This window comes from Haemorhous mexicanus, chromosome Z (genome assembly GCF_027477595.1).
Source record: "Haemorhous mexicanus isolate bHaeMex1 chromosome Z, bHaeMex1.pri, whole genome shotgun sequence".
In the NCBI taxonomy this organism is placed as follows: domain Eukaryota; kingdom Metazoa; phylum Chordata; class Aves; order Passeriformes; family Fringillidae; genus Haemorhous; species Haemorhous mexicanus.
In genome coordinates this window covers 33,025,923-33,083,749 of record NC_082381.1, presented here as the reverse complement: position 1 = coordinate 33,083,749, position 57,827 = coordinate 33,025,923, and the positions used below count along the sequence as shown (strand labels likewise).

Sequence of the window (57,827 nt, the reverse complement as noted above, 5' to 3'; positions counted from 1 at the left end):
GTTTTTCTAGTATGTCTCTGCAGGATCATTTAGTGGCTTGTTGAACCTCGGTATTCCTACGTGGTGAAGCCAAGGCCAGTATTTATGTCAACTGCAGAGCATGGCTGGATGCACATGAGAACTGACTAATCTGTGGCCCACATCAAGGGCCCGTGGCAGTCAGCAGCAATCACAGCTTCCATCAGTGGTCACATACATTGACTTTAATGAACACAGGACGAAACCCTCCATTACTTTTGAAATTCTTCTAATAGATGAGCTTGAGACAGATTTAAAAGTGTGGTGCTTAGTGACACTGCTCATGAAGACATGACCACATTTTACTTAAGGCACAAAGCCCACGGAAACATTTCCTGCAGGAGATTTTTCTATTCCTATGCAGGACCAATGGTAGTATCTCTATATTTGTTCCTGGGTATGTGCAGCAGTCTTGTGAAGGCAGGATCAGAAAGGAGGCAGCAGAAGCCTGGAAGAGAGGAGCCATAAAGTACGTTGCAATTTTTTCCAGAGCATTAGGGCTGAGAATCAGTGTTGGACAGGTAACTCTAACAGTTGGTAAGCTTAGAGACTTTGTGTAATTAACATATACAGGCAGCCTGTCAACTTCCACATGGTGACCTAGGACTGCTGATGTGTGATATCTCCACCAAGGAACATCACCTAGAGTATCGTATTAGCAAAATCCAGCAATTACAGTGTAAGAGTATCTCCTGAAATAACAAAGAACAAGCTTTAGTTCAGTCAAATGACGAACCATTTCATTCAAGGCAGTCATTGGGGCACTTAGATGTTTTCTTAAAAAAAAATTAAAATTATCAAAAACATATTTAGCTTTGAGAATCAGTAAGAGCAAATACCATTCTTGGAACATGACAGAATTTATCTGCTGATTTCAAAGGTGTGAGTCCAAACCGGGTGAATTGTTCCTGGCTCCACCTTTCAGATTCTGAGTGGATGTAAACAGGACACAGATCAAGTCAACCTTGCATCTAACTCTCGAAAAGCATCATTCCTAATTTTTCTCACCTTCAGTCAACCCTGGCAAAATATATAAAAGATTTTGCTCAATTTGGAAAAAAAAAATTCTTAGAAGCACATAAGAATATAGCAAATAATGGTATAGGCACAATTCTCTTAGGCTGAGAAAATTATGACAATATTTCATAGACTGCTAGAAGTAATGACTTAGCTTTTCACCCTGATTATGACAAACACATGCACACATATGCTGATGAGTAAGCTGACCATCTGAGATTCATGGAACTGCTATATCTGAAGGAAAATTGAGGCTACATAGCTAGGACTGCAATAAAACAATTGTTTTCTGCTGGGTTTTTTGCATTGTTTTCAGTGCTTGTAATGCCTGAACCTGATCTGCTAGCCCACAGTGAGCCAATCTCACATCAGCAGAATTCAGAAAGCAAGAGTTTGCCTTGAAAAGAATGCATATCAGTTCCTCATCCATAAGAAGAGAGAGGCTTACAAAACCAGAAATAATGAGTTCAAAACCATCTTTCAGTGCATATAGCTTTATTTCTGGGATTGGGCAGACAGTAGTTTCTGCAATCTTAAGAGGCCATTTAGTTGGCAGCGTCGTGGGCGGAGGGGAGACTCAAGCCTGGGCTTTATTAAATGCTTATTTATTTGATCTATTCTGCTGGATAAATCACACAGAGAATTTCACAATGTGACATCCAAGGTCCTGCTCACACATTTGGCGCAGCTGTGCAGAAGAACTGAACATAGTTTGTATGGTTGGAAAGCTAGTACATGGCATTACTGCATCAAAAGGTCAGGGACAATTACCATAATCAGCTCCTATGATTTCTGGCATAAAGCCCCACAATTCCTGGTTGAACTGGAGAATGTTTTTCAGAAAGTGATCTAATCTTGATTACTATACTCCTAACAACATTTTGTAATAGATCATTAGCTTCACTGTTAAATTATGTGTGCTTTGTCCATCTTCTCATTCAGCTTGTTTGAGTTTTGATATTCTGACTTTGCCCAATATAAATAGGAAGCTGTCCATTCTCATAGGTTTTCTTACCATCTATATATTTACAGTATGTTTTCAAGCCCCCTTCCAAAAGTTTTTTGGATAGATTATAAAGGATTTCTTAAAACTTCCCTGATATTTTGACAGTAATACAAGCCCACAACTTTGAATTTGTGAATATTTGACATCACAGATTTTCATTCTGAAAATTAATTTTGGCAAACTGGAAAGCGTCTAAGTGTGATCATCACAACAAATTACAGAAAATATTAAATATTTCTCTTTTTCTTTTCTGTCATTATTCCTCTGCTTTATGTACCAAGACCACCTTTGAATATGGCCACATTAGCAAATTGCCACAAGGCAAGACAGAATTTGAACCAAGGGATTACATGTCTGCTCCATAACTGCCCTGGCGCGGCTCCTTCTCCCTCCCGTGCTGAAGCCAGATCACATGCCAGGGGAATGCTCCTGTTTAAGGGGTGGGTGAATTTGCACTCTTCAGAGAATGAGAGCATGCACAGAAGCAGATCCCACAAAGCAGCTGAACCCGACAGGTTTTTGCATTATCTTCCAGCATTAGAGCTTTGTGGGATTGCTTGGCTACTGTTTTATACTGGGAATACGTGGGGTTGGCTGTCCAGAATTACACTCCAGTTTTTTCCCATCCTGCATATATGACACGGATTCTCTGATGTGACCTCATTAGGCAAGAAAAACAAGGAAAAAGAGTTGTTTTTTTAATGTGATTGGAATATAAAGATGTTGTATGGTGCCAATCTAGAGATAAGATAAAAAGTCAAAAGCCTTGGAGTTTAGGTTCAATGTCAATTTACACATATCCTTTTCAATTCATTAGGGGTATGAATGAGTCATTAGAGGAAATCCTGACTGGGGAACACATTAACTTGGACTAAGACCAAATATTATGTTTCACTTGAGCCTCAAGCAAAATCTGTACCGCCATAAACTTATTCAAGAGCCAGAAGTGAATTCCGGTCACAGCAACCCCATGAATTAATAAAAAACTTTATAGCTTTAACCAGTACACCACTACTGATTTGACTGTTTTGAAGATGCCCCAATTAATAACATTATTTTGAGAAAGTTTAAATCTGTGCTGACTGTCAATCCCTTGGCAGAAGACGCTATGTCCTGAATTAGATCAAAGCGAGACATTTCAAACAGTCTTTAAGTAATTGCTAAAATAATGATTTAAAAAACACTCTAGAGAAAACACTCTGTAAACCAGTTGACTGTAATAAAGGCCCAAAAGGAAGGCAAATTCCCATTAAAAAGTTAGGGCAGAAAAGCTTCAACTTTGGGGGTTGACCAGTGTATTGGGGCCTGTTACTTCTCTGCTGAATTGAAGAGTTCTACAATAACCCTCTGTGCAGGGAACTCAGGTACACAGAGGAAAACAAAGTGTTTCTAAGCAGTTAGAGAGGTGGCTGCTTCCTGGTCTCTTGTCTTACTGAATCTCAGGCAACACATGCAGACCTGCAGTTGCACACAGACACACACATCTATCTGCATGTCTACCTATATGAAAAGAACTCGACAAAATGACAGCTAAAACTAGCCCTGAAATTATTCCTTGGAAAGTAAACATCAGTTCTTTATCCTTCTTAGTTCACATAGAAGAGAGGGTTCATTTGCTGGGTTAGCTCAACAAATGAGAATATGTAGTGGTCTGCTTTGGTTCTTATAAAAGTAAAGGTGCAAACAGTGGCCACACTACTCCCATTACAGACGACTCCCATTGTGATGCCTTCTTAACCTCTCAGAAGACTTTTTTCATTATCAAAGGCACTATTTCAGGTAAAAATAGTATGAGAGTTTCAATAAATGTAGAGACATGACAGCAAAAATGTGGCATTTACCCAGAAGGCTGAGTACAGGCATTTTGTGTGTGTGTCAACACAAGGATACAGACACCTTTAGTAAAGGTGCTGCTTGGTCCTGGAAGAAGACCAGTTCACCTGTAGCCTCTGATCATTGCAGTGACCAGATGTTGAGAGTTTCCACCTTCTCAGTTGTTGACAAGATGCTTCAGAACATTAATGTTCACATAAGGAATAAAAATTCCCATTCACATGACTTTTTATTTGGCAAATCTGTGTTTACTAGAGCTTACTAAAACCACCTGTCTGCCTGAGCTTCCATCTGTAAGATTGGAAATAGTTCTGTGAACAAAGAAAAACAAGGGAGAATTCTGCTTTCCTTTACCATAATTAACATTTAGAGTTAAAGATTTTTACATATTAGTATACATTCCTACTGGAAAAGAGGAGATGTCTTGTGAATCTTCAAGCTGACTTAACCTGACTTCTTTAAGGTTAAGGTATCAGGTTTCAGGCTGATTTCTGTACAATCACAGAATCATAGAATGGACTGGGTTTGAAAGGACCTCAAAGATCCTCTAATTTCTTCCATGGGCAGGGACACCTCCCACTAGACCACGTTGCTCAGGGTCATCCAGCCCAGTCTTGAGCATTTCCAGGGACAGGGCACCCACAGCTGCTTTGTGCAGCCTGTTCCAGTGCCTCGCCATCCTCACAGCAAAGAGTTTCTTTCTAATACCTAAATCAAACCTGCTCTCTTTCAATCTGAAACCATTATCCCTTCTCCTGTCAATACATGTTCTTGGAAAACATTCCCCTCCATCAGGCTCTCTTCAGGTAAGGGAAGGCTGCAGTCAGGTCGCCCTGAAGCCTTCTCTCCTTCAGGCTGAACAAACACAATTCTCTCAGCCTTTCCATGTGGGAGAGGTGCTGCATCCTTCTGATCAGCCTGGTGGCCCTGCACTGGACTCACTCCAACAGGTGGATGTGTAGGGACCCCAGAGCTGGATGCAGCATGCCAGGGAGTCTCACCAGAGCAGAGCAGAGGGCGGAACCACAGGAAAACCTGCGTTTCTTACCTTGTTTAGAGGCAGTTACAAACAAGCTTATTTCAGACAGCATTTTCCTTTGGCTCTTCTGTGTTCTATTCCACTGTTGTTTTCTTCCACTGTTGTTATTACCTATCTCTTTGCCATCTTTGATACCTAACAGATACCTAAAGTGTTGGGAACTAAAGAAGAAACAATTTATGTTCTTTTTTCTCTACTACTCTGCTGTTGCTAGTAAGTAGTATTTGTTTGCCATAAATAATTCATAAAAGAATCACAATTATAAAGGCATATTAGACTGTGGTACTCTTTGTAAATACCCTTGACAAGAAGATAAAGACTATGGATTAAATAGACCAAAACCTAATTAAGAAACAACATATTGTTCTTCATGAGGAAGAGGGCATATTTTCAAAGCACAAGCAGAACTGAAGTCCAAACTGAATCCCTCCAAACTCAGGATACTCTCTAAACCTGGAATACAAGTTCTCCCCTCATGGTCACAGAATCAACTTTTCCCTTTCCCAACACTCACATGTGCCATTATGAACCAGCAACAACACAATTTGGTAATTATCATTTGAAGGCATCATTTAGTTGCTCGATACCAAATAGGGTTTTTGCCAAAGAAAACTTTGTTATTTATTCAAGTAGCATTGTATTAAGCATTCAAAAGACTTTGAAAACTCAAAACAGCAGTCATGTCCCATGGGATTCACAGTTCGTATTGTCAATCCATCCTCTGTCCCATGATCATCGCTGTGATTTACAAAAATAGGACCAGAAAAAAAGTCTAAAAACAATATGGGCCCAACTTAGCTGCTCTAAATTGTCATAACTTTTCTAATCAAAGAAGAATCATGTTGATTTACACCCGTGACGATTCCAACCCTGATCTTTTATTTTCTTCCTTCCAATATGTCATAAGGAGGATAATAGTAGCCAATGATAACACATCTTGCATGGTATTCTCTTTGCATTTGTCCTTCTAGTATTGTGTACTACACTAGTGTTATTTTTCTCTTTTCTCCAGCTGTTTTTGTTTCTCCTCCTCTTTCTTTTGTGTCCTTTCCATTGATATATTATTGTTATTTGAAATGGCAAAAAACAGGTTCCAGTTTTTTTTCTCCAGAAGAAAACAGACTTATTTGAATCTCTCTTGGCAGCATGTTCTCTGTTCAAGGGCCACGACGCAAGTACCAGCCTCTGCACTTTGTGACAACTCCATTGTTCTAGATACTGGTTGTTGCTGTGGTGTGCCTGCATAATGAGAAAAAAATCCAGAATACTTAGCCTCTTGAGAGCTTGGAAAATGAAGATGTGAAATTATATTATCTCCTTCTACACACTTAGCAATATGAGAGGATTACCAAGGGGTTTGGTAATACTAAATAATACTGTTTATAATCTATCAGATTAAAAGTAGTATTATTTAGTCATACTACTTAAAATCTACCAAATACTACGAATCTACCAGTAATACTACTTATAATCTACCAAATAATACTATTTATAATCTACCAGAACAGAATTTCCTGATTTCCAAGGATAACTTGTATTAGTATCCAGGTGGGTCCTTAGAAACAATGTGTCCTCCCAGTCCAAGAACTAGAAGCTGGCATGATTGCACTGGGATATGCCAACCTGGCAAATGTTTATAACCTGGTATAGCTCAGAAATGCCTTTTGGTCACTTAAAATGGTTTGGGAGCTGGCCTTGGGTCAACATGAGGACCCAGCTATTCAGCCTTCCTTCCCCCACACCCCCTTGTGTGATCAACAAGACCAAATTGAACATCTCAGACAATCTGAGCCAAAAATTAGAGTTTAACCCAGAAACCTACTCAGTCGGACGCTTTATCTGTACTATCAGGATTTGTACAGCAACAGGCTATCACATCCCTCCGTCTTTGGGAGATGATCCTGGGCTAGGTATGGTGCATTGCAGTGATGTACCTGCAGCCTGAAGGCTCATCATTCTCCATTAGCCAACACATGCTGTCTCCTGGCCAGCCAAAAATCCCAAGGTGTGGTTTGTTTTGGTTTTTTTTTTTTTTTTTTGCCAGCTACTGCTTTTGGATGTCTGTTTTAAATAGTGAAGCATGAAAAGGCAAAGTTTAGAACAGGAGACCTAAGGGTGTGAAGTTAGTTCTTTCACTTAAGGATGATATCAGCAAAAATAAAATGTAAGTGGAAATTTGATCACTGGAGATCATGGAGGTAACTGTGACTTAGCTAAAAAGGATTTGTGAACTTCAAGGATAAAATAGGCAAAACAAGAACAATTGTGATCTGACACTGATGTGGGCCAAAATCCTGCATCTCCATTTGAAGCCACACAATTTAAGAAAAGGTGTGGAATTTGCACCCTTAGCACCTGTCAAGATTACAGGCTGACTTCACAATTTTTTTCCAAGCACAGGTTAAAACAAGAAAGTGCAAGGATTTCTGAAAGCAGGAAAAGGAAGGCACATTAGAAATATGCAAAACATTTAAGAAAATATTTTACTGGGTCCAGTGTGACTGGGTAAGAATTTGATTACAGTACGTAAGAGGGTTGGGAACACAGTCAGCAGATGCAGAGAAAATAGGTCAGAGCAGTGTTAACTGCAACAGAAATTCCTTTAAGGAATTACAGGCCATATGGAGTAATCATAAATGTATTCACAGAATTATAGAATGTCATGAGTTGAAAGGAATCCATAAGGATAGTCAAGTCCAGCTGCTAGGGCTGCACAGGATAACCCCCAAAATCACACCATGTGAGTATTGTCCAAACCCTCTTAAACTCTGTCGGGTTATTGCTGTGACCACTTGTATGGGGAGCCTGTTCCAGTGCCCAGCCACCCTCTGGGTGAAAAACCTTTTCCTTATACCAAACCTAAACCTCCCCTGGCAGAGCTGTCACTGGTCACCAAACAGAAGAGATCAGTGCCTGCCTCTCTGCTTCCCCTCTCAGGGAAAACTGCAGAACTGGAATGAGATCTTCCCTCAGTCTCCTCTCCTCCAGGCTGAACAGACCAAGTGACCTCAGCCACTTCTCACACAGCTTCACCCCAAGGTCCTTCACCTTCCTTGTGGCCTCCTTTGGACACTCTCTCACAGCTCAGTGCCTTTTTTGTGTTGAGGCACCCAGAGCTGCCCCCAGCACTCGAGGTGAGGCTGCCCCTCACCTCCAGTAGAAGAATTCTTCCACATGCTTCTTCGGTTGTTTCTCAATACAAAAATCCAAAACTGTTGCCAGTGTCAGATTGTTCTCAATTGTCTGCTGTGACATTGCATAGGAACAGCAGATGTTCCTGCGTTGATGGATGATTTTTCAATGCCTTATTGACCTAAAGGAAATGGTGAAATATTTCATGCAGTTGAATATGAAGTAATCCTGACCCAGCAGTGAGATGCCTATCTCTGGCATTGTTCTTCTCCTTGCCAAACATTGTGTCAGCCAGCTGCTATTTTAGATTTGATATCCTTGATTTGACATATCCCTTCTGTTTGCATTATTATTTTCTTCTTTTTTTTTTCTAGTTTATGTCATTTTCTAGTTTATGACATGGAATAAATAATTTAAAAAAGAAAAAAAAAAACAAACCAAACTCAGTAAGACTATTATCAGGAAAAAGATAATGAGCAGAATAACCTCATCTGACCCAACATAACTATGGAGATAGTTGCTGTTGAAATGAAACAAAAATTTATTTGCCCCAACTGATTTTCATGATAATTTCCCTAAAAGACATGATCTATTTATCACTCATCTTGTACCTCCCTCTCCTACTTTAGCTTCTTTCATTTTGATGTATAATTTATGGAATCCTGCCTTTCCATACTTTCCATATTTATCCTGCATTTTCCCTCACGGTCAGAATCACAAACACTCTGGCAAGAAATGGCACCGTAGACAAGCCACTTAGAGCTGAGTTTCTATTTCATTCTGATTGCAGAATGGCTTAGGCTAAATGTGCTAGGGAAGCATAGTGTGTTTGCTGGGCATCCTGCAGAAGAATTAATTTAACTTCTAGCCAACTTAAAGTATTCCATCAACTACTTCATCAACAACAGACAAGACAAATTCATTATATGCTTAGATATTCACATTCATTAGAAATCACTGTATATAAGAGTTAGAGTCAAACTAGATTTCCAACATAAGGAGTCAGAAATACAGAAGGTATTATATATATTGTGAACATCATGATACACTGAAAACCTCTCCCACTAGCTAAGTGGATAAAGGTTTATAATCAAAGTTATGGCTGGCTACAGAGACCTCACTATTTTTAAGGAAAAATGTTATACAGAAATAAGAGATATCCTCTTTGAGTCCTTTTAATCTGTTATCTGCCAGCTGGAGAATTTTACTTTGCCCTTTTGGAATATTTTTGTGCTTTAAGGTAATGGAATAAAGTTTTTTTGTTTTTTTTTTTTTTTGATTGGTGAAACATACAATAACAGCTCTAACTTCTACAATGGGTAGTAGCAATTCAATGTCTCAAGTAATAACCACTAGTAATATTCTGTTTATAATTCTTGTTTTGTTTTGTTGTTTTGCCATTTCCCTTCAGAGTAAACAGCACACTGTCAGTAAATCCACGATTAAGATAAGTGGCTTAACTCAGTTAAAATAATCCTTTTTAGCATACTTCTCTCTCTCTCATATAATATATTTTAAGAAGACGTACAGGATTCAGAGTAATTTGTTGAAGTGTTGAAAGATCCACACAGAATGTAATTCTGGCTCTAGTGAAAAGAAAAAAACCAAAATCTCCACCGGCTTCACTGGGGTCAGGATTTTGAAAGATGTCATGTTTCCATATTGCAAAAGTCAACTCATTTGGCCCTTAATCTGTGCTTGCTTTTTGTATATTCTGTGAAACAGACCCATAAAGTTCTGCTCTTTTTGAGGGATTCAGAGTGTGCAAAACCTGCTTAAATTAAAAAAAAAAGTTTTATTTGATAAAGTTCTATACTTCTGTAATTAAGCTTTTGCCACTGTTTAAAATAAGATACATTTAGGTTTGTGGTAATGGGGTTAGATTTGAGGTTACTCCAGTAGTATCGAGTCTCTCAGTTCTGCTATCCAGATAGTCTTAAAAACAATGCTTTATTTCGGAGTGGAATAAGCTTAGGCTTTTAAAATTTTTTTTAGATTTGTGGAGGAAATTAATTTTTTTTAGGTTTATGTGGAAAGACAAAAAAATGCAGATAGTTGATGGGAATACACACTTATTTATTCCACCAATGTGTCATTATTAAAAACCAAAGAATAAGTTCATCACCACTGTTTTTTTGGTTTTTTGTGGTGGCTTTGTGGTTGGTTTGGTTTTGGTTTTATTTTTTTCATGTTTGTGACATTAGGGCATATTTTCAATCTACATAAAGCAGTGCACAATCCCGCACAACTAGAGGTGTATATAAGTATGGGCCTTGTTTAGTCAAGGCAAATTATTCCAAAAACATATCCTTATGAAATTTAAGAGGGCATAAAGGAATAGGTGGGTACTGCTCAACGAGATAAGTGTTGGAGAAATGCTGACCAATTTTTAGCTACAGAAGTATTAGGGACCCAAGCCATGGTAATAGTATAAGCTATGCAAAGAGAGGATTAAGCAGGATAAACCTTTCTCCTTACACATGAAAGAACCCCTTTATAAGTCAGTGTTTTTCTCAGTTGTTATAATCCTTGAAGTCTAATTCATGAAAAGTTTATCACGTAAGATTTTCAGTCAAGGAGATTAACAGTCTAAAAAGTAGGGCAGGAGTTAGATCTATCAGCTCGTGTTTGAGCATGAAAAAGGAATTTTCGTGGTAAATAAAGGACAATACATCAGGCCAATCTTCTCTTTACTGGAATGATTTTTGCTTTTACATTAGAAGAGCAAATGCAAGCACCTGTACTCTGCAATGAGCTGAAAATCAGAAGACCCTAATGGTTGGGTGCATTGCACATATTGCTACTGGAGGTGACTACAAATGGCAAAAGGAAGACACTTGCTCTCCCAGCTTCCCTCCTGAAATATTGATAAGCTTCAGTGTATTCAGGGATTGCAAGCACAGAATTTTCACGCTTTCTGGTCGGCTGTAACAAGCACAGCAAACTGGTCTACCTCAGGAAAACAAAAACACCATGAAAATACCATGGAAAGTTCACCTGTCCTTTGCATTCACCTTTTCTGAAATTATAAATATCCAGCAACGTTATCCAAAAAGTCACTCATACCTTTCACTATATTCTTGGTGAAATTAGATTCAAAGTGAGAAATCCATGGAGAAAGCAGTTACAAGTAGATTATTTTTGACTTAAGAAGAAGGACTCTGTGCACAGGACGGTAGAGAAGACTGAAGGGGTAACCAGCCAAAGTCAGCCTGCCACAGGAAAATGGACAGCAAAATGAAGGAAAAGATACCAAATTAGAAATGCATTATAGAAGAACTTGAACCAAGGTTGGACAGTATGGAGATAAAAATATCCATACTGCTGTTTCTGTGCTACTTTTTGGCATGGGGAATAAGTCTTAATTGAGGCATAGAGATTTATTCTCTTTTTCTGCTGCCTAGCTTTGCTTGATGCCTGTAACTGGAATGAGTAAAGCTCTTCCATATATCAGAACCAAAATATATTGTCTTCTAGGAGTCTTTGACAACAAATTTTCTTTGTAAGTTAAATCTCTTGTGTTACTTCTCCATTTACAACTGCAAATTTGATGTGATTTTTTTCCTGTAAAATTGTCATGCTACCTCCTTTATATCCATGAAGATAAGATGATGAAGTCTTCTGCTGCTGCCGGATACTCTCCATTATTCATTTATAACAAATGACCATCAAACTGAACTCTTTTTCGTTGCTGTTAATTTCCCATTGAAAATCATGCATGGGAAAAATCTGTGATGGAATGTCTTAAATACATCAAAAGAACTGCAAAATTAGAGCTCAGTTTCTGAGTTTGAGAGCGTGGCTGTGTGAGAGGCTGCTATTGGCTGGCTGAAGCTGCAACGCCTTGACACTGCAGTGGGCCTGATGCAGCACTTTTGCCCTTCAGCAAAACTCTCAGCAGGCCCTCCTGAATTACAGCACTTGACTGTCACTACTGAGGTCGCTTCCAGGTGGGAACAGGCACATCACCATTTGCCTAGTGGGGCTTGCACTGCCTGTGAAGGAAGACACACTTCCAGCAAACTTTAAGGACATCTACCATAAGAAGATTCCTCTTTAGCCTACAGCATCACAACACTTACTTTACAGTGAACAATATTTAAAACCTATCGTGCAGTCTGACTACTGTGTTTCCTGCCATAATATTCATTAAAGATAATTTTTTATGTTAAAAGCAAAATTATTTTGAAGGAGTCAGAGTTTCAGTTAATATAATTTAATGAATTATGAGGACCATGAAGAAGGAAGTGGCAGAAAAAGCATAAGAGCAAGCAACTGATCCAGCTATTACTGACTTTTTCCAAAATGTGGATCCTGAAATAATTTCATTATTTAGGAGTGATGTTAAGAATTCCTATTTAACTCTTAAACCCAAAATTCTCAAATTATTCTTTCTCGACACAGGGCTGCACTGTTAGCTTAGTTTTCTTCTATTGCTGTAATACTTAATTTCAGGTATTCCAGTTCGGAATATGTTGTTGCTAAAGTAGGTCAACACACTAGATTAAAATAACAGTGTATTTCACTTCCTAATGTCCAGTATAGTACCAAAAATCTGATTTCTTTTTAAAAAATTGAAGAGCTGACTTAGAACAAGAGCCACAAAATCATGTTCATCTATGTAAGACAGAATTCACAGTTTCACTCTTTAAGCCATATTTTGAGGGCTAGTCCTCCGGTCATAGGTGATGGGTGCATTTCATTCTTACATGAGTGACACAACAAGTATATAAAGTGAACTGTAAAGACAAAGGCCTCCATTTTCTGCTGACTAGTCTCTGCCAAAGTCTTTTCATTTGGCACGGAGAAAGCAGTGAGTGCCTGGACTTTGATGCTTGCAAAGGCGGCAAAGCTTTCTGCAGTAGGGTTGATACAGGCAGGTGGTGTCTATAAGCTATTCCCAATTGCTGTAAGGTCTCCTTGTTGGCCTCTTGCTTTCTCTGCAGAGACCATCATTTTAAGGTGGACAACCCCTGTCACTAAGAGTATCATATAAGAAACAACTGACCAGCTTCAGCTTGGGTTGCACAAAGCCGTGGATGCTTATTGCCATGGATTCTGAAGGAAAGAAAACATTCAGACCCAGACTACATCCAGAAATAACATGCTTTGTTTGAATTCCTGGAGAAAAGGGACGTGGGGGGAAACCATGACCTCCTGCTTTGCTTGCTTTTGTACAACCTAAATTCAATGTATAAGAAGGAATGAAACAGTCAGCATTTCAGAAGCTTACCAAATAAATTACTAGTGCCATGTCTATTTGTAATTATAGGTCAGTTCTTAATACTGCTGTAAACCACACATTCCAGGGCTTTGCAGGCACTTAAGAGCATATTTTAATCTCTTTGGATAAAAGAAGCAGCCGTTGGCAACAATAAAAGAAATGCAGACTAAGTCCCTTGATTCTTACTACCAAATTATGCCTTTCACTACTTTAAACAACTCCCCCAGCACACAAGCTGCATGCCCTCACATACCACCCATGCTAAGCTATTTCTTGTGACAGCTTCAGCTACATTATGGAAAAACTTTGTGTCATACTGTATCAGAGCACCACACTGACAGCGCTCTCGTGATATAATGTCTGGGGAGTACGATAAAAATATCAGAGGCAATGTCTCATAAAAGGCACTCACTGCTAATGGCTCCACAGATGTGTCAGATCCAAATGTATCAGGTTCTAAGAAATTGCAGGCAAGTGTCAATGGCAGACGCTTTGCTTCCTATGGATATAATTGATCCTTTTGGATTTTGGAAGGTGTACAAGGACAATAAGAGTTGTCGTTTTCAACTGTATGTGCAGTGTTCAAAATTAAGGGAAAACTACATCAATTATCCTTTGTATCAGAAGGTACAGGAAGCATGCAAGAACAGCAACAAATTCCTGCTGGTACACTTAGACATTCCTTTGCCCTGAGACCCCTTACCTCCCCAAACAAGGTACAGGAGGCCACAAGGAAGACTTGTTCTGGCTTCTCTGTCTCTGTCAGATGCAGTTGTTACTGGCAGGGAGGGAAGGGTGGAAGCTGCTCCTTCTGCCACCAGCTCAATGAGGGCTCAGGACCCACAGAGCAGCTCTTTCTGATGCTCTGGCTCCTGCCTTGCCCAGAAGTTCTGTGCTGTGCTCTGCGTCTGTCACCAGGGCTTTCAGCTGTCCCACTAATCATGGTGTGATTCAGCCTCCCAAATGGGCATGGCTGGCAGGCAGGCCTTAATCAAGACCCTAAATATTTTCCTTTGTGTTGAGAGAAAGAAGTGCTAAGCTGATGTTCTGGCTCATATGTCAGACCTACTGAAGCACTGGCCTCAGGAAATAAAAGACAAGTCAGACCTTAATATTTTAAACATCCACTTTATCTGGTCAGTGTATATTTCATAATTAAAATTTAAAAAAGAAAACACACATTTTCAGCTGTGTCTGAGTTAATGCAAAATCAGAAGGAAAAAAAAAGCAAAATATTTTTCTACCCTTTGTTCACTCCCCATTTCCAACGTTTGCTGTCCTCATGATGAACATCCAGCATCCTGCTGATGTTAATGACTAGTAGGCCAAATTTTGAAGATTTCATCAGTGTCACAATCTAAATGGTGTGGCATTAAGTGAGCAGTGCTATCCTTTTCCATCAAATATGATACAGCTCATCCCAAAATGATTGACAAGTTCAGCTTGACACTATTGAGGCTGCAAATAGATTTGAATTTCAGGTCACTTCAGAAAGGATTAGACAAACAAGAAAGTTCCTCTGCTTCTAAGAGAAATTATTCATGTTGCATGAAATGCTTTTTTTTTTTTTTCTGCAAAGGAGGATGCAGATGCTCTTTGCATCGATGAATGCCTTTGACACTCTCTTGGGAGGAAAAACTTGTGTTGTCCAAGAACTATTTTGTTCATTATACAAAGTGGAAGACTTTAAAACATAACAGTTCACAAGCCCGTTTCTAGACTTCCCAGGCATTGGATTGCATGGTGGCTGGAAAACACTAAAGGAACAGTTAACATCCCCAAAGGCAGGCAATGTGACTGAATCTGGAATTGGCAAGTCTTGGTGTATTTTCTCATAACTGAATTGCCATGAAAAAGGGTTGCTGTCAGCCTGCCCAGCCTGTCATATCTTTTCCTGTTTTATTATTTTTTAAAAGTACTCCAAAATGAAAGTACATTGTTTCTGACAAGTGTAAGTTTTGGCACGCCCTGATTTGGTTTTAAGCATGAAACAGGCTCTGAAATATTAAATGCCAAGTATGAAGGTGTTTTTGTTTGTTTGTTTTACTGCAAGAAAACTCAATATATATTTGTCCTCTTTTTAGTTGTATTTATTTTAGGCTCATACAGGCTGTGATGATCAAGTCTTGACTATTATTTTGAACTACTAGCATTTTTTAATAAGCTATATCAGCTTTAGAGGTATTTTGTGTCGGTACTTTGATACACAGAAGCTGCAGGACAGGTGTTACTGTCTTATGCAGTAAGCCAGATTCTGTTTACACAAAATGGCATTGCTTCTCAAGGAGAAGCCAGTAGCTGGGGTAAAGGCAGCTGCCTATGTTTTGTACCTTAATGAGGGTCACAGAAATAATGTAAATTCTCATCTAGCAGTATTGGAACTGCTTTCAAAGTCCAGGTGAAAAAACCCGTAATTTATTTCCGTGAATTATTTTCCATAACATTCTTATTGAAAGTTTTTAACATGCAGACATTAGTCACAATTACAAAACCTTTTATACAGACACTGTAAATTAAGTGTTTAATTTACAGCGATGTAAATGTGACAGTTTAGTGTAGGTGAACAATACCATGTATAGAGAAAAAGGATGTTGTGACTTCTGCTGTGGTGATGTTTGCTGGTGGGTTGGTGTGGGAACACATGCAGAGGACTGCAGAACTGAGGTCTCAGTGGGCACAAATTCAGATCAGAAGGAACATTTAGTCTGGAGGACTCAACAGTGGAATTGAGTACTTTCCACATGATGTTGGTATTTTTATTTTTGTTGATGCTGCTTCCTTGAAAAATGATGTTTGGTTTGCCTCCTTCACTGAGAGAAGGGCCTAGTGCCATTATCCTTTGGAAACAAGTATGCTTTGGAGAAACATTCCAAGACAGTGTAAACACTGTATAAGCATAAAAAGAAAACAAGAAAAAACATCTTTTCTTTTCCAAACCTTTAATGAAAGCAATTCCTATATGCACTGGCAAATTAGGAATATTAAAAAAACCCAATTAAAAAGACAGAATCAGAGCTCCATTTTAAAGGTTGGCATGAGTTATACGGGGTATTGCTGCATTAGGAGAATGATGAGATAATCTTTCACCACCTCTTTTCTTGTTTTGCCTTTGAAGAATGTTCTTTTTGAAGCATCTTAATGTGCCACAAAACAATTTTTCTACAGACCAGTATTTTACATTTATTTCACACATCAGTGACTCTGTTTTTTTGTGTTTTCCTACAAAGCACTTAAGGGATTATAACTGTGCATCATCACCAGTTGTTTTATTCCTCTGCCATGAAGGAGAGAAAACTAATGTACATTAAATACACTAGGCAATAAAGAGAAGAAACAAAGAATGATCAAAGGTACTGAAAAACCTCTTGCATAGAAGGCCAGAGAATAATTAGTGGAACTCATCATTTTCTAATAAAGAAAAAAGTATGAAATTTGATTTGATTTGATTTGATTTGATTTGAAAAGTATAGGTGAATTTATGCTGTTAAAATTTGAAATCATGGCTCAAAGGAATGAATAATTTACTTATTATTATTATCCACTTAGATTAAAAAAAAATTACAGCAAGCCATCCATCAATCTAAATAAATTCTCTTTTAGAGGTCAGATAACTACAGCAATTTTAAAAAAAGCTGAAAAAGTATGGTAAGAAATTTGGATCTACAGGAAAAAGCAGAATTTTCAAAACCAGACAGATTATGGGTATTGTTTTGAAAATCTAGAGTTGCTTCACTTAAGCATTTATTGCTAACACATCATAACTTTTTGTGTGTGTGTAATGAGCCAAGACTGTTTTGCAACTCTGTGCCACAGAAGAAAATAATGGCTACTTCCCTGATATAAAAAGACAGAAAATTCTACCATTCAGAGGATAATCAGTTAATATACTTCAACTCATTTAAAGAACTATGTCAGGTAAATGTCCCAGGATTTTTTGCCTGCACCAAAATCAAGGGCAATTTTTTGGTTTTGTCTTCCAGAGTCAGGATTTTAGCTTTAGGGCCTTCTTGCTACAAAGACTTTACTCAAATTTACACAAAGGCACAGCAGACACAAAGATAAAATCCAAGGCCCTAAAGAAAGGAAAAGGTCATTTCAGTGGCACAAGAAAGCAGTTAATCTTTAGTTTGTTATGCTTTGTGACTAACGACAGCAGCACTGTAAACTGAACTTCTGCAATCCACTCATTGAAGTGCATGCCTGAGACAGAGAAACAACATCCCTGGGAAAGCTAAGTAGCAGTATCCCACTTGGAAACTGAAGTGCTCCATGGCTGTGCATGGCACACTAGTGATAGGGCTGGGATCAGACCCTCTGGAGTGCCCCAGACATCAGCAAATAGTCTTTTGCTGCTTGTCACAAGGTTTTGTCCTCGTTTTTAAAGCAGAGTATCTTCTTCCAGCAACAGCATATAGCTTGTGTTCCAACAGAGCAAAAATAAAATGGAGCTGTAAAAATGAATGGTATTGTAAATGAAAAAAAAAGGTATTGTAAAAATGAAACCACCAGGGAATGATAATCTCTTGGCTACTGATACCTTTCAACTTGCCAGGTTCGCCCAGCCCATTTTTTGATAAAATCCATCCCTGTGGTGTTTCCTGGTACTCTACATCAACTTTTAAACAATGACACATTTGCGTTGCACCCAGAATTGTGAACAAATTTCACACTTTGTGAAAATGCAGTAAATGAACTATACAAGAACAGCCTTGGACATGCTGAAACAAAAAAAGCCTTCCAGAAGTATTTCAGCTCCTTAGATCACTCTGAAGTAGTCTTTAGTTCTTCCTGTACTTTGCCTAATTTTTTTCCACAAACACACAGAGGCACACTACTATTGGCTTGTTTGCTGAGATATAACTATAAAGTCTGGAAGTTGGGTGATTTTCTCTTTAAATACTTAGTAACTAATAAAAATAAATATTTTTTAAAAATTTGTACAACTAAAAATTTTAAATATTTTTCAGGCCTGTGATAGAGAACAGAAAATAATACTTGCATGAATTTCAAATTATTTCATGTTAATTTTTCCAGATACTTGTCAGGCATTAATTACATTAGTGATGCACAGTTCTTGCACTTTTTTATTATTGTTCCTAGAACAATTTATAGATACGGAGATTGGAATTCAGAGCTTGTGATATGAACAAAGATAAAAGACAAGTGTTTGGCAAAAGCTAACCCCTAATTCAGATTCTTAATATCCGGTCTCCCTCTCAGCTGATCCTTTGTAAAATATTTAACTGGTTATCACTTATAAAACCCTGACATTGCCCATTATATTTGTAGCTGTGATTTTCTTCAAGACTTCTTCTGATGAGTTGAGTTAGAAGCATTCCTCTCCGCATTAGATGATAGGTTTTGTTCTCAAATGTATTTTGTACCGATTAAGTCACGTATGGTTAATTCTTCTGGAGGAAAATGATGCATTTTATGAAATCACTTTCAGATTTTATAGCCCTTTCTTTTGTCTCCACCTCTCAGCCTGACCTAGAGGCTCTATTCCCATGCTGGTCCATCACAAGAACACATGGATAGTGACTGTTGGAGATTGTTCCTGACAGAGCCTGGTGAGGAAAGAAACCCAGCTGAAACTGAGGTACTGGTTGATGCAGCAGATCAAGGAGGATGTTAGTTCTTCAGACACCTGGTGAGCGAGGGAAACATCATCCCCCTTGGGGAGACTCTGGCACAGAGACAGAGGCTGGCCATTCTTGCTGTTGAAAACTGGGATGGATCTCAAAAGTGGAGTTGGTTAACACGTCTGCCTCCAAGAGCTGCAGCTGCTCCTCCTGGCATCCTGAGATACTGCAGAGGAAGGGAATACAGAGGGTTTGTTGGGAATCACTGCTAACATATCCTCTAGCAGTTACTTCTTCAATGTAGGTAATCATCCAGGATCTAGCATGTTCTTCTCCACAACCAGCTTCAGGGATTCTCTTTGTAAATGCTTTTAGGAAATCTGAGTCTATATTCAGCATTTTAGGAAATCTGAGTCTATCTTCTTGGAAGCAGCATCTGTGGGGACCTTCACTGGCTCTACCTTGTTCTAATACACCCACAGGAACCTCATCTTCCTCTCCTCTCTTCAGTAAGGAAATGAGGCAGAAATTAGGAAGGCTGTCTTTTAAATGTAGCTTTTCAGCACCCTTTAAAATAATACTCAGCTTGGGCTTTCCTGTAGGTATTTAGATGAATTGTATTACCAGGATAAGAATCTGTACTCTTCTGTAAAAGGAAAGCCTTTTCTCTTTGTCAGTGCTGCAGAAAATGTGCTGTGTTTCTAGTAGCAACTGAGACCTTGTAGAAGCAAATAACTGGTGCATGTAAGAAACAGCTGAAATTGGGTCATCTTTGATTCTACCCAGTTGCTAAAAGAGGAGGTAATTCTTTAAATGCAATTTTGTGCTGGATTGCATCAAGCTGCAGTATGTCACATCAGATATTTACAGTAGTTTATGTACTGAAAAAGGATGAGGTCAATTCAAGGTCAGGAGGATTCTGTAAATGCTATTCCTGCTGTTCTCTGTAATCCTACATGCATGTGTGGGGAATAGTCCAATTTCTTTTTACGCTTGTGTGTACTTGCAATGTGCCCTAACTACGTGGGTGCTGGGCACCTGCAGGCACTGGCAGATGCCTAACACCTTGCCCCAATCCATTACTTCTCCATAGTAAGTAGATGAAACCTTATAACCATGTCTTCCAGCCCAGCCACAGCTCCTACAATGATCCAGTCTGGATTTGACTTCTGTGGCTCATTGCTGATTTTGACCATTAATTTCTTCCTTGTTACAAAACACTTCATAAAGGCTGGGAAGTCTGCAGATCCAGTAAGTTAGATACTCAGGGAGAAAAAACACATGATATAACAAAGCACCACCTGCACCGGAAAGACAGCCTGGTGGTTATAATTAATCAATATCCCAAAGGTGACCGTGGTCTTCTGCCTTTGACAAAATACATGGCTTCAGCCAAAGTCTGATCTCAATTACATGCACAGAAATCAAAAACAATCACTGCATTCTCTGATATAAACAAGACCAAAGTTCAGGCTGCAGGTTTTTTTCCTTTCTTTTTTTTTTTTTTTTCTCTCCAAAATATAACATTCCACCAAGTTTCTGATCCACAGAAATACTGAGTCTGTGGCATATGCAGACATACATAATGACATTCTACCCACCAAGATTTGGCAACATTTAAAGTATATCTGCTGAAACTTAAAGCAGGATAATTTGGACATGGTCAGATATATAGACAATAAATGAAAAATAAAAGGGAGGGGAAAAAAAAGAGATGAAACAGAAGGGCTTGAAGAAAATAAAATGCTAGAATCCAAAAGGCTCACCTTTTCACCTTCATGGCTAGTATGTCTTTTATTTTTTGCCCCCCGGGTTTTTAAACAAATGCTTGGGCAGCAAGAGACTTGAGCCTTCTCGACACTACACTGATGAGCGTGGTGTGAACTTCCCCATCTTAGGAAAAGTAACCTAAGCACCATTATAATCCTTCAATATATTTCAAAAGTTGGGAATCCAAATCTCTTAGAGATGTTCATCCAGTCCTTTGTGACTGGTCACTGTGACTCTCCCTCCTGTGCCAGGTCTGCAGCAGGCTGTGGACCCCCGGCAGGGCTGTCAGGGAGACCTGCACGCAATGGAAATCACTTCTGTCACCATGTGCATTACTCAGTGAGGGGGGCAGCCAAGTGGCGACACAGTGGTGGCAATTCTGGGCATGGGAAGCCGCCACTGAGCCAATGAGCTCCTCTGTGCAGCCCGTGGGTGGTACACAGCAGGGAGGAATGATGTGGGAAAGGGCTGGGAGCTGCTGACAGTTCCCATGCTCCGCCCAGCAGCTCCCAAATGTGCTCCTTCTCCCAGCCACCTCCCACGTCTCTTTCCCCAGGTCGAAGCACGTCAGCCAAGGTGCATCCTCCCAGGCACAGGGCTCCATGTAATGTTGAATAGCTGGGGAGAGGGTGGTGCAAGTGCCCGATGCTTAACAGGTGGCCTTGCCTCTGAGTTGTTTTCATCAAACCCAGATGGTGATGGTGTGCCACGGTCCTGGTGCTTTTTATCTACATGGGTCTGTGTCTGAAGGCTGGGCCCCGAGGCTAGGGAGTCACAGACCACAAGTAGCACTGTGACACAGTGCTGAGACTTGCTTGTCAGACTGTGGTCTCTTCTCATGAGAGTCTGTCAGACAGTCTGACTTAGAAAGGAAATGGTCTTCACCTCTCTCACTGACAGGGCTTCAGCTCCTGTCACAGCCAGCAGAAGAAACCTGCTAAGGTTCCCGGTGTTGCCTCTGGGAACAAATCTTAACTTGAAAATCATGAGTCCTCTCGAGGTACAGCCAGGTCAGAAGGCAGGCAGTGACTTCCTCTGAGCCCCTAGTGTGTGACTAGGACTGTGACTGGGCCTGAGAGAGCACATTTTGTGGGGTTTATGTCCTTCTTTTTTCCTTTTAAAAATTTATTTACATTATTAATTTTTTGAAAACAAAAGAGCAAAATAAGAAACAAAACCAAAAATATAATTAGAGCCAAAAGTGCAAATATAGTATACCAGAAAGCTAAGTTCCTAAATGTTAAGAAAATACTGTGCAGCATGCCAGATGGTGTGTTTATAGCATCCTGTGAATTGTTCTCATACAGCATAAGGATCCTGGCACATGGTGCTTTGAGAAATTACTGGAGGAGTCCCTCTTGAGCAGGGTCCTCTGGGAGCCAGGAGGAATACTGGGAGTGAACTGTCTTCTCCTTCATTGGACATTGCTGGTCTGTGGTGCGTGCATCTTTCACTCCAGACGTGTGACAGAAGTGTGAGTAGCAGGTATTAGATAAATATTATTGAGGAATAAAAGACCTGGGACTGAGCACGTTGCTCAACAGATTTCTCAAGCAACAGTGCTACTATGAGCAGAAGCAACCAGTTCTGTTCTCCACAATCCCTGTTTGGGAATGCATTTGCAAAGACCTGTTTCTCATCAGCATTACAGAAAATGCCAAAGATTTTACATAGCCATATTGGTCTATCTGCATCTGAGTTATTTGAGAACTGGTTTGCAACATTAAATATTAATTTTAGCTTCTACATTGTCTGCTACAGTTCAGAAGATCAGGCTTCCATCAGCAAACCACCAAGTCAGGTTGGAGTGAACCATTTCTTGGAGGTCAGAGTGGGCAGAGGAAAAAGGGCTGAGCTGTAATGTTGCACTCCAGCAACCAGTTTCATCAGAGTGGTGGTAATGAGCCTTGCCTGGCAAAGGCTCTAAGCCTGAGCTAATGGCTGGTTTTAAAGTACCTGGGGAGCCCTGAAGAGAAGGGGGAACTCTCCAGTTACTTCAGTATCCAGAAGCCGGAAGAGAACTCGATGTCCACTAAAACTCACTTTCTCAATAAATTTCTCTATGCATATACAGATGATCAGGACACTTCATGAGAGTAGTTTATGGCTACAAACATCTTCTTTCAATATATCCTTTGTGCCCTTCACATGCCTTTTCACATGAACTCTTTGTTTGAGTCTTTTTTAGAAGTAAAATATTCTAGTCCAATCTCAAGTAATTTTATTCCTCTTTAAACAGTACATTTATGTACAAAAAGAGCTAGAAATCAGTGTTAGCCACCAGGAGACATGATTTTGAAGTCATACTGAAGGAGGTCATAGTTTTGAGGGAAGCTGATTAATTGCAGATAGAGCAAACCTGTTGAAACATTAACCATATGAGAATATTTACTTCATGTTGACTCATATGTAAAACCTGCTTAGAACAGCACTTTAGGAGAAATTTATGGTGAGATCTCATTCTTTCAGCATACAGAAATAAAGAAAATATCTGAGGTGTGTTTGTAGATGTAATCTGGTCGCAGCTCCATGACACTGTTCAATCTGAGATGAATGCAATAGCACTTGGTGAATTCCACAGGCACAAGAAGGATCCAGAGATGGAAAGAATGCCAGACTTTCACACGTGGAATTTGCATTATTTTAGTGAACAGAATCACCTTCAGTGTTAAGGCTTATTTTCCATGCAAGTCAGACCTATGAAAGAATAAATCATAATGTTATTGGATTACAAGAGTTCAACGATTTCAAATTAGGAGAAGTGCTTATATTGCCACCTGCTGGGCTTCGTTGCTTCACAAGCACACAGCAAGCACACTGTTTCTCAAGTGCCTCTTGCAGATATGGGGTTGCCAATAATTTAAAGTTGAGTGAACCAAAGAGTCACAGAAAAAAAAAAATTAAAAAAACCTATCAGTGTTAATGTGCTTGCAGTTCCAACAGACTACTTCTCACTAATCCCCAAACCCCTCTTCAGAAAACTAACTATACAAGCTGTTTTTGTTAAAACACAAGTAAATCCTTTTTTAAGGTCCACGTTTGGTCACTCTTACCACACGTGAAAGCACCTGTTTACAAGACAGGACAAAAATATATTTGACATACTGAATAGGGGGGCTGTTTTGCTACAGTGTGGTATCTACTACAAAGACAGGGTAACAACAAGTATTTGAACCCTTTTAAATAGAACAATTTACATCTCTTCTGTGCTGACTGTTTTAGTCACTTCTGTTGTTGTACAAATACTGTAGAGGGCCGTGTCTGCTACTGGGAGACTGTATCAGTTTCCAGCTGTAGTCAGCTGTGTCAGTGCAGCCATCATTTAATCCTGTTTTATGATGCAGCATTACTGGTGTGGATGTGAGCGATGGACCAAATTAGTGACAAGCTTGCAGCAAGAAAAGTGCTTCCTGAACACCTTTTCTCTCTGCAGATTCAGAAAAGTCATGAGAATGGGAACTAGTAGAAAATTGCTGCATATGAGACTTTGCAATTAAAGTGTCATATTTTAACTGTTTAATTTCACAAGTTCTGTGAAAATCCTATTCTTTCCTCCACAAAAACAGATCTTAGGAAACAAGTGAAGTTGAATCTAAGAACACAAAATATTTGGGGGATTTTTAAATATAAAAATTCTTTGGATGAAATAAAAAATGAGACAGGAAAAATACTTTTAAAAATTCAAAATCAAAGTTAAAGTTGTGGTTTGGCCCTTTACTTTTACTCCTAAACAGATTTTGTTCCCTTGACCACTATGCTATTGAACAGGGACAAAACAACTTCCTGAAACTAGCAAAAGACCCAACCCTAAAAATGCTTGGTTTTCACCTGTGAATTTGCTTTATTCTTTCCACTTCCAGGTCAGAGGATTTATGGCTGTTTAATCAAGTTTCTCTGGAAAAACACATAATTGAAAACCATGCTTAGCATGTATGTTTGGCATTCATCAAAGGATTCTAACCCTCTATTTCTCTTAGACTTTATGTGATGCACTCTGAGAAATACAATATGATTGGAAATAGCTGGGGTTTTTTTAAGGCAGTTCAGCCACGTGCAGCTCAGAGCAAGGGACATCACATATGCTGCAAAATCTGTCTGCAAATAGAGTGTGTTAGCCTATTTGGATCATCATGGTTAGAATGCTTTCAAGGTCAGAACCTGGTGAGTTGCACTTAGCTGGACGTTTAAATGCAGTGCTGCAGACTGTAGCATGGCAGCATGGTTGAACAGCTTCAGTTGCAGCTTGTTCTCTCAGAAAGGCAAAAACCTCCTCACTGACCCAAGCAGAACAGATCAGAAACATCTGTACTACCACAATGTGGAAAAGCACTGGGTATGTACTGTAACTCTGCTCTCAACAGCTGGTATCCTTTTCCTGCTCTTTATTCATGACAAACATCTTGCTTGCATTGGAGACTGCCACTCCCAATACCAGCTAAGCTGGGTTTTCATAACCGTTTTAGTTATGAGAGGAGTGATACTTTGACATACCTTCATGTTGATTTTATCCATAAAAAATATCTCTACATGGTTCTGCAAGGGCTAGTTCATTTTACTTTGATACTTTGACATACCTTCATGTTGATTTTATCCATAAAAAATATCTCTACATGGTTCTGCAAGGGCTGGTTCATTTTACTAGGATGATACTGCAGCTTTTGCATTACAAAAGAATAGCTGCTTCATATGGCTGTTTGAAACTAATTACCTGTACCAGTGTAATTTTACTGTACAGAATTTTATTACATGATTTTATTTAAATGAATGAAAACACTTGATGAAAATAAATTTGAAAAGAAGATACAAAAGTTCTACCCCGTAAGTGAGCCAATTAAGTCACAAGCAAAACAACCATCTACAAAGAGAGGCGTTGCAAACAGGTTTTGGGCATGAAAAAAATGCAGACTCAAACTGTAGACAAAGGAGACAGATGGAGACTATAAACTGGATTAAGGACACTCAAGAAACAGAAAAAAAAAACAGAAAAAGGACTGTGTTTTATTAAACTTTGACTTCAAATAACTGAGTTTATCTTTCCATTTATTTCAGGATGGATTGCTGGAACTGTAAGGGTCAGAGCTGTCCTCCCTGATCTTTTCTGGAGTGCTGTGAAAGTCCTAGGCTTGCCTAGAATACACTGATATTTAGTGTGCCCCCTAGACTAGGAAGTTAGTCTGTAGTCCCTGAATAAGGACCTTGGGACTTAGATTACCAACTCCCCTTCTCCATAGACAAATCTTCCCTTAGAATAGCAGACTACTAATATTTGAAAGCATCACATACAAGAAAAAAAGTAAACTATAGATCTGATAAGAAATCCAGAAATCTTGCTTAGTTCTAATAAAAAACCCTCAAGACATTCATAGCACCTATATATAATTGCTGGAACTCTACTGGATAGAAGCTCTCTTTATTCTTCAGTCTTAGAAATACTATGCTGCCTTACATTATACTTGTCCTGTATTCATCATCAAGACGGCAGACCTTCTTCAGATTCTTCCTAGCATGTGACAAACTTTTGTACAAGCCAACAGCTCATTCCAGCTTTCAAATAATAATACAGTTCTCTAGTTAAACACAGCTAGATCTCTTGAGATACGTAGGCACATAACTCCTTTGACCACAGATGCTCAGGAGGAGGAGAAAGGCCTCTTACCTCCACTGAAAATAAACTGCCTGTCCAGACAACTTCATACCATAGTCACATTTCTGACAACTCTCTATTCTCTCTAGCATTCAGGTCAGTTTCACAGACCAAACTGAATGGTAAACACTAGAGAACCTGCTGCAATTTTCCACCAACTGTTTCAAAACAGCCAAGACAAGATGAATGGGTGTCCTCCCTTGTCTTTTCAGAAGTCTAAATTTTGCTAAAGCTGATACTCTGGAAGTAGTACCATGTATTTTTAGTGCCACATCAATGAGGAATCTGGTATCTAGTCTGCTATGTTACCTACATGAGATGAAGTTTGTAAAACATTCTTGGGATCCTGGGCATGTCAAGGTAAAGTATGCAAAGTGGAATTCTGTGAGTGCTCACTTCTACCCTTGTACTTGGTTAATGAAAATTCAGAGCTGAAATATGGCATGCATGATAGATCAAACAGCCTCTCTGTGTTGTCTTTCAGAAGACTGACCAGACTGAGCCTCTTTATTCTCGGAGCCACAATTGTGTTTTTCAGGATGCATACTCCTTCTACATCTTGTCTTCTGTGTGATAAAATGTAAATATTTCATATTAAGGGATTAAAACCCTCCATGTGGCTCTGCCGTATCATTTGAATGTATCCAGATTACAGCCTTGTAACATGGAGTGTTGCATGTGATCCATGTTTCTGACACTGGCTTCTTCCATGCTGCACACATTTTGCAGCCTCATGGCAACATGCTGAGAAGTTTAACTATTCTCCAAGAGGTATTCAGAGAAGATACCTCTGTCTGAATGAATCAAGTAAGTCTAAATGGTAAAGCAGGGAACACAGGGAGGAAAACAATTATAAGGAAAGCTATGGTGAACAAAACAGCATTTGTTACAAAGAGGGAGCAGACTGGAGAAAGAGGTCTTGGAAATCTGCTTTTATCACAAGCTGTAGCTGGCAGAGCCCTTATTTTACATCTTTCCAGACTTTAAACCTGGTATAAATAGACAGCAAGTAAGTATGACTTGTTTTGAATTGGATATATTACAACAACAAAGTGTGAAACTAACCCGAAACAGCCAGTTTCCTAACTATTGAGATTTACAAGTCCTATGAGCTAACTTAGGTAAATCTTTTTCCCTTTAAGGTGCCAGAGAAAGCAAGGAAGGCAAAGCACTTAATTGTTTTGAAATCAATCTCTTTCTGACGAGACTGGCAGCTTGTCTTCCATTTGAGACTGGATCTTAAAAATTTTTAATCCAGAGATCTCTCACTGCTGCTCTAAATGACTCATCCCAATCTGACTTGGCAGTCTGATTCAGCTTCCAAATACAGGTACAAATCCTAACCCAATTCAAACACTCTTACCTTAAGAAGCATTGCTATTTACATGTTTCACAGGGGAGGGCACACATTCTTGGAGAGGAGGTGGTATTTTTAAAATGTATGCATTTTTCTGTTTCTTCTTTTTATTTGCTAACTTTGAATTCTTGAATACCTACCCCAGAGATACCACTGGTCATAGGAACGTGCTACAAACAGGTCCCCAGGCAGACCATGTGTTGAGGCCTGAAGCATGAAAACACTAGAAAGTTGATGAAGGATGATGTTGGGACAGGTTCTTGTTTGAAAATCTTAATGCTGGTTTATTGAAAAACAGGATACAGGGCGGAGCAATGCAGTAAAACAGGACCAATGGGGATTCGGGGAAGGGAGAACATTCTAGAGGATATGCATAAACAGAAATGGGGGCTGAACAGGGGGGGTCAGAGCCAACAGGACATGAGAACGTGGAGGGAATTAACTTATGAACACAAAATGCCTGTGGAAAAGAGGCTTCTGTCATCCTGACATCGGGATGTATTACTTATTGCAACCTTTCCAAGGCTGAAGGATGATTTTAGTAGTGGTCCTTGGGCCTCCACGACTCTCCCTTTTTGTTTTACTAAAAAAGCCTCTGTCACAGACCTCTGCAAAGAGTGAACATAACAGTTTATCATAACTAACACAATGACAACAACAATTGTGACCCACAAAACAGTTTTAACTAACTAACAACAAGAGCCAACCCAAGAGCCCCCAACCAACAAGGAGTTCATCAATCCAGCCTCCACCACTTTCTGCTTGGATCTTCTTTATTTCATCTTCTAGAAATGGTATGCTCTGATGAATAGACTCACTGTGTGAGAATAGATTGAAACAACACATGCCCTCAAATTCTTGACAGCCATGCCTAGAGGTGAGCAGCAGGTAGTCAACAGCTGCTCTGTTCTGCAAGGTACCACACCAGATGGTCTCGGCATCTTCAAGCAGGCTGCTTAATACGACTGAAGTAGCACTGGAGTGCTTGCTAAGCCAACACCCTAAAAGATTTAACTCTCCGAGAGCTTTAGCAGCAGCCACCCAAAGTTAAAAAAGGAAGTCTGCGACTCTCTTACCTTTGTTCCAGCTCGTAATTTGGCTATCACAATTTTCGTCAAATTCATTAAGTGATCTCCTTTTGCGGGCCAGTTGACTCTTCCAGTCTTGAACCAGGGTAATGTCAGGGGTCAGGAGAGCAAGCTGCCCAAGACTACAGGGACCCCCTGAAGGCGGGATGGAATCCTGGCCATGCTCGGTCCCCACAGATAAGAAACACACCCTTAGGTAACCTTTTGGGATGCAGGCTGGACCAGGAGATAATGGGAAATGTCTAATTACACCATTTCATTCTTCTTGTATAAACTGAATCATGGGGAATGACATTTTGTCTAACAATCACTCTTTTTCATCAGCCTAACCATTCTGCTGTCCCATTCTTTCCATCTGGGCTTGTAGTAAACTTAACACAGTAATTCATTTTCGTGGATCCCAATAGATCTAATTCTTGGGGTTCCTCTGGTGCATGCTCAAGCCTCTCGGTCCAGGTGTCCCAGGTATCCACTGGGCTGGGCTTCTCGTGGGTGTTGTTGGGGGAGCTACCTTGCCTTCCATGGATGGCATGCACAGCTACCGGCCACTCATCCATAGGTTACCCTACTAGGCATGTAAAAAGGGGATTGTAGGGGTTTTCCATGGACAGACACAGGCTATCTTGTTTCAGTGTCCTGGCAAGGGTGACCCAAACGTTGTGGCTGGCTTGTGAGATCACCCAGCTCAGGGCATGTGGCACAGTGAGGAGCATCCAGAATCCTTTCATGGCGGCCATACGCAGAGGTCTCCTGGCCATAGGTGGTCTTGACTTCTGGGGACACAGATTAGCCTGCAAACAAAAGCAACAGCAGTTGAAATGGGGAAAAACTTGTTGAAAATGGGTACTGTGTCTCTATGCCTTGTCACTAATGTGCAACATAGATACAGTTTATCAAACTGGTTTATGGTTTCTTTGGGAAAATCTTGGGGAAAGTTACCATATGTCTGGGATTAAGTCCTGCTCTGCAACTGTAAAGCTGTCCAGGGGATTTTCCTCTGCCCCTTGCTGAATGTCTACAAAGCCAAGGCTGGGGATCACCCCATCAAGTGTTTGGATTCGAGCAGTTTTTGATGTCCTCCAAGACAGCCTGGGGAAGGTCAATGGCCTGATCTTCAGGCTTAGAGTAGTCCCCCTTCCCCAGCTAAGTGCTCTAAAATAAGGCATGCTCAACCTCCTCATTTGCATAGTCTTTTATGAGTCTTGAAAGTTGCCTTTTCCATACTCCCTCCCATAATATGTATTCAGTGGGAGAAAATAGGACAGGCATTATAGGTTTTAAATCATGTGGCACTAAAACATGCGCCGTCAAAGTCGCAGAAAAAACATTGTAAAAATAAGGTGACCCTCCCCCAAAATCATTGTCTGTTCTGCAGAGTTCTTTCATCTCCCCATAAAATAAAGACTCCCCACTTGGGAGTAGCTCCCCTCTGGTACTGCACTGGGGCTGCTTGGATTTTAGCAGGCATTGTCCAGTCCTGTTCCTTGACCGTTTGCCTCTGCCCTTTCTGCCAATGGCCATCATGCTCGTGATGATAATCGGACGAGCCTTCAGCCTCCTCCTCTGAGGAGGATGGATATGGCTTGGAGGTGTGATCGCCAGCTGAGCGGCACGGCCTGGTGGTAGCCAAGATACAGCTGTCAGTAGCCAAGACGGCTACCTGCTGGTCAGCGCCATTTCCAGTTCTGGAAACTGGGGGGACCAGAAGAGTCTGGATCAGGGGTATGAGGGCAAGTGGGGCCCTTGATGGGAAGGGGTTTCTCAGCAAAAGGGGAGGCTCCAGATGCAGGGGTGGTGCCCGACACGGGAGTGTTACATGTCGTAGGGAAGGAACTCGATGGAGGGGTGGGAAATGGGGAGGGCTGTGGGAAAGAGTCACTCAGGGCCACTGCCATTTTGTGAAGGGTGGTAAGAAAGAAAAGGAATAAAGGATGCTGGAGCATGGATTAGGGTAGGACCCAAAACAGCCTGGCCAACACTGTCTTGGGTAGGAGATGGAAAGGGAGGGGAGATGGCAGAAGGCAGGTGGCTCATCTGCACCCGTTGGCAGTTTCCATCTCCTGTCCTGCTCTCCAGGACAGAGAGATTAGGAGCACGGCAGGAGGAACACAAGGAGTAGGAAGTGGGGTTCAAATATAAACTTTGAACTGCATCATAAATTAAATGGAAAAGAGGGCAGAACTTAGCAACCTTTAATTTTTCCTCTGTGTGCAGAACATCAAGTTTTTCCTCGACTGAGTCCCAAAAAACCCCATGAATTAACAGAGTCTTTAGAAATGACAGGAACATTCTTAAACAACCAACAAATTAATTATTTTAGGTCCCTCTTTGAGAGTTATTTCCCCCTAAGAATTAAGAACTTCCCTAACCGGCATGTATACATCCTATTCAGCCATGCTAAGCACGTTCCCCATGGCTGCTCCCCCTCAGCCAGAGGACCTTTAATGGAAAAGGACCCAGACCCTGGGCAGCCTTCATTCAATTCACCCTCCTGTGGGTCTGGGGAGAGGTCAGGCACACGATGTCCTGTGGGGGCTCACCAACAGAGTCAGTCCTCCAGCTGCACGAAGGGTGCTGGCTCTCCCGTCAGCCTTTCCCAATAAAACTTAGGCTTAGTGTCAGGGTTGTGGCTAACCTGTACGCATCCTCCTCCCGATGACAGCCGTCCATCAGGTCGTCGCCGTGGCTGCTTTCAGGGAGTTCAGTAAGAAAGGCCCTGTTTGGGAGCCAGATGTAGCAACACGCTACGAACAGGTCCCCAGGCAGACCACGTGTTTGGGCCTGGAGCACAAAGCCACCAGAAGGCTGACGAAGGATGGTGCTGAGACAGGTTCTTGCTTGAAAATCCTAATGCTGGTTTATTGAAAAACAGGATACAGCTTCAAATATAGTCCAGGGACAAGAACCAGGATGGCTTCAGGGTCCAGGATTACATAAGGGGTAAGATGGGCAGTCCAGAGGGCTAGGGCGCAATGGGAGTAGGGCAAAATGGTGCAAAGGCGGGGTTAGGGAGAGCCATTGGGCATTGACAGGGCAGAGTGATGCAGTGAAATGGGACCAATGGGGATTCAGGGAAGGGAGAATATTCTAGAGGATATGCATAAACAGAAATGGGGGCTGAACAGGGGTGGTCAGAGCCAACGGGCCAATGGGACATCAGAACCCAGGGATTTAACATATGAACACAAGCCTGTGGAAAAGAGGCTTCTGTTACTTGCAGTATTTTTCTTAGACTCCTACAAACTGTTTTCTGTCCTGAAAAATATATTTCAATTATTATATTTCATGGTCATCTGGAAATATCTTAGAGTCCAGTTCTACATGCTATACTGTAATACAAGGCTGGCCTAAATTTATTCATATTTATTCATATTATACCTATGCATAACTTTTTTTTTTTTTTAATTTTGTTTGTAAAAATCCCACCACAGACAATCTACTGAAAATCTCAGTAAACTGCTTGAAAGTTATGGGTTTCTTACTTCTGAGTTTGACTAGTAACAAATTCCTGCTTGGAAATTGTTCAGGTGTTTTCTTCTGGAAAGAAGTCTCTTTAATCTGGATATGTACAGGCTATCAGGGAGGTACCTAATGGTTTGGGTATTTTTGAGAAGTTAAACAGTCTGGACTCCTGGAGTCTCTCTTGTCAGGTACAATTTCCTGCTCTGTTGTCAACTCTTTCTTCTCAACTCTGTGAAGACTATAAATTTTTTTCTTCAACTGAAAATTACAGAAGTTTTTCAAGAAATATATATTTAGGAGGAGTAACTCATTCTTGCGTGCTCCAGAGTCATCAATACTGTGTATGTCAGTTATGTTATTGACCAAGGAATAAACAGAAAGAGCACACAAGAATTTAGACAGTCCCTCAGGCAACTTCTCGGAGGGTTTTCCAGGCTTGAGTTTTTGTTTTTTGGTGAACTTCACACCCCTGTTGAATCCTGCTTTTGCACAATCCTACCATGTTGCTAGGGGTGGCATGTCTCCAGATACAGCAAACTCATTTGTACCCACTGTGGTTGACACAGTTCAGAAATACAGATTTCAGAAGCCTTATTCCCACTGACAGTGAAGCAAAACTAATCACAGGACCCTACTGAAAATACTCATTCAGTCAAAAGGCCACCTAGAATTCCTTCTTCAGGGACCAGCTCCATAAACTGGGTAATAAACCCAAAATTCTGAACTATGAAATTCTATCATTAAGCAAACATAAGCTTTGAAAGCTTGTGTTCCACCATAAAAAACTGCACAGTCTAACTGGATTAAGACATATACATGTGTTAACATGTGGTCATTCTGTACTCATACGGTACAGTATATACATACATACAGTACAATAAATGTAGGATTTGTTTCAGTGTGCACAGGATCAAAAATCATGTTTGCAAATCCTGGACCAAAGCTTAAGCATTCAAATTGTCATTAGTCAATACTGAAAACATAATTTCTACATGGTGCTATATGCTTTCTAGGTCTGTGGCCTGAAAAGAGAATTCACAGATCCATATAAGTGTTCACTATTATTAATTAGAAACTGATATTACATTTACAAATGTTTTTGTTCCTCAAGTTGTGGTCTATTCACTCCTAGTAGTCTTTAAGAAAAAAGGTCCATGAAGCTGTCTTGGTCAAGCCTATCAGTCATTTTTAACTACTGCCCTTAAAGATACAGGACCTTTTGAAGTTTGTATGGTAACTCTGACATTCCCAACTCAAAAAATTATAACACTTTACATGTAATACTTAACTACAGTTATGGATTCTTTCATTAATGCCCAATTTTTCAAGTCTGCAGTTAAATGCTTCTGGCTTGACTATGATCTTCTGATTTGCTTTTATAAAATGCCTCGTTTTTAAATTTGAAATTGGCAGGTTCAAATGGCTGAACTAAAATGTAAGTCATGGCTTTTATTTATGATCAGGAAGTGCATGCTCATTTGTTTAATGTGATTAAATTTTGCTTGTCAATCCACGTCCTGGCTTTCTGTATATTTTGTCCTGGAATATTTTTAGCTGCTATCAGCACAATTGTGGGAAACTAGATGAAATGTCATTGGTTTTGAAGTACCAGAAGATATTTTTCAGCTCTTTAAATGTGCTGTGGCAGTAGGAAACATGGGATTCAGATGGAAATAACATTGAGCCAACAGTGGATGAGATAAGGTTAAATGACAAATCACTAAAGTACAGAAACAAAGGAAGCAAAGTAGCTCAATTTCTCATTTCCTTTTCCTCTCCTGCAAAAAAAGTCAAAATTATACATGCCAAGCAATAATTGCAATGCTCATAAGATCTCACTTTAACTCTGTTGAGAGCAAGCCATGAAGGCACTCTCCGTGCTTCTCCCAGTAAACAAAGCTTGCTTTGACCTCACTATCATCATTGGCAAACACATCAGCACTGGTGAGCTCAGCAGAAAAGCTTGTGACAGTAACCTTGGGATGTGAATGACAGTTTGAAACGGAACAATATGCACTCCTATGTCAGTGATTTTTATATTTCTACATATTTTGGAAATCATTGTTCCCATGAAGTTGTGGAGGGAAAGGAATGCTACAACCCTTGAGATTTTTCTGAGGGCTGTTGGCTCCAGCTGAGCTTCTTCTCTGGTCTCACCATCAGTCCTCACAGCCCAATGCTGACTTTACTCTGTGAGTAGTAAGGCTGACCATTTCTCAAATCCCACAATGAATTCAGAACTCAGCAGCAATCACCAGCTAGTGGAGACAGCTCCTAATTTGGCAGATCCTCATTTCCCTTTTTAAAAGATGATGTGGAAAACATACTCTACGCTTATGGCTTCAGGAGTTCCCCTACAACAGTACTTCTGGATAAGACACAATGTACACTTAATATTGGTACTTTTTTTATTATTCATAAACATACAGCTCATCAGACAGATTTTACTGCTTTTTGTGAAAAAATTCCAGAAACCAAAAAATATACAAGTGTAGAGCTGACAATGAAATACAGAAAACTTGTTCTGGGTGAAATCTCTGACAGATTTAAAATATCAAGACACTAAGTCTAACTTTCAGAATGACACTCCAATATATGCATTCCACCAAGAGGCAGAGCTGCATTTTTAATGCCAAACATTGCAGGACTATGCAATGCAAAGGCTTAATTTCTTTAAAAAATGTTTTTGCTCATGAAGTGGATGTAGTGAATCTTGATGACCCAGTGAGGCAGATGTAACCAAAAAATGCTTATTGTGTCTAAGAAAAGAGAGTATTCCAAGAAGAAGAGGGGACACAAAGGTGAGATCATATGATATCCATAATCCTCCAATTACCAAACCACTTGTCAGTGGGCCAGCACTCGGTGTGACTTAGAAAAGCCTCAGGGACTTGCAGTGTATGTTGCCAGCCAGCAGCTCCTAGGAGCCAGTCTAGCAATCACAAACTAGTGCCCCTGTTCTTCTTTCCTCAGGCCACATGCGCCTTCTCCCAGCCAAAAGGAGGAGGGGTGGCACTGTTCCAGCTCCGACAGCACCTCTTCTTACACTGGAGACACTAAGAACAGATCTGCAGGGTTTACACAGCTTTGTTCTGTAGAACAGAAACTGAACCTTTGACTCCTGAAGATATCTATCTTCAGACTATACAATCCTCATTCCAAAGATGAAAGGGCTGCTGAGGTACCACTGATTGTTTTGGAAATTATTTTCACCGAAGAATGCTGGTACTTCTCCAGTCTGAATTAACAGCCCGCCAGGGCTGGAGCCAGGAGCATTTCTCTAATAACAGAACAAAGATATTGCTTCTTGTTTCACTTACTCCACAAATCACACAGCTTGATCACTTGGAAAAGAAAAGTTGTTGGTACCCATATTTCATTTTAGTGTGTATGAAAGCACTTGCCTCCTCTGATTTGTAAGTACAATAGTAAGTGTGAATGCTCTGAGAAAAGTCACATCAATCACATAATACATAGCAGACAACTCTAGGCCTTAAGCTCATACATGGTACAGTTTCTTTCATGATATTAGGAAGCCCAGATTGCTAGTTCACAACTTGTACTGGATTTTGTCATACCTTTTGAATAACCTCACCACTTAATAAAATGCTTCAGAGTAAGTAAAATAATAATTGCTCTCTGCTGTACCTTGTAAAAGAGAGTATTGCTTCCTTCACGTGTTTAGCCTATTCCTATACTGATGTGTTTTGGCACTCATTCCTCTACATGAGGTAACAGCATTTTTCAAAATAGCACCTTCAAACACCTTCCCCATGGCTTTCTTGTATAATACCCAGTCTTTCAGAACTGGGTCTCTGTGATGGCCTCATTTGGTACAGAGGGGCAGGATGGTGGTTTTTGCCAGCCATCTGGCACATCATGCTCATTTTGTCTTGACATTAAAATGTTTTCTCTTACAAAGTTCATGACCAAGATGTGCTTCCCTGACTTACAAATTTTTTGACATGATGGGTTTACTGAGCTGAGGATAAATCACATGGTCAGCATCATTCTTAAACAAAAATAGGATGCTTCTAGGTGTTTTTTTAAAAACAGCCTGTGTCTGCTTCTACCACACGACTGGATGCCTTTACACGGGAAGGCTTCACTTGCAGCAGTCAAGGGCTTTATGAGATACAGTTACACATGGATGTGAACAGTGGAGTGCTCCAAACAAAAAAACCCCCAAAAACTAGAAAACCCAAACAAAACTGAAACAAACTTAAAGGAGTTACTTGGTTTCTCTAGTTAGTCAAGTTCGGCTAAAGGTCTTTACACCAACCACAGTGTCTTTGAAAGAAGAGAAGCAAAATTTTGTTTTCAACAAAGTAATTTTCTGTATTTGGCTTTACACTTTAGTAGCAACTGCTGCTTTTTACTCTGGAGACTTTTGGAGCAGATGATATCATTACACAATAACGTTTTGGTGACCATGTCTCTCCGTATGAATTTTATTTCTCTCATGGTTTGTCTGAAAGGCATGGGTGCATGTGCACACACACACACACGCACACTTTATTTAGCTTAGGATAAATATGTGTGTGTGTGTCTGTCTGTGTGTGTGTGAGCAGACATACATTTGTATGCATGTGTGTTACATCCACTTCACTTTGCAGGTTTTGGTTTACAGGACCTCTGGTGGACAATCAGTCTGTCTGGAAGAAAAGTACGCCCACAAATATCACATGGAACTAGCTGGGCTTGGGCGCTGGTCCAGGCAGCCTCATTTAAAGCATCAAGATCATAGAAACCTTTGGCTGGAAAATTAGAAAAAGAAAGTATCAGCTTTCATTCTGGAGACCCACATTCAACTCTTTATGGAAAATATTTTCAGGAAATACCTGTGTACTGAGCCTTTCAGTTTAACCAAACCATATTGCTTTTGCAAATGAAAAAGAAAAGAAAGAAGCAAAAGAGTAAAAAGTACATAAAAAGACTGGTTTTTGTCCCAAGGGTTGAATTAAATTAACTTCAAACTGAATAATTTTGTATTGTATGAGAGTACAGAGAAAACATCATGCTGTGTGTTATGATCTGCATTCTCAGCTAATTATTAACATCTTTGCATACCTATTATTATCGCAAATTCACTTTTTGGCTTTGCTCAAGCTCTGTTTAACAAGCATTTGTTATCTGACGATGGCTATGGGTGGGAGCATATTGTACTTGAGAATATGCTCTTTGTACTGCTCTGGACAAGGGGCCCAATTTTCTTCCTGTTAGAGTCTACCTAAGTTATACTAAAAAGTGGAGTAAATCTTAGATAAGCCTAAAACCTTACAGACAAAAACTACAGTACTTTAAAGCCACAACTTCCTGTGAAGTCATTGCAGTGATGCATCTATTGTCATCTAAACACTAATCCGGCCTTACCTCAGTTATTTTCCACTGTGGGAAGAATGACTGCTCTGAAAACTCAGGAGCATTCTTCAAACACTCAGATGTGTTTTCAAGATTTAATTTGGGTAAAAAAAAAAAAAGTTTTGTTTACTTTCATCTTGAAATGGACTTTTGAAATGGATTTTCACACAGTGTTGTTTCAAACTGATTTGCAAAAAGGCCAGGCAGGTTGCTTAATACCTGGATTTAGATCTTAAGGATTTTCATTTGAAGTGCTTGCAGAAAAAAGTCCACATGGCTCAAATTGAAGACGTATTTGCTTCACCCTTCTTATTTGGTATGACAATATAGAAAAAGTTTTTAAAATCTGTTTTTTTTCTTTGAACTGTGAGCAGTGGACAGTTCTTGAAAGAAAAGGATTTTTGCATTTAAAAATATTCCATGGTTTCTGTCATTGGCACATGAGAGAGCTCTTCATTAAAGGCCCATACCATTTTAATATGAATCATATTCAATGGTTCACATAACCACAATGAGCCTTAGATCTCTTAATATGCCTGTTCCTAATGTTCTTTTTGTTAGAAGAGCAACCAAGTAGTGTTTCTTTTCTTGGCTGAGACAAATATCCCCTTTGCTTGCAGGAAATGAATGTGTATTTTCTGTACTTTGGAAAGTTTATGGAATATTAAAAAAAAAGAGAGGGAGAAAGAGAGATGACTTTCTCCTCGCAGGCATGTGTTAGGCATTCCATAAACAAAACACTGTGTAATGAGGGCAGTGGTTGTCTTCCCGTGACACTTGAGTTTTCAGAAAAAGATTTATGTAGGTTATAAAAAGTTTTATGTAAGCAGTTAATATTTCTGAGCTTTTTTTGAACATTGTCTGCTTCATTCAATAACAGGGGTAATCCCTCCCCCCTGAGCTGAGAAACTGTGAGACATGCAGTACATGCATGTGGTCTGAAGGTCAGTTATAGCATTTACCACATGATCGAGAGTAAGTCTTATGGAAAAAGAACAACACAGAGATTATTTTCTCGAGGCCAGGAATATGAGGCAACTGCAGGGGGAACAACAATTTTAGCTCAAGCTACAGAACTGATCAGTCTTGCATCAGCAGGCATTTAGGGACAGATGCTGGAAGCAGGTCAGTATCCCCAGAGGAACCGTGGGCACACAACACCTCACAGGAGATTGGAGGCGCCTGATATGACTCATTGAGTAAATGAGACAACTTTCTGATTCATATCTGGGAGCCTTCTGCTAGATTGTTTTCTCAAAGAGTGGTTGTCTTTCTGCTTTCACTCCTTCAAAATAAGAATAGTGTATTTCAAAATAACCTGATTTGCCTTTTTGCATCCCCCTCTTTCACATGGAATTCTCATTTTCTCCATCTGTTTTACCACACAATGTGTAATAATTTAAAAGTGCTTAACATCTAAAAAGGCAAATACAATGAAGATGTCTTTTGAGCACATCTTTTACTGCAGATTCAACTATGCCACTTGGCATCTGTTAACCAACTTCCAATTTTATATTACTTCAACTTTGATTATTATTTTGAACATCTGGTTAGTGTTCTCAGTGATCCTGCTCTCTTCTGCATGTCTTCTGAGGACATATTTCTTTGTACTGCTGTAAACTGATCTAGTGTATGACTCTTTCACAAGTAAGTTGTAGGAGACTTTGTCTACTTTTCCAGACATTATGGGAAGCTGAGGGAAATTGTGGGGAATTTAAAAAAAAGTGTGTGTGAATTAAATGCCTGTGAGGAAGTGGTCCAAAGTTGGCCCAAAGTAGCTCAGACCAGCTGGCAGGGCCAGGGAAAGCATCCACCAAGAAAAGTGAAATAACTTTATGTGGGAATGGGAAGTCCTGGGAACAGCTTCTAGGCAAAGCATGGACAGGAATTCCTTTACATCCTAGAGTGAACATACGACCCTCAGATACATATGACAGCCCATCTGTGGGGATGCTGGGGATCATCACTGTTCATTGATTTGAAGAAGTGGAATCTTAGGAAATAGAACCCACAGCACAAACATGTAAAACTGGCAAAAATTAATTGTTTACTTTGCACTACATATATATTTTTCTCCACTGTGTTTATATTACAGTGTCTCACAATGAAAGCTTCTCAGACTTGTAAATAAAAAGGGATCAATATGGGCTGTTGACTGTAGAAGAATATGGCTGAAGTATCTACACCTATGTTGCCTGAGGGTATTTTATTTTAATGATTCTGCGTCATGTCTGCACGTTATTCTTGGGATGTTTTTGCTCATTTTAAGACATGCCTGTGTTAAAAAAAGTCAAAAAGTAGTAGTGTAGCTGTGAAGCAGGTTGCTAATCTATTTGTGTTTTAATTCAGGACACATGGGCACATAGAGGGGGATGTCCCAGGAGCCATGTTCCGTAGATAATTACTACTTTTACTTTCAAGACTTTGTTATAAGGTTTTCTTCTGTGAAGTAGAAGCAAAGCTTAAAACAACATCTTGACAGTAAATTGGAGAACAAAGTACTTGCAAACTGTTTACCTGTTGCTTTAAAATATTTTTTTTTAATTCCTCACACTTTTTTGCTCAAATCTCTTAATTTGATCTGTAGCTTACCTTGCACGGTTCTGACTTCAGGTTTTTTGGGTTCTGGCCTTCTCAAGTGCTTGGGGAGGTTGTCATTATCCTGGTGCCATTTTTTCAGGCATTGTGGCTCATGTATACTAATAGATTTTGTTCCATACTCACGGCCACATATGTAGCAAATCACTGTTGGTGGCCGTCTTATCACTTTTGCCTGCAAATAACAACCATAAAGAAGAAATATTGTTTTCAATATTCATTTTGAATCAGAATGACTTTGTATGAAAGCAATCATGTAGATGAAGAATGTTTTATCTGTAAAATCTGTGTAACTGTTTTTTTCACTCTGGTTTTGTTTGGAATTAGTCCTGAGGCTTCTAAGAGATGCTGCCTCATTAAGTGGACACCTGGAACAGGCCGGTTTCTTCTGCAGATGCTGGGCTGACTGATGTGTGTGACTAATCTATACTTAGATGTATTAAGTTTCATCTCTTTTATTTTCATACCTTCAAGTTCATGAAAATGCTAAGTCTTCACATGCCAAAACACCACCTCTGCTTCATCAGGTTGCAATGCAGCATCCATCTTAAATGGCTGAAGCCATTTTTTACTTACCAAGCAGACATGAAATGGAAAGCAGCAACAAAAGCTTCATCAGCTGAACTCTTGAAGTCTAGTACAATAACAGAAAGACTCCATCTTCTACCAGAACACAGGTCAAAGTGCTGTATCCAGCCTTAGTATTTCTCTTAAGCTGGACAGTGAGGGCAGCTCTCCCAAGAGATGATTGTGGTTCTTTACCTCACTTTTGACACAGATTAGTTATCTGGTGGAATTTTTGGCCTTCAAAGATTAAAACCAAGACAGGATATTTCAGGATGAGGGTCAAAAAAGAAACTGCTGTTTGTTTATCCCAAAGGCCTTAGTGTGAACTTTGCCAGTGACTGCAGCAAGGGCAGGATTAGACTCTAAGCAGTCCATGTTTCCAAACTGAAGATCTGCTTTTGTTCTCAGAGGAAAACAGCTCAACAACAGAAGAAAAAGATTTCTCAACCTCAAACCTCGCAAATACATAATCTAAGGCTGAAAAATGTATAATTACTGCGGTATTGCAGATTACGGACTCAGCTGTGTCCTTAGGCGCGTCTTGGGCTAGGCGTGGTGTCAGTACCAGCCCTGCTCAGGAAGTAGGATAAAAACATGCTGTAGAGAAGAACTTTGAGGCACAAGGATGGGTCTCACAACTGCCAGCACTTCCTACACTTCTGACTGCAGAATACCAGTAAGAGATGAGCTATTCCCTGCCCTCCTCAAGTTAGACAGACAGCCATGCCAGACCAAATATAGGAAACCTTTCTCACTCAAACAAGAGTGGTGGGGATTTCATTTTTTTCTCTGCTGCTGTGTAAGACAAAGCATAACCTGTTCCCGTATTTATGACTCTTTCTGTCAGCCCATCAATGTGTTTGCGAAATTCTGGGCAGCTCTTCTTGTATTTATGTTACAGTCTGAAAATGTCATTAGTAAACAATCTGCATAAGATTCCCTTCCTGTATCACACATGTAATCTCACTTACATGAAAGAAATACTACTCTAAAAAGATTATTTTTTTCTGGGAAAAGTTGGACTTCATCTGGAAAGTTCTCACAATGTCTTGAAACATAACATCCAAAGACAAAGGCTCTCCAAGGACATTTTCATCCTCTTGACTTACAAATGGAATTTCCTTGCTATCTTTGATAACACAATATTTTATATAAGCATATTTTCTAATATATATATAAAAATACAGCCTTCTCCTATTTTTTTAAATAAATACAGCAACAGCTATTTTAAAAACATCTTATAACTTTTCATTTTCAAATTTCACTTACTTCTTTACTTCAAGCTGTGAGCCAGAACTTGTCTGATTTTAAAGTAATACTCTGGGTCCAGATACAAAGTCTTCTGAAATCACTATACCTTTACTCCTTATCTAAAGCTCTCCAGAGCTTTAGATAAGGATACTACAATCTAAACTCCTGAGGTCAGAGAACTCTTTTTAGTGTGCATGCCTGCTGTGGGTACGGTTATACTATTTTAGAAACGGTTTCTTAAAAAATGCTAGGTGTAAAATCACTGGGAACACACTTTCCCCATAAGTTCTCATTAGGTGAGTTCCTGCCATTCATTTAAATGGTTACTTATTGACTACAAACTAGGAAAGAGCAATTTGACTTATATTCAGATTGTAGGGACTCTTCTATGGTAACAGAAGAAGAAAAAGAAATCCTAGTGCAAATGCAGAAATCTTTTCCAGTAGAAATGTCTGTCTTTTGCAATTTCCACAATTAAAATGGTACAGAATCAACAGGAGAAAGCAGAATTAATTAAAAGAAATCAGATCACTCTTAGGATAGAATTATTTTTATTCCAGAAAAATACTGAGATTGACCCATCACCACACATACAATTATATACACACATTTTTCTCTGCACACATGTTTAAAACCTGAAAGAGATTAGCCTAACAATTGGTAGTAACAGATTTTTCTTTTTTTAACTGTGGAATCCAAGATATGATAAGCTTTACTTGGAATTTCTACAGCTGATGATATTTACCCTTCATTTCTTTTTGTTTTCAGTGTGTCTATCCCGAATGTAACATCTGGAGGCCTGCAGTTTGAAACTAAACTATTTTTGGAAACACCATAATTTTCCAACCCAAACTACTCACAGGCCAGTGGCTAGGCTGTCTGTTCACTGCTTTGTTTTTAACTTTCAAAAAGGGTTGTAGGGAAGGTCTGTTCCTGAGGATATGTGTTATTATAAAAATACGTACAAATACCTAACAGTGTAGTTAGGCTTTCCTCTGGTGTCTCAGTATTTTCTTTTTTACTCCAAGACTGCTAAGTATGTCTGCGTGACTATGAATGAAGTTATTTAGTTCAGAGGGCTATGCAACTATGTATTTTCAATAGACCTGACATTACTTAAGGTTAGCCCCAGGCTGCTGTTATGGTGTTACATGAGGTCAAATCCTTCCATACTGCACAAAGCTTTTTATTTCTTCTTAAGTACACACAATAAGACTGAATCCCAAACTTCCCTACATAAATATTTATCATCCAGGACTGCACACACCTCTTCCCTTCTTATTTGTTTAATTATCCATTTATTTTAATGGGAAAAGGGGGGGGCATCCTGCTCTGGGATGGAGCTCTTGTCATAGACTTGAACTGCCCATGGATTAGAGGCTCAGGAAAAGAATGGTGCAAGCACTTAGCAGCAGCATTCTATTGTATGAAAGCAACCCTTTCCACACATTCCTCTCAGCCAAGTAAAAGGCATTTTGTATAAGGATCATGGACAAGGTATAGTATGGTTCTCATGACTATCCAAAGCTGCACTTCACAGCCTACAACAGCACTCATATTAGGATCATATGCCTTGAACAGCAAGGTAATTCTGAAAGATTATGCATACAATTAAAAATATTACTCTACTGGAAACATGAAATATCTCATTTTGCTCCTGATGTGCTTTCTTTTTAAACTGAGTACGTCAGTACAATGAATAGTGCATCCATGTACAAGGAAAGGAAGGATACTCAGTCATTCCCAATGATAATACTCAGTAAGTTTCATTCAAACTATCCATTCACTGATCCATTCTCATCTAACTTTCTATATTTGCAAATTTATTTGTCAGTATTCTCCTAGGAAGGTATTCAAAACTTTGAAGCAATGCCTCACTGCAATGAGGCAAAAAAAGCTCATAATAGACTTTTCACCTTCATTAGAATTATACTGCACCTGAAGAAGATTTCCCTTCACCAAGATGCTACATGGCTTTATGCTAGAGGAAAATACAACATCAAAGCTCTTGCTACACCAATGTTCAAGACTTATACAGTGTTAAAATGCATTACAATTCAGCAAAAGAAGATCAGTGAAATCTTTTTAGGTAGTTAACCAGATAAGAAGAAAACAGCAGATGGCAGCACCATCTAATAGGCTTTTAAGATCAGCATTATCTATTGTCAAAAACCCTAAATTCATATACGCACAGCAAGTTATTGGTGCTCACTTACATGTATCACATATTTTCGTCCATGAAACAATAGAACACGGACTCTGTTTTAGTGCAAGTCTGAGTTTCAGTAGCTGCAGACACCACTTCCATTGTTTGGGGTATCACAGCAGAATCCAAAGCAGAATTTCAGAGCTGATGTGACCCTTGAGAGTCTCTAAGCATAGGCTGTTATTCTACACAGCCAGACATTATTAACTCAGATGTGTTCATTGATTGTGAGAACGAGGTACTGGAAGAGATAGCTTAGAGAGGCTGTCCAGTCTCCACCTCTAAAGACATTTAATGCAGAACTGAGAAAGAGTTTGTCAGTAATGATACTGGCCTAGTTGATGCCACACTTGCTGAAGAGGAGAGAACTCCAGGGCATACAGGGAGAAGTGCTTGCAGCTGTAAAGTCAAAATTCACTTTACATGGTATACCACTAAATCAATCAGAACTTTATTTTGAAAATGAGGAAAATCTGGGTTTTTCATTTAGGGCATCTTTTATTGCATAATTTATTTAACAGTAGCACTAATTCTCTTAAATACATAAGGACTGGCTGGTTTTTTTTTCAGTTATTGCTTTCCTCTGATGTTTGGCTGAATCAGGACTTTAAGCAAGTACTTAAATAATTCACTGTCACAGTGAGTAAGTCTGTTAGATGAGACAGGGACTGCCACAAATGCTTTCCAGCCAGGACCAGAACAGTAGCCATTTCACTCCACCACTAGTGAAGCACTATTTTTTAACAGTATTAATAAGCAGCTGAGTAGCTGGTAAGGTGAGCAAAATGAAAACCATATGCTGGAAAAAGAGGAAGACTTTAGTGGAGACATAGACCTTGTCCCTGTTCATAATTAATCTGCAGTTATTCCATAAGCTTAGTGTTTTTCCACACCCTTCAATGTGTGGACCTTTCAAAATGTTCAACTGGAAATGAAGATTCTCTCACAGAGAATTTAAATCTACAGGAAAGTGGCTTCCTTTGACAGCTTCTTAAAAGCTGTCTGCAAGTCCTGAAGAACCCCTTGGATCGCAGAATATTTCTTTCAATCTTCCCACCCCATCTATGCCTTTAATGCATAATTCTGCACTAAAGAATAGATCTCATAGACATAAAATCCATCATCTCTTCCTGAAAGTCATTGTTAATAATAAAGTCCCTCAAAGTAATTTACAAACTGCAAGCTATACAGCCACATTAGTTCTGCTGCAACTGATGAACTCTAACTGCTTGGAAGTAAATGAGGAAACCTGTTGTTCACACAGAAGGGAGAACAGATTTGAACAGATTTCATTTTGGCTCTGCAGAGCTCACAGAAGTAAAAAGTGGCAATAATGTTGTTGTTCAACAAGTCAGCAGATGTGAGTGAATCCACAAAGGGAGCAGATACATTGTGCAAGAGGGTAACATTTTTCACAGGTCACTGTCAGTGCCAAACCACACTCTAAAGTTTTTTTTAATGGGATCATAATTATAGAAAATTGCTCTTACCCTCTCTTTTATAATCTACAGAATTATGTTTGATAGATTAAACTCTCTGCTTCACACCCATGCCTTTCATTGAACAATCAACTTTAGAGCAATGACAGTTCTTTAGGAAAGATCACAATGTAGTGTAAACAGCATCACTTTTCCTACATATAAATGCATATAAATGCATATAAATACATATAAATGCATATAAATGCAGCTGTGCAGCACTTTGAACTGCTTGTGGATGAAGTAAAATTTGGTGATAAAAGCAAATTTGCCAAATATAGATCAATTTTCCAAAATATATCAGTGGCCTTATATAGCATAATAAATATATTTGCCAAAATATATCAATTAGTGGCCCCATATAGCATAATAAAAAAGGGACTCATGAAGTCTTTCGTCTCATGTGAGCTAGGGTGATGCTATTATCCTTATATTACTCAGCAGCTGGTAAACTAACATGTTACACACTTTGCCTTCTAAAGCATCTTAAGAAATGCTCTGCATAGCATTGCATTCCTTTGGTGACTGAGAGACCTAAATCCCATTTTCAAAAGTAATGTAGGCAATCAGAATTCCAGCCCGCATTTGAAAAAAAAAAACCAGGCCATTTAATTTGGACATTGGGCCTAAATTTAGACAACTATCTTACAAAACTCCTGGCCAAAAGACAGCTTGTGCAGAAACAAATGCAGAAAAAAATATCCAATTTTCCAAAACTCTGTGTAGCTTTTGGATAATGTGAATCAGCTTCTTTATTCTTGGATCCTGAATCAAATTCAGTGGAAAAAAATGTGCAGTCTTATTTATTTTGTTGTTGTTATACCCAGAACTGCTGCCTTTGAACATGCAGTCCTCAGTAAACTGATGTTTCAAGCCAAGGTTAAGAATAACACTAAAATATGAAAATCATGTTTTGAAGAGCTGGATGCTTGCAGGACAATGAAACACTGCTTTTCATGTTAACTAAAGAAAAATATCTAACATCTCCTAAAACATATGACATCCAAACCTTGCCTGATCTGCTCAATAGAATCTCCTAGGGAACTAAATCAAGCAATGGTCCCTCTTGGAGATATAACTCTTAAACTCTCAATAGAGAACCCAACTACTCCCATTCAAAAGGAAAATCAAAATAAATAGGAATAAGTAGTTTCCCTTATTCTCTTCCCAGTATTTCCCTTTTCTTTATCCTTTATTTAGCAGAGAAAAATTTACATGGAGCTAAAAAATCCTCCTGAAGAAAAGTGATTTTTAAATTTGATGGCAAGTCAATCTCCCCTGGAGTGCCAAGCATCAAGATGCATGCACACCCTTTCATACAGCACATGCTTAGCAATTTACCTGGTCTGATACAGCTGGTGCAGCCCTGCTTGTTCCTTGATGGGCCTCAAATGGATCACTACTTGATGAGCCAGGTCCAGATCTCGGTGCATTACCAGATTTACTAGTGGTAGTGCCTGGTGGCCTCGCACTGCTGCCACCTCCTTTGCAACACCTTTCGTGCACGGGGAGACGGTCAGGAAAAAAGGTTCGGCCACACTTTCTACAGGGCACCAGCTGGGCTTGAGCACTATAATAAGCTGCTTCATTTTCATCTGTAAGTGTATAGGAACCAGAACCAGTAAGGACCTCAGGTTTCCTGGGCTCTGGCCTTCTAAGGTGCTTTGGTAGCTGATTGTTCTCAATACGCCACTTCTCTAGGCACTGAGGTTCATGTATGGCAATAGATTGTGACCCAAATTCTCTGCCACAGATATAGCATATCTTGAAGGGAGGTCTTCCTGGGACGGGTATTTGAGACATGTCTGAAGAATTTGACTGTTGTGATATTATTGCAGTGCCTGGTCACCTTTTCTGGGATTCAGCTTCCTAGATGTACTACTCTGGGAAAAATTCTGGGAAGATCTGGCACATAAGATCGTGAAACTTGCTCTAAAGACAAGGTGTTACAGATAATAACAGAGGCTTCTTCAGCACTTGACAGACTACTGCAAGTTTTGTTCACATTGTTTTTCTTGACATTTGTTTCCATGAAGAGTATCACATTTCAGGAAACTTCTCTCTCTCCTACACATAAAGAACTTGGGAAAGTCTGGTATTCAGAGTGATTCTACATCTTCTTAATCCATTTTCATGAGCCAAAATATATTAGGGACTTCAAAGCTGGAACACTGAACCTTATGGCTGCTTCAATAGAGAAGGGGGTTTCTTTGTGTTATCCTTTTGTCTTTTGTTCTTACAGAATCCTGAAACAAATTAAATTAGTATAAATTAATAAATATGTTCTCTTTAGTTAAGGTTACCAACCACTGGTTTATCACAAGGCACAATTAACCTTACTAATATGTTATATTTTTAAATAGCAGATAAATAACATCAAATATATTCTTATCCATAGTGATCAGCTGAACAATGTAAATCTGAAATCCTGGTCCCAGAGGATTGTAAAATCATGAAGGACATGAAATAAGATGGGTTTGCACAAACTGAAACTGATGACATGCAAGTGGTTTGGTGTATAACCAATATCCTTTATTTTCAGTTACTGACAGAACTGGTATTTCTGGCAGTCTTCAATTTGTAAGTCTTCAAAGCTGATACTTAAACATCATTTCCCTGTATCCAGAGACATAAGAAAAAGTCTCTCCGTAGAGAAATGTCAATGTCCAATCTACAAAGGGACAGTAAGAAAGGAAATTGTTCCCAGTCAATCTATTGCTTGAAGGAGATTATTTGCCCCCTTAATTCAGCACTTGTGGTGTCTCAAACTCTCTGAACAGTCTTGATTCTCCTAGTACAAGAGTGTTATTAATGAAATGGAGCAGGTTTCTTAATAAGGCTTACTGAGATGCTTTGGGGGCTGAAGTATGTGCTGGATGAGAGAGAAAGGGCACTGCATTTGTTTAGTCTCCAGATATTACTAGATACGTTTCAGTTTTTCAATGTCCAGTCTACTCCTGTAAACAGATAAATTTGTGCTTTATCCCTTAAATGTTCATTTCTTACAGTATTTTGGACTGGTCCAGTATTTTGGACTGGTCCTCCAAAGATGAGAAAATATAATTCAGACCATAACATGTACAGCAGAGGCTACTGTTTTAATTGCATGGAAAAATAAAAACCAAATTAGCACATCACATAGATAGGTAACCGCCAAGGACAGTCTACTTTATCTGTAACAGAAGAAATATCTGGCTAAAGTCATCTTGTCCTCACTGAATATTCCCAACTTTATCTCAATCCTTCCAAACTTGTGGGGGATTCGTAACACACAAATATATCCACACTGGCTGTCTTGGTGTCTTCATTCACTTCCTCTGCTGCAACCATCCAACCTGGATGTTTTTACTGCTTTTTTGCCACGTCACCATTTGACTCTGTTCCCACTCAACAGCCTTTTCACTCTCATCTGTCCCACCTCTAAACCCACAGGCTGACTTTTACTGTACCAACTGCAATGACACAGTTTTGTCATTAATTTTGAGATGACAAACTTAAACTTTGTCTGTATCACTGAGAAGCAACTGAGCTCATTCTAGTCTCTTACAAATATTCTAGGGGGTATCATAAGTATAGGGGAAACAGTGAAAAACCAAGTTGTCACCAGGTTCATCCTTTTGCCAATCACACAAAGATGTTTCGATTGCTGCACTGACACTGCTTGCTTAAATACTCACAAAACTGCATATTTCTGGGACACTTGGGATACTTTCTTTTACAGAAAATTCCTGTGAAGTTGGTATTTATTTGTAGGCAAACTGGAAAATGTGAAGACCATCAGACCCAGTCTGTGATTTGTGCTGGAACAAATCTGTGAGCAAGTATGTTGTAGCTAGCTGTGAAAAATAAAATTTTTGAGGACCATTATACTTGGCACATTCAAAGTTAACACCTCATCCAAAACTATTAGATAACTGCAGTCAGCTGAAAAACAGGGTAAAGTGTGTGTCTGTAGTATCCTCTCATGTCTGAAGCTATCAGGTGTATCAGGTGCACATAATTTACACTGACGGTTACACAGAACTATAGCACCGGAATTTTTAGTTCAAATATCAAAATAACAGGTTTAGCAGTATGTGAAATTTAAATGTGCAAACTAGTATTTAGGCTACTGTACTCCAAGGCTGTTTGAAAGACTGGGAGAGTTTCCAAGGAGGGTGGCCTGTTGGAGGAATCCAAGTTGGGAAATAGCCAAGCTCTTTAGGAGGATGAAGGGAATGGAGAGCCAGGGAAACATTAAAGGGTCATGAAGGCAGGGGAGATAAGGGTTATTGGCAGGTCACAGGAAGGGAGAATCAGAAAGTTCAGTAACATTTCAGGGAACTTCTGAACTTTGCAAGGTCCTATTTATGTCCTATTTATTGATTTATGTCAAAAAGAAACTTTCTCATACCTGAGAGAATTCTTAAAGCAACAGCGAACACTAAACTGCCTGCCATATGAAGAATGTTCGGTGACTAAATCTGTTGCCATTAGGAATGAATCAGTCAATAAAAGATGCAATAAACAATCTATTAACAATATAACCTATTGTTGGATTTCCAAGTTTGCTATTGTAAATACTTCATAAGAAAATTATGCTTCCTTGTGGGGATTACACCATTTGGTCTACATTTATTCCTGCCAAGTTCACTGTTATTATTTGGAAACTTCCTATAAATTCAGTGTGAAATGAAAAGGCATATGAGCAGTTCAAATCTTCTCTCAAGCTCAGTGGTAAAGATGTGGAAGTAAATCAGGACTGGGATTTAACAATTCAAAACATAAAACTTTCTTATGTTTTTCTTTTTAAAACGTTGCAATATGTTTTAATAAAGCAGGAACGTACAGTTGATCATTGCATATACCTATGGGAAAACATTTCTCTCCTCTGCAATTCCAATGAGGACAACACTTAAAAACAATTTCATGAACTGCAGTGACAGGTCACAACTAGTGGAGAAATTCAACATAATTAAAAGAAAATTAAATACTATGGCTAGCTTAGAATCAGGATAAGAGCTTCAGTCTAACCAAAACAGAACAGAATGATGAGAGCACATCAGCTCAATATCATTTTCTTGTCCTGAAGTGGGAACGAGGGACAAGAAAACTCTTGCACACAGTTTTTAAACTTCACCTAATCAATTGCAACAATAACATTACTGCAACAGCAACCATAGCATTATTAACCACGCCAGAAATTGCAAAAACAGCATTACTAACAATGCTTCACTCATGCTGCCTTCTCTTAGTCGCCCTGTGTGATTCATCCTATAGAAGTGGAAACTTTTTCCCTGAAACAGCCTTCGTTAGGTCTTGTTTCATGTCAGTGCTGGAACTTGGAAGCAAAGTTGACACATACGTTTCCTATTTCCTGTATGCAGCCCATTTCTGAAGAGCGACCCTCTCTGTTTTTCATCTCTCTTGATTCTCTCATGTAAACAATTCCTCAAAAACCATTATAAAGTCATTTTATAAGCCTGGATTCCTTGACTGAATTGAAAAAAACACACTTGTGTTAGCTGGGGGATTAAACTGGCTGTTTCCAATGAATCCACAACACTACTGCTTTTGACTTAGCTAGAATTCCACAAGGAGACCTCCCAGCTATAACAAAAACAGAGTTTACCTTATGGAAGAACACATTGCATGAAGCTTCCTACTACCAGGACATAACCACACTTATTCAAAGGACAATATACAGGAACAGCTGTGAGAATTTGGGGAATCTGTTTTTGTACAATTTATGGATGCTGACTGGTATCACAGCCTTTCCACATGTAACTGTATCAGACTGTAAACTCTATTTAATCTATATGGCTGGTTTAGTGTCACTGTTCTAGTCTGCTAGCACAGAAAGAGAAATCCTTGCACTAAATAAACACAGAGCTTTCAAGCTTACATGTCAAAAATGCCCCAAGAACCTTTTACACATGTTTGACTCTATCTAAAAGCAGAGACAAGTAAAAAAAAAAGATCCCCTTGGACATGCTTGGCTTCATCTAAAAGCAGAGACAACTTCCAGGAAGACCATAAACAAGCAAAGTAAGCAGTGGGAACCAAATACTTTGCTATTTTTTTTAAAGTGCTTGATAAAGCTGAGAAGGATTTATATGGAGTACTTGTTTCAGGTGACAGTGGCTTAAAAACAAGAGATTCCTTGGAGAGGTCTTCTAAAATTGTAGAATGCTAACAAAATTCAGGACTCCCATAACAGAGTTATAAGAATGTCTGCATAGGTTGATCTGCTTGAGGGAGAGGATGAAAGGTTACACAGACACATAAAAGAAGAGGAAAACATACGGGTCCAAAACGGTGGCAAACACAAAAGCTCAGCTACAGATAGACTGTCAGTGCCAAAAAAAGAATAGACTAATTTTAGCTTGCAGAATGGAACTGGTTCATCCATTATCTTGGATTCAAGAACTCTTGGTTGTGTGTACCGCCATTTATGTAAAAGCCCACTTCACTCTGAGTTTTCCCTTTGTTTTCCCTTTGTTCAATGCTACACTCAACGTTGTGTCCTTACTCTGCCTGTCCACCATGCAGTGCTTGGAACCAAAAGCTCTCTGTTTGTGACACCACGTTGTTATGTGGGTCATTTAATAAGGGTGATTTATGTACATTGGATTAAAGTCACAAGTATCCTAAAAGAAAAGATTTTACTTGTAATACCTAACTTTACTGTTATATAAATTGGAAATGTCTCAAATAGCTTTAAGTGAGAAGCAACAAGCAAAAGCTTCTTGTACAAGGGCACCCAGAGATCCTTGTTTTTCAGTTTGGGCTGGACTCTGTAAACAGACAAAGGAGAAAACTCAGTATAAGAGGATATAAGATAAAGAGAGATAAAATAAGTGATCGGCCAAGCAAGTCTAAAAAATAAGAAAATTAAATTAGATTTTCTAGCACCCCAATACTAAATCAGTCCAGTCACATGCTCTTCTAAGGCTGATCCCTAGCTTTACAGTAAAGATAAAAGTAAGTCTTTTCTCTCTCCTTTCATGAATTCTCTTTATATTTACATATAAAAGAGGTGTCAGAAAGGACCAAACTGACAACCCCTGTTGAGTGCCAGAAAGCACTGCTTCAGGCTCTTTCCAAATAAAATGTTTTCTATGAGGCTTCCCATTATTCTTTAAGTGAAAGCAAATGAAATTAAACCAGCATCTTGAGCTTTATTTTTTCTTGTGTTACTGTTTTATATTGCTCAATTATAAATCATTTTAGAAATCCGTTAAGACAAAGTACTCAAAACATAAGCTGAGCAAAAATATTGGACAATTTGTAATATCTTACCGTTGGATCTGTTTTTCACTGCAAGATAAAAGGAAAAAACATTTTTATGTTTCAAACAATATTTTTAGTAAATTAACCACATATTAAAAACCTCACATTTTTCCAGTTCAGCACTACATTCTCTCCACAGTTTCTGGCTGAAGGAATCTCCTTTGCTTTGTCCTAGAGACTAATAATTTCCTTCAGTCATGTGAAAAGAATAATCTATTATTTTATAGAAATAAATACCAAAGTTTACTATGTCGACATGCTTCATCTTTTCACAGCTGAGCATGATCCATGCCTTTATGCATCCTCCTCTCTCAAGAAACCACCTGCAAGCTCCAAACATACAAATATTAGCATATACCTCACTTCTGTCAGCTTCAAGACTTTGTAACACCTAATATCAGAGCAGCCTGGCTTAAATGTCTCAGGAGCAGTGCACACTCAGAAACATCCAAGTGTGCAGCTTGTTCTAGCAGAGGATCAGGTGCACATACACCTTTTCTCCCATGCAATCTGCAGCCCAGACAGTGGTGGTTATGCCTTTGTTATGCCATCTTTAAAGTCTGGATGCAGCCAGACAGGAGGACAGGACAAGAATACTCAGAAGCAAACAGGCCGAGTTAAAAAGCCATTGTGTTCTGATATTTGCAAACAGGTTAGAACTGTCTGGGAATCTTCTAGTGAACATTTTCCCCACTGTTTAAAGCCTTGGTTAGAAAAAACTGGAAGTTTCCTCAAAGATGTATCCTGTATGATTTACACAAGAGAGAAATCATGGGTGTCTCTGAGCCTGTGTCTGCATGTCTGTGCAAAGGTCCATTACAATATAAGATAAGGAAAATACATATCCCAGAGGTTTCTATACAGCTCTTACACAGAAGTATTTAAGGTGTTCTTTGTAATGAGTCAACCTAGTCAATGCTTTTCACAATTTTCCTCTGAATAATGAAATGACCAGGTCCTTCTTTGGATCTGATTATCTTTCAACCTAAAACTTTATGGGTCAATCAAAAAGTCCCTGGTATCAACAGTAGCCAGTGTATACCTGGCATTTAAGAAGATCCTATATACAATTATGCAGTAATTAGTTCTACCTTACTTAATCAGTTCTATGAAAGTTTGACTGTGTTACCAGAGAAAGCTGGAGACTGCTTCTAGAGACCCAGTTCTTTCATGTTATTATGTCCTCTGCCAGATGTAAGAAATAATTCCTTTGATTTGAATGAGATCCTAACATTATGAGAAGAAATTATGACTGCTACTAGTTAAAATACATGGCAAAAATTGAAATATTTTTAGTGAAAAAAAGTAACTTTTGAGACTTTTAACATTCAAAAACTTTTAAAATTTGTGACTCAGTAACACTATTCTCTCATGTCTCAGATATCCTTTAGGCTCTACAGTGTTCTTAGGTTTTGTATTTTACTCAGTGATGCATTGCAACTCACAAGGGTAAAGATTTCCTTTGTTTTACTCACAATTATTTAATACACTTATCTCATATTGTAAAGGAATAATACTACTGCCTCCACAGTTATTCTTGTGCAAAAATCAGCAGATATATTCCCAATGTGGGTGACAACAAGGATACTTACACATCACATTCTGGACCATCTTCAGTTACTAACTCATATCTGTGATATTTGCCCTGCAAATCCTAGATAAGTGATATGCATCAAATAATGGATAGGTGTGGTATGTTAACCCTGCCCACAGCACAGAAGTACAAGAGAAAGTGGACGCTGAAGTATGCTCACACAGCTCAAGGTGAGCTACCTCTGCTTTCTAGCTCAATTATCTTTGTTTGGCATTTCCATTTCTGGAACTCACTTGTACAGGATCAGGGTTTTTTCCCCCAGGGATCTGGATGACGACTATGCAATTATTTCAATACAGTAGGGTCATCCTTAGGGAGAAAAAAATGGTGGATAGATAAATGCATATTCAGTTATGAGTCTGAAACAAAAAGAATAGAAGCCAAGAATGTCAGCTTGTACAAACTGACACAAGGCAGTGGAAATCAAAAGAAGGATGACACTGTACATGTGCTGAGAGCCTCTCCCTGGAAGTGTAAAGTGATTCAGTGATGGAAAGACACACTTCCCAGTAATCTGCAGTAATACAGTTACATTATACAGGATAAAGTAATCTAAAGTGGTAAATGTTCTTTTCTTTTACAGTGTAAATCAATCTTAATAGACTGTTTTTTCTGAATAGGAAAAAAAAGTGTTTCTGCTGATAAATGATTCCATCACTAAGGTTTTTGGTATTTTTGATATGAATAGGATGCTCAGACAGACAATCCGATTATCATGGAAATTACTGAACTCAGTAAAACAGGCCAGCTACTAAAATATGAAAACTAAATGAGCAGAGAGCCACAATAGCAGAAGAGAAGCTGAGGGAATCTAGAGCAGCAGATGAAATTATCTTAAGTGGAAATGTCTAGAAAAGCAAAACTCTGGACATTCCAATTATTTTGTGAAATGCTGGAAAATCTAACAAGACATTATTAAATACTCATTGTCGCATGAATAATGCAGGACATCCTAATTCTTTGCAGAACACTCATGATGAAGTGACACAAAAAAGAAAGGGCTGCCTACCAAATCTGTTATGGAAAACAAAGTACTAGAAGGGCTGTCAAAACATTCATCATGTCCATCAAGAGCCTTGACAACACTATAGCACTCATTCTGAAGGCTCTTGCTTGTAAAAAATCAGCAGTGATTTACAACGGGTGTGAGAGGACATGATGGATAAAGGTCATCAAGTTTTACCTGGTACCGCTGGGTCATGATGATTATGTAACTTGTCATGTTTAACAAGCATCTTTTTCTCACTTTGTATTTGAAGCATTGGTCCATATTGGGCTGTTTTCTGTCTTATACTTCTTTAGCGAACAGGATTAAATTCCATGTGCCAACAAAAATACATATGGAATACAAGCCTGAAATATCCACAGATGATGTGGCTTAAAAAGAGATATGCCTGAGTTCCCTACTGTGTAGCCATAATTTCACCTGTTTATAAGCCAGTGCATTCTATTATACATCAATGTCCTACAGAGTTAAGTACATAGAAAAGTAAATTTTAGTAGAATATATGAATTTGTAATGAAGGAAATGGTATTAGTTTGTAACTTGAGCAATCAGTTCAGTTATAGTACCTTAGGAATAAATTTTGCAGTAAGCTTTAAGATAAACCACTTGGAGAGCAAAGTTTTCTGTTTCTGTAGTGCTTTCCAAAAAAAACAAAACAAAGCAAAACAAAATGACTTTTTACTAAACCTTTTCATTATTGTTATGTACCACATATTTTCCAGGAACAGAACTGAGATAATTTGTTATATAGGGCAATCAACAATTATGTGCCAGGTAGAGCTGCCTTTTACAGAGAGTAACATTTCTGCCTTTACACGTCCACATTGTTGGCCCTGAGTACCGTAATTGTATTGTCCTGCCTGCTCCTTAAAATACACACATAAATGAAGAGTGGGGAATCAAAAAGTCAGAACATCTGACCTGGTAAATGTTCATGCACCATTTTTCCAGGCCAGGCAAACCTCTGTAGAAATAAATTCCAGAGAACAAATGCATTATCCTCACCGTAAGCACCAATACATGTGAGTGTATTACCAGCTAGCTGGTCTAAGGGTACAAAGTCACACAAAGCTTTGTTGATCGACCTTCCTGCTTATTTATAACTGGGCCCCTGACCTCTGCAGGAATCTGACCATCTGGTACTCAGGGAAAGCACTGTTTTAGTTGGATGAGGACAGGAGACAGGACTGCATTATTTAAACCCTGGTTGACTGAGGCTCAGCCGTGCTCTCAGTACCATCTTCACAGGGAAATCAGGTGAAAGCCAGCAAAACTGGGTTGTAAGCTCAGAGGACCCAGTGCCTGTTGGCCAGGCAGAAGAGTGGCCTGGACTTCGGGAGAGAAGGAAAAGCATGGTTCCTCCTCACCCAACCAATCCTCCACAGCCCTGCCCGAAAAAAAAAGAGTTCACAGGCTTATTCAGATCGAAGGCTTCCGAGACCGTGGACGGCACCTAATTTTCCATGTCCTCCTAAACACCTATTACCTCCGCTTGGATCGAAATCCCCTCATGTCCCCTAAGGCTGGGTCTCTGTGCTGCGGCCCCGCGACCCGGCGTGCCCTCGGCGCAGGGAGGGAAGCGGCGCAAGCGGGAAGGCGCTCACATGCCCACGGCCAGGCCGCACCCCGCGCGCCGCCGTTACCGCGGCAACGCCGCACCGCATGCAAATCCCTGCCGCCGGCGCGGCCGCCGATTGGCGAGCGCGGCTGTCAGTCACCGCACGGGCAGCCCCGGCCTGGGCGCTGACGGGGGCGCGGGGAGGCCCTGGGGGTTCTGTTGAGGGCTTTCTCTTTATGGCGGGCAGCGGGGCTGAGGGGAGCGCTTGAGCAGCTGGGCATCGTCAGTGTTCTGTGGGGAGTGACCCCGCTCAGGCTCTGCATCCTTGCACAGGGACCTCTCTCTCAATCCCTTTCTTTTCCCTTTTGGTGACAAATGGCAGCATTGCGAACTCCAAGCAGCAGAAAAGCATGAGCATGAGGAGTCCTAAATCCATCGCCCACGTAGGCACTCCTCTCATTCAAAAATTCACACTTTTCAGCCAGACGGTTTTCAACACTTTTCTAAATTTGACTTTTGCAAGCTTCATATTTTCCTTGGAAGTTAATTCTTCCAGAAACAATGATAAATAATTGCTACAAGAAAACACCACTGGTTCAAACATTCCCATGGCAAGTGTTCTCTGGTGGCAGTGCCAAGAGCAAGCCGGCAGGGCCGCTTTCATGCTGCTCCTTTCTGCATAACAAACTTCAGTTGTTACTTAGTGAAAACTTAAAATGCCCAACGGGCATCATTTGTGTAGGGTCATGCCAAGAACAAGTGTT

The 57,827-nt window shown here is 39.5% G+C and overlaps 1 protein-coding gene across 2 annotated transcripts; it reads right to left on the bottom strand.

Moving 5' to 3' along the window:
* Positions 1–27,910: 27,910 nt before the first annotated feature.
* On the bottom strand, positions 27,911–57,109 carry ZNF475 (zinc finger protein 475). Of its 2 annotated transcripts, none has more exons than XM_059836451.1 (4): positions 56,992–57,109; positions 46,975–47,879; positions 40,126–40,306; positions 27,911–29,501 (listed from the first exon to the last, which is right to left on the bottom strand). In XM_059836451.1, the coding sequence occupies exons 2-4, from the start codon at positions 47,434–47,436 to the stop codon at positions 29,497–29,499; spliced, it is 648 nt and encodes a 215-aa protein (XP_059692434.1). In that variant the 5' UTR covers positions 47,437–47,879; positions 56,992–57,109; the 3' UTR covers positions 27,911–29,496. The 2 variants fall into 2 exon arrangements, with proteins under 2 accessions (XP_059692434.1, XP_059692433.1); XM_059836450.1 differs by lacking the exon at positions 27,911–29,501 and adding an exon at positions 31,542–36,929.
* Between the last annotated feature and the right edge of the window lie 718 nt (positions 57,110–57,827).

Bases quoted from the DNA above. Each gene is read 5' to 3' on its own strand.
- ZNF475 (XM_059836450.1), bottom strand. From the start codon at position 47,436: ATGTCTCAAATACCCGTCCCAGGAAGACCTCCCTTCAAGATATGCTAT. The intron at 40,307-46,974 runs GTAAATTGCTAA...TGTTATTTGCAG, and splicing joins CACCAGCTGTATCAGACCAG to GCAAAAGTGATAAGACGGCC. The intron at 36,930-40,125 runs GTAAGCTACAGA...CTAATTTTCCAG, and splicing joins TGAAGTCAGAACCGTGCAAG to CCAAAGGTTTCTATGATCTT.